This window comes from Coregonus clupeaformis, chromosome 20 (assembly GCF_020615455.1).
Source record: "Coregonus clupeaformis isolate EN_2021a chromosome 20, ASM2061545v1, whole genome shotgun sequence".
In the NCBI taxonomy this organism is placed as follows: Eukaryota; Metazoa; Chordata; class Actinopteri; order Salmoniformes; family Salmonidae; genus Coregonus; species Coregonus clupeaformis.
The window spans coordinates 16,306,234-16,378,322 of NC_059211.1; the positions used below are offsets into that span (position 1 = coordinate 16,306,234).

A 72,089-nucleotide genomic window follows, 5' to 3' on the forward strand; every position below is an offset into this window, starting at 1 on the left:
CAAGAAACACGAGCAATGGACATCAGACCGGTGGAAATGTTTCCTTTGGTCTGGAGTCCAAATTGGAGATTTTTGGTTCCAACCGTCGTGTCTTTGTGAGTCGTGGTGTGGTGAACGGATGATCTCCGCATGTGTATTTCCCACCGTAAAGCATGGAGGAGGAGGTGTTATGGTGTGGGGGTGCTTTGCTACCACAGCATTCTACAGCGATACACCATCCCATCTGGTTTGGGCTTAGTGGGACTATCATTTGTTTTTCAACAGGACAATGACCCAACACACCTCCAGGCTGTGTAAGGGCTATTTTACCAAGAAGGAGAGTGATGGAGTGCTGCATCAGATGACCTGGCCTCCACAATCACCCGACCTCAACCCAATTGAGATGGTTTGGGATGAGTTGGACCGCAGAGTGAAAGAAAAGCAGCCAACAAGTGCTCAGCATATGTGGGAACTCCTTCAAGACTGTTGGAAAAGCATTCCAGGTGAAGCTAGTTGAGAGAATGCCAAGAGTGTGCAAAGCTGTCATCAAGGCAAAGGGTGGTTATTTGAATAATCTCAAATATAAAATATATTTTGATTTTTTTAAACACTTCTTTGGTTACTACATGATTCCAAATGTGTTATTTCATAGTTTTGATGTCTTCACTATTATTCTACAATGTAGAAAATAGTAAAAATAAAGAAAAACCCTGGAATGAGAAGGTGTGTCCAACTTTTGACTGGTACTGTATGAAGAACCATCTAAAGATCTATTACATGTGACTAACATATTTTTGACAAAAATGTCAGATAGAACCTTATAGTCCCAAGGTCTCGATTTGTAGTTGAACAAGTCATTGCATGTATAGATTTTTTTTATTGACTTGAGACTTGACTTGACTTGCTCTTAGAATGCACGACTTGGACTTGACTCAAGACTTGACCCATTCTACTTGGGACTCGACTTGAGACTTGGATCTTGTGACTTGAGACTTGCTTGTGACTCGAATAATAGTTACTTTGTCCCACCTCTGGTAGGAGCACACAGGTAGGGGGTGTTCAAAAGATTGGAGGGGGTTGGTGTACTTGGTGGTGCGCAGGTGCATGGTGCAGGTTCCCTGCTCCCCTCTCTTGTTCCCCAAAAGATGGAGATAGGGGCCAGCTGAGCACACGCTCCCATAGAGAGGAGAGGAAGGAGGGGTTTCACCCAGCCCCTCTAGACAGCTGGTGTCAGTAGCTTTGCAAGGCAGGCTGGGTGCTCTGACATTCTGAATATTGACATACAGTCGAGTTGTTTCCTTTGCTGAATTCTAAATGGACATATCCAATGAGTCACAATAAATCAGCATTCTATTTACACTATTTATACAAAAGTATGTGGACACCCCTTCAAATTAGTGGATTCGGCTATTTAAGCCACACCCATTGCTGACAGGTGTATAAAATCGAGCACACAGCCATGCAATCTCCATAGACAAATACTGGCAGTAGAATGGCCTTACTGAAGAGTTCAACATGGCACCGTCATAGGATACCACCTTTCCAACAAGTTAGTTAATCAAATTTCTGCCCTGCTAGAGCTTCCCCGGTCAACTGTAAGTGCTGTTATTGTGAAGCGGAAACATATAGGAGCAACAACGGCTCAGCCGCGAAGTGGTAGGCCACACTAGCTTACAGAATGGGACCGCCGAGTGCTGAAGCGTGTAGCGCGTACAAATCGTCTGTCTTCGGTTGCAACACTCACTACCAAGTTCCAAACTGCCTCTGGAAGCAAGGTCAGCACAATAACTGTTAGTCGGGAGCTTCATGAATGGGGTTTCCATGGCCAAAAAGTCACACACAAGCCTAAGATCACTACGCGCAATGCCAAGCGTCGGCTGGAGTGGGGTAAAACTCGCCGCCATTGGATTCTCGAGCAGTGGAAGCGCGATCTCTGGAGAGATTAATCACACTTTACCATCTGGCAGTCCAACGGATGCCAGGAGAACGCTACCTGCCCAAATGCATAGTGCCAACTGTACAGTTTGGTGGAGGAGGAATAATGATCTGGGGCTGTTTTTCATGGTTCGGGCTAGGTCCCTTAGTTCCAGTGAAGGGAAATCTTAACGCAACAGCATACAACATTCTAGACAATTCTGTGCTTCCAACTTTGTGGCAACAGTTTGGGGAAGGCCCTTTCCTGTTTCAGCATGACAATGCCCCCGTGCACAAAGCGAGGTCCATACAGAAATGTTTTGTCGAGATCAGTGTGGAAGAACTTGACTGGCCTGCACAGAGCCCTGACCTCAACCCCATCGAACACCTTTGGGATGAATTGGACGATGACTGCGAGCCAGGCCTAATCACCCAACTTCAGTGCTCGACCTCACTAATGCTTGTGGCTGAATGGAATCAAGTCCCTGCAGCAATGTTCCAACATCTAGTGAATAGCCTTCCCAGAAGAGTGGAGGCTGTTATAGCAGCAAATTATTTTGGAATGAGATGTTTGACGAGCAGGTGTCCACGTACTTTTGGTCATGTAGTGTATATACAGTTGAAGTCGGAAGTTTACATACACCTTAGCCAAATACATTTAAACTCTGTTTTTCACAATTCCTGACATTTAATCCTAGTAAAAATTCCCTGTCTTAGGTCAGTTAGGATCACCACTTTATTTTAAGAATGTGAAATATATGAATAATAGTAGAAAATGATTTATTTCAGCTTTTATTTCTTTCATCACATTCCCAGTGGGTCAGAAGTTTACATACACTCAATTAGTATTTGGTAGCATTGCCTTTAAATTGTTTAACTTGGGTCAAACGTTTCAAGGTAGCCTTCCACAAGCTTCCCACAATAAGTTGGGTGAATTTTGGCCCATTCCTCCTGACAGAGCTGGTGTAACTGAGTCAGGTTTGTAGGCCTCCTTGCTCGCACACGCTTTTTCAGTTCTGCCCACAGATTTTCTATAGGATTGAGGTCAGGGCTTTGTGATGGCCACTCCAATACCTTTGCTTTGTTGCCCTTAAGCCATTTTGCCACAACTTTGTAAGTATGCTTGGGGTCATTGTCCATGTGGAAGATCCATTTGCGACCAAGCTTTAACTTCCTGACTGATGTCTTGAGATGTTGCTTCAATATATCCACATGATCTTCCTTCCTCATGATGCCATCTGTCTTGTGAAGTGCACCAGTCCCTCCTGCAGCAAAGCACCCCCACAGCATGATGCTGCCACCCCTGTGCTTCACGGTTGGGATGGTGTTCTTCAGCTTGCAAGCAACCCCCTTTTTCCTCCAAACATAACGATGGTCATTATGGCCAAACAGTTCTATTTTTGTTTCATTAGACCAGAGAACATTTCTCCGGGAGAGTGGCGCAGTGGTCTAAGGCACTGCATCGCAGTGCTAGCTGTGCCACTAGAGATCCAGGCTCTGTCGCAGCCGGCCGCGACCGGGAGACCCATGGGCGGCGCACAATTGGTCCAGCGTCATCCAAGGTAGGGGAGGGTTTGGCCGGCAGGGATGTGGGTTCGTTTCCCAGTATTTTAATAATAATAAATACATGTATGCATTCACTAACTGTAAGTCGCTCTGGATAAGAGCGTCTGCTAAATGACTAAAATGTAAATACTAACTCCATGTTATCAGAGGGATGTTGGGGGCATGGTATTGACCTCTCCCCACTTTCTCCAGACCACGTGAGGCCCTGGCTACTCTACACACCTGTCTCCTCTTCCCTCTTCATCCCTCTTTCATCTCTCTTTCTAAAAGGCAAAGAGGCCATTGACTCAAGCGGTGAAAGACGACTCCATTGAGAAATCTATGCAGTCATGAGGTTTGTAGATGCTGTGAAGATGCTGCTTGTTCTTGAACTGAAACTGATATAATTTGCGTCGATCTGATATATCAGATTGTATGAAATTTGAATAATGGATAGGGCAATATTAAATGAGAAGCAATTGTATGTTCTGATTCAAGGCGTGAAAGAACATGGGTAGTACACATTCTTTTATTTGGACCATAGATATAAATAAATAAGAAAATACATATATTGAATGACAGTGAAAAGTCTCTGTTCTTTGCACACTTTAATACTGATGAATGATGTGGAATGACTCTTCAAATGTCGATACTTTCCTATCGTCACAGTCACACGCATGTAATGATCTGTAGAACCATTGGCTGTTGAAATGAATGGGTCTGTCTGACTTCTTATCATCAACCCAATGGTTTGACCTTATGCTTTTACAATGTCTTCCTTTAGACAATCAACCTAACACTTTGGCAGTTATTGCTTTGTGTTCAATGCATTCTTGTAAATGACATTAACAAAAAACAATCAGCAGCATTGGAAAGGACTTTGTCCGTTGACAGACAAATCCTAAATTCAGAACCCAGACTGACAACATCAGGGTGTCTGTAAACCAACCAGGAATGACCTAATTAAGGACTGATGATAAGATAGCCTGGTCCCAGATCAGGTGTGACAGTATAAACAGATCTGGGACCAGGCTACTGATAAAAGGGGATGTTTTTCAGTCACAACCGTGAGTACCTTTCTGATTGATAGGGGAACTTAATCCTATTTGGGTACTGCACATTTATATGGTAAAATGTAAACAAATATTGATTCTACTTTGTTTGGCAAACGGACACAAGCAGAGAGGAAAGTGGAGGATCCTTCGGTACAATCAAGATGGCATGGATATAGTGTTGTTGAGCCACTAGGACTGAGGAAGACAGACAAACAAAATGGAAGGGTTTGAGGCTATGCGTGTTGGGTTTTGAAACGCTGTCATTTTCAAGTTCGTTATTACTGTGACAATTGACAAAATGTAGTTAGTTGTGACACCTTATTCTCATCCCATTCTTTGGAGTAAGTCTTACCTTTTTAGCCTGGGTGCCTGACTTTTTCTGCATTCAACAACACAAACATTGTCAAAGACAAGCTGGTTAAAGCACAACTAGACTGGCACCTGGGCTAGTTCCTTGTAGCTATTGCAGTAAACAGGACACACCATTGGAAAAGACTATAGAGAAATTATACTTATTCTTAATCAGACTTCAGAACTCAAGACATCGACTCCTTCATTTCCTGTAACACTTAATCTACTCTATGCTATCCAGAGTACTTCATCCCCATAGTGCTTCAGTTCATATCCAAGACTATGTTTATTACTAGTCCAAGACAGAAAAACTCTGTCTTCTTTTTCGGTTAGAATTAGCATCTTTGACTCGAAGAGACTGCCAACTGTTAGGTTTGTTTCAATGGTATCACTTTTGAGATGCTTCATGTCTCCTCTTGCTAACCCACACAAATCCAGGTCTGGTTTCTGACTAAACCAATAACCACAATACAAATATATGATTTAATTGCATAAAGATGCATGGAATACTACTGGAGGAGATTTTTATGAGGTATTTAACAGATAATCTCCTACCAGACTGTATTATTGATGTGTGAGCTGCTTGAAAGCTTTGTGCATTACCTGTAATGATAAAAAAAATGTTTGTACTGCTGTGTTTTAAAAAGAGGTCAAGTAAGGAGCACCTGACGCCAAAGAGCATAACAGGACATGAGAAAATATGAGACCGCTACTGCTCGTATAGCAACTCCATGTGAACCATATAGAAAGGTGAGCCAATCGTGTCAAACATCATGACGTGTCTTCAGAAGAATACCGCTCTATTTTGAGAGTGGACATTATTACTACTGTCAAAGCAAGCGGGCATAGAAATAGCCACAGTCATAAAGCCGATCACACACACTGTCCCTCTGTCATACCCCCAACACCCCAGGTTTCCATGGGGTTTGTGGTTGCTGTGGCATCGATGGTTGCCATGGCGTCTGTGGTTGCCATGACGCAACCCTGGCGTCTCCACTGTAACCGGCGGTCCTCAGGTTGCCTAGCGAGGAGGGGGGAGTCTCCTGTGTCGGAGCACGCGGATGGAGGCTATGTTGTCCTGGGTCATTAGACATGTCACCAGGTCCAAACTGAGGCCAGACACCTTCTCACCGTTCACCTCTAGCAGCTCGTCTCCCACTCCCAGCAGCCCCGCGTACAGCTTTTCTGTGCTGCTGTCGCCCATCTCCTCCACGTACACACCTACAGGACAGACAGGACAAAGTACAGGAGCATGTTACTGGTAAGGGCACACACATGCACACCTTCTTTAAAACACACCGACAGGCAATATTACAGGGGCATTCTACTGATACCATTACATTTACATTTACGTCATTTAGCAGACGCTCTTATCCAGAGCGACTTACAGGAGCAATTAGGGTTAAGTGCCTTGCTCAAGGGCACATCGACAGATTTTTCACCTAGTTGGCTCGGGGATTAGAACCAGCGACCTTTCGGTTACTGGCACAACGCTCTTAACCACTAAGCTGCCTGCCGCCACAGGAGAGGAGTATCACTACCAACACATACACCTTACTGGTTACACACATTTACACTTGTAGGACATAGGGGAGGAGCACACACACATTACTAATATAAAACACAGCCTTAGGACACAGGAGAGGAAAACATTACCTAACACACACACACCTACATGGCACATACATTACTAAACACACACACAGGAAAGGAATACAATACTAAACACACATCCAACTGCATTACAGGAGAGAAGTAAGAACATGACGAAACACACACACCTCAAGCACACAGAAGGGGGACATTCTAATAAACAGTACATCATTACAGAACACCACATTAGAAAAGACAACCAAAACAACAGGGCAAATCCTAGCCTGGTACCAAATCTGTTTCTGTTCATAGCCTAGCCTGGTCCAGACCAATGGCGAGACAATGACTATAGGAGTTGGTAACAGCACAAACAGGTCTGAGGGCAGGCTAGGCAGATCCAGGCTCTCCTGTTCTTATGTACCCGAGTCTGGTCGTCCTTTGCCCCGGGAGATGAGGAAGCCGAATGGTCCGTTGGGGGGTCTGCTAAGTTCCAGCAGGAGGGTACCGTCAGGGAAGGCTTGGGCCACCCTCCCCACCGAGCGCACCCCGCTAGGGCAGCCCACATCCTCCACACTCAGAGCCCTCTGAAATCCCCTACTGGAGAGACAGGACAGCAGCATTGAGGTGACACATATGGGGCACCATTTGTAGCATGGAAGAAATATGAATTCCATACCACAAAATGCAAACATTTAAATCTTTGACACAGGCTCAGATGCAGCCATGCAGTGTTTGGAGAATGCACATTACAATCTATGCTCCCATAGATAATGTAAATAATGAAGTCATTGCATGGGGAGGGGGGAATGGAGATGGTCTGCTCCCTACATTAAGGTCTCTATGGCAGAACCCCCTCCCCAAGCCCCCTTCCCAGAAAGCCACGTAGCGCGGTCCATATATAGCACGGCTTTGTCATGTTCCTAGCCTATCAGGTTTCTGACTGCCTCTCGAGGAAGGCTATTTAAGCACAAGGCTGAGGCTGGAATGTCCTCGTCTCTGGTCTCTAGTGTATCAGCTGCTGGCACACTCATGTAGACGTACACACACAGACACACACGCTTGACAGACATGCGCACACACACACACACACACACACACACACACACAGGCAGTGTCATCAACATCACCCAAACAGTCCGTGTTCAATTTCACCACTGCTCCCAGCCACCTTTCCAAGTCCATCATGATGTGATGTTGCGATCGTCTTCTGGATTCCATGTCTTTTTTTGGCAGCACCACCACATTCACTCTATTTTTATCTCTCCAGTCCGGACATCCCCTCAGACCCAGTAAATGGAAACTATTCGGTTGCTCAACACACACGGCAGCCGTCCATGCATACTAGAGATATGATATCAATGGAGCCTTGAGAGCACATGCCAGCATTGTAATCTCCTATCAGGAAGGATCGACGTTGACTTCATTCATAATATTATGACATGAGGTGCAACTTTACCAAAGATCAATGTGCAAGCTTTAAACCGTGACAGATAGTTGGATGTTAGATGACCTGACATTACTGCAACAGTTGCCTATTTTTATATTGCTGATGCCATAGTTCTAATGTTGTGTGTGTGCATGTCTGTTTATGTTGTACCTGAGAGCAGGGCTGCCGGGTTGGTCTCCAGGTGTGTATGCACTGGAGCGATCTCTCTTCTTTGACGACTGTAAATTCTGGACTGATGACGATTTCCTCAGCTGCATAAAGGATGACCCCTGGTGGTGAGAAATGAACATGACAGTAACCCTGTCAGCTTCCACAATATTGGTGCATTTTGATTCTTTTTAAAAGCGTAAGGTTACCAAATATACACTTTATAGCATAGTTATGTGTGAAATCATGTACAGTTATATTTCTATTACACACTTTTCTATTCATCATGTTCCAATCAACTGAACTCTCAATATCCTTATAGACTAAACATAGAGTTTGACAGACATAAAGTGGCACTCTCTCAGACTACAAGCAAGGTTAAAATCCATAGAATTCCCTATAATTCAAAAGATAAGTTTGACATGACAAAGGAAGGTCTTCTCTCACCATGCGTAGGGATTGGAGCGAGGGGGCTTTCCTCAGCTGGCTGGGGTCTGGGCACTTGGGAGTGCCGGGGGTGGAGGTGGGGCCAGGAGAGGCTGGGGGGACGCCACGGGGCTGGAGGCTAAGCTGCTCCATGCTACTGGAGCGCCCTTTAAGCAGCTTCCCAACTCCATTTAGGCCGATGGCGGAGAAGAAACGATGCAGAGAGAGCTTGGACCTGCCTTCCCGCTGCTCTGTCTCTGCCCTTACCCTCCTGAGAAGAGAGAGAGAGAGACATGAGCAACACCACAATAAACAAAAGGCAGATGCTATGGATCCGAAGGTAACCACCCCGTTCCGCCACGCCCCCCTGGAACCCTCTTCCCTAGAGCTAAAGATCCATATCCCATTCCCATTTATTTACCTCTACTTTACGCATACATTTTTGTGGTCACCCTCACTTCACATTTCTCACTGGCAATCGTGAAAGCCAATTCTCAATTCGCACAGTGAATTCTTCAACTTTTACCGGTGAAATGTCAATGCAGCATCTGCATGCCAACCATTTGATCTCAATCAGTTTCATGGGAATATGCATTTAGATCTTCTTAGTTATGTACAGTGTTGTTTTGAATTATGTACAGTGAGTGCATTTTAGGCAGAGGGTGTTAACATACTGTAGCATACCAGTGTTTTGTTTAAATAAATACAATTCATATTTTGCCAAGTGGCACACGCTGATAAATTGTGGCCGCACGAGAGAAAAACGTGACCATTCGCACAATCATCCTAAAATCTCATAAGAAATTAGGTGGTGTTTTTTGTTTTACAGTAATGTTATACTATGCTATTATATTCGGTTCCGTTATGTAGAATACTGTCATTATGTGATCTCGCAGACAATGATTCAGCTTTGATCTAGCTTTATTAAACGAGCACCATTCTCCATTCATCACCTAAATTCGCCAAAATACTGTAGCCTGTTCTCTGGGCAGCCGAACGAGTAAAGCAGAGACTGTGGGTAAAGTAGAGAATCTCACACATGCGCAGAACCTTCGGCCCTTTAGCTATTGGCAAGAGGGTTCCAGAAAATTCACACCCGCAGCCACTCCGTAAACAAAAAAAGGTGCAGCCTGGACATCATGAAACCACTCTGGTCAGGTCAAAGCTTGGTTCATTTCCATTATACATTTCCAATATAAATACTTAATTTAATTTGATTGGAAAAACCTTTTAGAAATTCTGTCCAATTCAAATCATTCATGAAAATGGAAATAACTCATTCTAACACCTCTGACACAGGAGCCCTTATTGAGCAATGTGTATCCATTCACTTACTACTATTTGGTCAGAAGAGGTCAGTGTTGAGTTAAAAATGCTTCAACTGAGGCACTGCTCTATTTATGTCTGCACCACCACTCTAAAAACCACCTTGTTTGACCTAGTTTCTATAAAAACGCTAACACAGTCTGTGGAAGACCAATAATGGCTATGGGCTAAGGCTGGCAGGCAGGCGGGCAGGCAGGCAGAGCTCCAAATGAGATGATAGAACATAACATGGGAATCTAAATCTAGCTTCCTTCAACATCTCTCACGGAAAGGTATTAGGGAGGGGGACAGATGTTCATTTTGGGTCAAACCTCCACCTAGGGCAGGTGTTGGCAACTCTGAAGAGTGTGCTTTGTTCCAGCCTAACACTCCAACAGTAATTCAACTAATCAAGGTACAGTGATGAGCAGGCCTGAAGTGCTTTCATGCCAAATTCTGCCATATACAAACAGTGATATTAGTGACTCAGCTGCGAGACTTGTTCTAGCCCAGCTCCTAACTTTCGATTTAACCTTGATCTGAAATAACTAAAGATGTAAGAAATAATGCTCAAAGGATTCCACCAAAGCCTATCAGAGGGCAAGGTAATCCTTTACGATCTACATGAAGAACCTAATCATACAGGCTTCGGGTCAGTTTAGAATTAAGCATAAGAGTGTGGTGGAGAGAGGTACCACTACTCACTGAGTTGGACTAGGGCTATCCTCCCTTTGATGCTCTGCTCTCATTGGTCCCCTGACCCGTACGTCACCCTCAGAGCGGTACGGGGGCGGGGTAATGATGCTGGTTCCTTCCAGACAGAGCTCTCCCATCCCTGGATGATGCTGCTCCACTTCTAGAGGAGAGAGGAAAGAGAGAGGGATGTTTACAACAGTGGAGGCTGCTGAGGGGAGAACGGCTCATAATAATGGCTGGAACGGCGCAAATGGAATGACATCAGACACATGGAAACCATGTGTTTGATGTACTTGATACCATTCCATTAATTCCGCTCCAGCCATTACCACAAGCCCATTCTCCCCAATTAAGTTGCCACCAACCTGCTGTGGTATACAAGGTGAAGAATCTGTAACTTTCATCTTGTTTTTGATGAAAAGCAAGAATGAGTTAGAGCAGGGATGTCAAACATACGTCTAGCAGGTGGTTTGAGTAAAAACAATTCATGTATACTTTTTTTCAGGGGAAAACAATCTTAATCAACATTGAAATGACAAAGTCAAATTGAAACTGTGTAGAAATGGTAATGGACCTACAATGAGTATACAAAACATTAAGAACACCTGCTCTTTCCATGACAGACTGAATCCAGGTGAAAGCTATGATCCCTTATTGATGTCACTTGTTAAATCCACTTCAATCAGTATAGATGAAGGGGAGGAGACAGGTTAAAGAAGGATTTATTTTATAGCCATGAGACAATTGAGACATGGATTGTGTATGTGTGCCATTCAGAGGGTGAATGGACAATGCAAAATATTTAAGTGCCTTTGAACGGGGTATGGTAGTAGGTGCCAGGTGCACCGGTTTGTGTCAAGAACTGCAACGCTGCTGGGTTTTTCACGCTTAAAAGTTTCCCTTGTGTATCAAGAATGGTCCAGCACCCAAAGGACATCCAGCCAACTTGACAAAAATGTGGGAAGCATTGAAGTGGCGCAGCGCTCTAAGTCACTGCATCTCAGTGCTAGAGGCATCACTACAGACCCTGGTTTGATTCCAGGCTGCATATCAATCCAGCCGTGATTGGGAGTCCCATAGGCCTAGTGTCGTCCAGGTTTGGCCAGGGTAGGCCATCATTGTAAATAAGAATGTGTTCTTAACTGACTTGCCTAGTTAAATAAAGGTAAAAAAAAAAAAAAACATGGGCCAGCATCCTTGTGGAATGCTTTCGACACCTTGTAGTCCATGCCCTGACGAGTTGAGGCTGTTCTGAGGGCAAAAGGGAGGGTGTTCCTAATGTTTGGTATACTCAGGGTACATTTATAGTCTTTTCACTCTGTCATTTGCTTACAGTCATCGAAACGAAAGCTGACAGTCAGGGAGCATCGGAAATTCCAAAAGCGATGGATAGAGGACTATTTTTAGCAGATTTTGACGGCGAGGAAATATAACGAATTTTAAGTGCAGCCCTCCGGACCTCGAGGAAGACCGAATGCGGCCCATGGGTCAAAATGAGTTTGACACCCCTGAGTTAGAGCCTTGTTAGACTGAGACATTTGCATGTGGTATGATACATTTTTGTAGAATATTGTTTGTGAAACGTGAATTTCTAGCTACATATATTTTAGGGGGAATGTTGAGTATTTCTCATGCATAGAGACAGAGAGAATGAGAGACAAGAGGGGAGAAAGCGTCAGAGAGATACAGAGACAAAGAGAGAGACATAAACAGAGAAATAGACAGAGACAGGGAGAGAGAGAGAGAGACAGAGACCACAGTGGGAACAATCAGATGCTTCACATATCCAATCATCCAGCTGGTGGAAACGGGGCGAACAGGCCTCGGTGGGATTACAGGGCTGGGGGATGTGTGTATGTGCTGACTGCAAAATCCCTGCTGGGACCTGGGTTAAGCACACAAACACACACGCACATAGATACACACGCATGCATGCACTCACACAAGCAAATGCACACACACACACACAGAGGCATATGTACACACGCACAGATGCACGTATGGAAACCCACACACACGTATGGACGCACACACACACACCCCTTCACAGCCCAAGAGCTGACACCTCACTGACACAAGCAGCATGGACTTAATTACCCATGAAGCCGTGCATTTGCCAATGGTCACTAGGGAACTAGAGTAAGACTGAAAACATATTAAATTGTATATTTTTTTAAGTATATTTTTCCTCTGTGAGATGCCCGCACTAAATACTGTATAGACTATTTTAGTCAATGAGTCCAGTGTTAGTATTCAGTTACAATTCAGGTAGTCCACCTAACTCTGTTTGTAACTCACTCGTCTCCTGAGTGGCGCAGTGGTCTAAGGCACTGCATCGCAGTGCTAACTGTGCCACTAGAGATCCTGGTTCAAATCCAGGCTCTGTCGCAGCCGGCCGCGACCGGAAGACTGATGGGCAGCGCACAATTGGCCCAGCGTCGTCCAGGGTAGGGGAGGGAATGGCCGGCAGGGATGTAGCTCAGTTGATAGAGCATGGCGTTTGCAACGCCAGGGTTGTGGGTTCGATTCCCACGGGGGGCCAGTATAAAAAAAAGATGTATTCACTAACTGTAAGTCGCTCTGGATAAGAGCGTCTGCTAAATGACTAAAATGTAACATAACATCTCATCTTTATTTTTAAGGCATCACCTTTAAAGGGATACTTTGGGATTTTGGCAATGAGGCCCTTTATCTACTTCCCCAGGGTAAGATGAACTCGTGGATCCCATTTTTATCCTGTTCTTAAAGGTTGTCTGATAGTAGTGAATAAATCCACTGCATTGGAATTCACCTCCTTTGCTCTCGACAAGGCATTTACCATCGCCACCCATTGATATGTAGATTATGCTGTCACCTTTGACTTCTGCCATTCACATGAGCTGTGAAAAGTAGAACACTTGATGTCTTTCTCACCAATCCGCACACTGAGGTATATATGAACTATGCCTGTATGACTCAGTTGGTAGAGCGTGGTGCTTGCACCGCCAGAGTTGTTGGTTCGATTCCCGGGACCACCCATACGTAAAATGTATGCACGCATGACTGTAAATTGCTTGATATAAAGGCGTCTGCTAAATGCAATAAATATTATTATTTGTAATTTAACTAGAGACAGCGTCCAAGATGGACGCCCATTGTTTTCAACGTAATCTACTCAAGTTCGCATACGCTGTTTCGTGGTTGCTGCCATCTTTCTATATCTGGTTTTACTGGGATTACTACGCCTGTGCACTAGCACTCAGTAGTATCGCGCGAACATGCTCCGGGAACTCTGCCAGAGCGTGCCATGCACGTGGACAGCTAAATAAACCAACCAGCACTTCCCCTGGCCAGCTGGACTCATGGCATCAGAGCATGAACATAAAATGTTAATATCTTCGAATGTGAGTGGTGGAAAATAAATCAAATAAAAAATGTAATAATTCAATGGGTGTTTTGTGCACAAAGGTGATGACTAAAATGTAATATGAGGAATTTTTTTATTGAACTTCTCTATGGGGCCGCACTTTGGTTAAATTGCAATACCTCTGATCACAGTGGAAAGTGTGTTTCTAGACTGGAAACCTGGGGCCCAGGTCCCACAGCACACAAGTTAGGGTGTGTGTGTGTGTGTGTGTGTGTGGGACCTGGGCCCCAGGTTTCCGGTCTAGAAACACACTAGGGCCTCCTGTAGCTCAGTTGGTAGAGCATGGCGCTTGCAACGCCAGGGTTGTGGTTTCGATTCCCACGGGGGGCCAGTATAAAAAATGTATGCACTCACTAACTGTAAGTTGCTCTGGATAAGAGCGTCTGCTAAATGACTCAAATGTAAATGTAAATGTGTGGGAGTGTAGGGCTCTCTACTTTATAGTGTCTTACAGTGTGTGTGTGTGTGTGTGTGTGTGTGTGTGTGTGTGTTTGTACATTGCAGTGGACGTGTTTAACTATACTTGTGGGGACCAGAAGTCCCCACAAGAATAGTAAAGAAAAAAACATTTTGTTAGTCCCCACAAGGTTAAATGCTATTTCAAGGGGATTTAGGGTTAAGGGTAGAATTAGTGTTAGGTGTGTGTGTGTGTGTGTTGTGTGTGTGTGTGTGTGTGCATCTGTGTGTGTGTGTGTGTGTGTGTGTGTATTTGAAGCTGACCTGGTGCTGCAGGGTCCCCCATCTTCTCTACTGCTGTCCTAGCTAGCAATGGGGAGGTCTTCAGCAGGGAAGCAGGCCTGATACAGGGCATCATCGTGTCGGTGCTGGAAGTCAGCCCCAAAGAGGAACCATACTCCACGAAGTTCCCCCCGACAGAGTGCTCGTTCTGGGGGCTGGGCGCAGCCCCTCTCCCTTGGTCCTCCAGGGAGTTCTGGGGCAAAAGGCGGTACTGTGGTGAAGGCATGAGTTTGACCATTCGCTGGCCATTGGGCCGGCTCTTGGGTCCTGATTTCAGAGCTGATTTGATGGGCGTTGGGGAAGGGGGAAAGGGGGAGCTCTTGATGCACGGGGGACTGTTTGTGGGATCATCTGGGGGTGCAGGGGAGTGAGTGGGCAAACCCACCATCTTTGATACTGGTTGCTCAATGGGGTACGGGTTGGGCGGCACCACAATACCATTGGGCCTGGGTGCTGGTGGAGTTGGTGGCACCTTGATGGGTGCTCCTTGGCCATTGGTGCCCAAAAGCTCACCTCTCCTACTCCTCCTCTTCACCTTCATTGTTGACACTCGAACACTCCCACCACCTCCACCGCCACTGCTGCTGTCCGTCTCTCCCGCCGAGCCGTGGCCCGTCCCTTCGCTATCTGCCACATCGCCAGGGGTTACCTTACCAATGTATGTCTCCTTGATCAGCTCGGTACGAACTGTCCGGCTGGGCTTGCTGGGAGCCACCCAGCAAGGCATCAGCACCTTCTCCTCCCCCTCTCTGTTCACCGGATGGCTCTGCCCTACTGGGGGTGAAGGGTTCGGATGGAGGTTCAGGTTCAGGGGTGAAAAGTTTGGATGGAGGTTCGGGTTCTGGACCCCTCCTTCCAGGAACGTCCCGCACGAGTTGCACTGCCTGTTAAGCGCCTCCTCGTGTGCCACCACGGATTTGAAATGGCTGCCACCGTTTAAGTGGCCCTCCTGTGCCCTGTGGGCCTTCTTGTGCCCTCGCTCGATCACTATTCCAGTTCCTGGATCAGTGTCCCTCCGCCCGTTGACATAGGAAGAGAGGTTGGGCTTGGATATAAGCAGACCCTGGGCCCTCTCACCCGCCCTCCTCCTCTGACGGAGCCTCTCCAAGTAGCGCACCTCCGCGTCTTTCTCCGATTCGTCCTCGAAGCGGACCCGCGTCGGTGATTGGCCAGGACGTCGGCGGGGGCCACAGGCCGAGTCGCTGCTGGAGGAGTCACTGAGGTTCCCCGACAACGAGGTAACCGCAGGAACCGTTGCTGACGACACCGACTGGCCGCCCTTCCCCGCCAGCGGAGCCCGGTGCAAGGAAGCTCCAGCCGTGGACAGCTGCTCCCTATGGATGGATGCACACACGTCAGAACACACACATCCAGAGGGACACACAAACACACACGGGCACCCATGACCATGTATATAAGGTAACACACACACAAACACACACACAAACCCTAACCAGAAAAAAGACGGAAACCCCATAAAGAAACGTTCAGCATTTTTCCTCCTAACACAGGGGATTGGTTGGATGCCTGTGGGATTCTTATCTATGTTCTGGCCCCTGTCTGTCCCAGCCGCTACATTCCCAACATGCTCAACTCTCGATAAGGGGAAGGTCATCCCCAGTATGGACGTCCTCTCTGTCTGTATCCAATCATCTAGCCTCTACTACCACAATAATGGACAGCTATCTTGAGTCATATCCAAGAGAGAGTTTATTTATGCACGCTACAACTTCATCTATAAATGTAAATGAGAAAGGCATTTGTAAAAATGTCCATGGAAATAAAGTGATTGACTGATTGACTGAACTGAAACTGTAAGAAATGGGTGAGAGACAGTTGTGAGCCCACACTGTTGGATGGTGGGGAACACAATACTGCATGGCTGGCTAAGCTAGCTCCCTAGAGAAGAGGGGAGTATTGTACTGTGCTTTCCTTGTATGTACTTTTTTACCCCTGGGATTGTGTGGTTGGTGTGTGTGTGTGTGTGTGTTTGTGGGTGTGTGCGTGCATGTGGGAGTGTGAGGGGGCTGAGGGTAACAGCTGGAAGATGTGTAGCGAAGCATTAGGGGGAATCAGTCTTATCAAGCGTCAAATCACAACTAGGAAGCTCCCTCCAAACCAGAGATATTTCCAAATTAAATCAGACCCAACACAGAAAATACAAAAGTAATTGTTCTTATCCAATGAATAAACAAGACAACTCATGTCACCTCAATCACGTCAATCCATATCGCTTTCATTTGGAAGGATTTTGATAATAGTTGGTTGTCATTGAGGGGCCATTATTACATCATTTCTGTCATATCACCTAGTGATTGGTCAGTATCCAAAATGTCCCATCCAATCATTCTAATCTGGAGCGAATGTTGACGATGTCTGGTGATTGACAGCTGTATGAAGGAACATCCTGCCTTGGTCAGAGTGAATGTGCTGAGGTAATCAGTAATCACTGCTCTCGGACCATGATATTAGGATTGAGATTGGGGAGGTGTATAATTCCAGCTGGATTGCGTAACGCATATTGTGGAAATAGAGAGAGAGCGCGAGAGAGAGAGCCCCTGTCATAGCAACCAAAATAACCCAATGCCCTAAACCAGGGTTCCCCAATAGGTGGCCCATGGGCCAAATTTTGTTGGACATAAAATACTGTAAAATCACCAGCAAATCAACTGAAAATGATTTGAATTTAGGAAATCTGTTACCAATCTGTTCCCATGCATAAATAGAGGGGCATACTGTAAGTGATCGTATCCCAATGTAATCAAGGCTTGAAATGATTATGTTTTTGTCAAATACTATATATGTTTGGGCTTCATGCGGTCAATTTGCAGTATACAAATTATTTATAACTATGTTCCGGATCCCCGACCATCTTCTCAGCAACCAAAAAAATCAGCCCACGGCTGAATCTGCCCACGCCTGCCCTAAACCATTATTATTATTATTATTGTACACTTAATTAAAAAGCCTTGTAATTAGAGCAATAGAAAAGTGTGTATTTACATATTGATGTTTACCACAACCACTACAACTACTATTGCTACCACTATTAGAACTGTAACACCACCATAATTACTACTATAGTTTTCCTGAATAATACTATTTGAGATATAGGCCAACGCTTTACATTAAGTTGGCTAAGGACATACACATGCCCTATAACTACTTTTGCTATAACTATTTACTCAGCTGTACATGGAAACTGCAGCTACATACTGTATAGTTATTGTGTAGTTACTAGTTAGTTAAATGTAAATATTACATACATTGTACTACATACTGTAGAATCTTTTTAACTTACTGTAAAGTGTGACCCATAATAGATATGTGAAATATCGCCATTTAAAAATGAATAGAGGGCACTGTAAATAGAAAATGCATGAGCAATGCTACATTTAAAGCAGTAAATCCAATATGTGTCATATCATTACAGTGAAACGAGCACAACAAGAGACCACTGTTGTAGCTAGCTATTCTGAACACTGTCAGTAAACAGACCGCGAGAGAGCCGCAGCACACTTTAACCAGCCAAACACAAAACAGCCGTACGGTCACTCCGGCACAAAAGCCTACAGAGATTTACAGGCCCTGCTGGGCCCCACGAAACAGAAGGGAAGAAAATAGAGAGAAAATAGTGAAAAGATGAGGAAAAAACATTTCTTGTTTGGTCTCGTTTGGTTGGTTATGATGCTACAGGTGGCTGCTACAGCTAAGCTCGGCTGGTAAACAGACACACACACACCGACGACCCTCAAACCCACACACACATAAACACACCCACTTGCGGAGCAGCAGACTTACGGGTTGTCCCTCTGGACGGGTAGGATGGTGTGGTCGGCCTTGAGTGGATAGGACCGGGCCTTCATGCGGGCTCTCTCCAGGAGCCGCTTGGCCTGCTCATGGCGTGGACTCAGCGGCAGGTCCTCGCTGGACACAAAGGCCCTGTCGGCCGCACACACACGTCACACACACAGGCAGGGGGGTTAGGGGGAGGGGGAGAGATGGTAGGGAGGCACACGTCAGCGCCTGTGCGGGAGAGACGCTCATAGAGTGGGGGATTAGGCCGAGCAGGCAGTCACTACTAATTAGGCTGACAAGGGGTGTGTGTGTGTCAATGAGCTTTTGTGTGTGTGTGAGTGTATCTTTCCATAAGCTTTTATCTTGTTTGCCTGTGCTTGTGTTTATGTGTGTGTATTGGTGAATGTAGGAATGAGTGACTGAAGCAGTCCCGTTGCCTGTATATCTATGTGTGAATGGGGTTACAGACTTGTGAACATTTCCCCAACACCAAAAACACAATTACACACAGTGCTCAGAGCTTTAACCACACAGCTGCCCATTCAGTTTCACCACAACACCTGCTTAACAGGCACTCAATGGGAGAACAAATGAATGAGTGTGTTTCAAATACTAGGTGCTTCACCGAAACGCCTTTCTCTTACGTTGAGACTGTGATTGGGGACAGAGAAGTGAAAGATATAATCATAATCGTCTTTGGTGATGAGGGTGGGGCTTTTAGTAACAGCTGTTATAAACACTGTGTCCATGTCACTCATTGCAGCTTGGGGCTCTAACATGGAGAGATACAAGAGCAAAGCAGTAGAGTCATAGGTGTTGGTAGTGTCGTGAAAACATCTGCTGTATATTCTAGATGTATCAGAGTGAAAGTATTTAGGTTGGGGGTTTGGGTACCCAAATTACATTTGTTTATGATACATTCATATTTAAGCTATAGTGTAAAGGCATAAGTGGTAAACCCTCCCTTGGCCACTGGAGAGCCGCTGGGTGTGCATGTTTTGCTCCAGCCTTACTCTAACACAATAATCAGGTGTTTTAGAGCAGGGCTGGAGCAAAAGGCTGCATACCCAGTGGCTCTACAGGAGGTTCTACTGTACCTTTGGCTGTGCTCGCTGTCTTGGAGGGAGATGCCTGAATCCCAGTCACTGTCATTCAGGGCAATGAAACCTATAGGGACACAAATAGACACTGTAACCAGGCAGACTTAAGTAGAATTTCCCTCCAGTATTGAAATGCGTTGATTTCCTTATTTCTCTGGAAATTACAACAACAACAAAATAATTATCAAGAAATATGGAAGAACCGTATTAAGTTAAACTATTTGTTTACATTTCCCTTTGTCAATACAAAGCATGATTCATTTAGCATTGGGGATATTTGAGGCCATAAGAGTGCGGGACAGAGCAACCCACAGGCGGAAGACAACTTCTGTTTGTGAGACAGTTGCAATTAGACAGGTATTACATTAATTAAACATCTGGTCAACAGTCAGAAATAGCCTATTACCTCCCTCCCTCTCTCCCACCTTTTCCTCTCAATATGTTTTATCTCTACTTTCTGTTGTCATTTTTTTACTTTATCACATTATGTTGACGTTCAGCTCGTCACACACTTTGACCATGAGCTACCTACTTCACATTCATTCCTATGTGTTGAATGTGAACTGAGTGTTGGGGAAATGTACTCTCTACTCTAATAGATCAGGTCCGTCTCAGGTAAATCCCTTTACATCACTGAGGATTAAGGGGTCTACTCACTGTGATTTTACTACTGTTATCACCTCAACCCCGAGCTGTGCCACCGCACACACATTCGCTAAAATAATCCATGGTTTTAGGTCTAGTGGGTGGCGAATGGTGGTGAATGCAGGTACAGTATCTTTAGCTCTTTACTGTACCTCTCCCATTGCACTGGGTCACCTCCTCGGCCCTCTGCTCTCTCTCCAGAGAGCAGAGGGCCGAGGCTCCAGAGAGCACAGGGCTGAGGCTCCCTGGCTCTGGTCCCTGGCTCTTGTTCAGCATCTGCTTGAGGATGCCCCGATTCATCTCCACTCTCTCTGCTAGAGAAATGGCACTCCCACTGCTGCACAGACTCTCCAGGCTGTCAGCCCTCCACAAGCCCCCCATTGGCCCCTCGGGCCCCAGCTCGCCCATACACCGCCTCAGACCCTCCAGGCTGTCACGGCGTAGCAGCTCCCTGCCCACCCCGCCGTGGCCCCTGGCTTTCCTTTGCTGGCCCCCAGGGGCCCCGGCCAAAGGTCTGTCTGGGGCCGGAGGCGTGTCTCCGTTCAGCAGTAGCGTTTCAGGCCTGGTGGCCTTCCAGAACCCCTTGGGAGGGACCCAGGGTTTAGACGCATTAGCGGCGCTAACATTATCCTCCAGGGGACTAGCGTTGGTGCTAACGTCAGACAGGTTCTCCAGGCTGGAGCCCTCGCCCAGCCCACGTGGGAGCGCTAGCAGGCTGAAGTCCAACCCACCCGTCCCCGCCCCCTCCATCAGGCTGTCTGGCACCACTGGGTGGAGAGTGGAACCCTGGGAATCTGCATCGTCGTCGCTACTACTGGAGCCCCAGCTCACCAGGACAGGACCGAATAGGGAAGAGGACACAGGAAAGGCCTTCTTATCCATGCCTCCCTTGAACGCCTCCCTCCCTGCAGCCTTGTTGCGCTCAGACAGGGCCTTGACCTTGGACTGCAGGGCCGACACAGCCGAGCTCGGGGGCCCGGGCTGCTGCTGGAGCAGGAGCTGGCTGAGGGGGCATGGGGAGGGCGAGGTGGGGGTAGAGGTTGAGGTTGAGGTGGCAGGCTCCGGGCTGGGGCTGGAGGAGGGTTGGTCTTCCATGCCAGGTTGCAGGGTCTGGGGCTTGGCCCTCTGTGGCACACAGGGCATGGGGAGAAAGGAGTCTGCCATGGTTACTTTCTCCGTGGCCACATCACACAGTCAGGGGAGCATCAGAGCTGTGAAGGAGACAAGAGAAGAGAGACACAAGGGATTTGTGTTATTTTCCTTTTTTGCTCACTTAAAGAGGGACTAAGAATATAGCAGTTGCTTTAGCGAGCAAAAGGGTAAAACAATGGCGGCACAAAGGCTAGCTAGCATCTTTAAAGAGGTCCTCCAGCAACCAATTAAGGATGTCACAAACAGACCAGAGCAAAGGATAACTACCATGTAGACTACATTAACAGTGTGAATTGTGACCATTCCAGAAACTGTGGAAAGGTTTTGGGAAAAGAGAAATCAAATAGAGTAATATATCGTATTTTATCGCATTGAGATCAATTATGTAGCACTCAAAGCTATAGAAAACTATGGAAAAACGTTTGTACATTACCCCTTTCCAAAAGAGATTGACAAATGTTTTTCTCTTAACTCGAGGAGTGTTCTCTATTGGCATTCACAGCTTGTTTTTCTCACTTACTATGCAGCCTCAAATCCACAGGAGACCTCTAACTCTAACTCAAAGCCAAACAGAATTAGATACACATCAACAAACCTCAAAAATCTAAATCCTATTATTACTGGGTAGAGGTCAACTGTGTTGCAACCACTACATTTTTTATAATTTTCTGCAGTAATATTTGATAAAACACTAGGCAGGATTTTTCAACCGTATGAGGGCTTCAATGGCTGGAGGCACTTGTACAGAACGTTTCATCCTCATTGGTTCTGATAAATACAGTGTTTGTTGCTGTGTTAGCTTTTAATAACAACTCAGATTAGTTTATCTAATAGATCTATAGAAAAGGGACTAAGAGGCATGTCAAATATTTTTGTCCCATAAGTGACTTGCTACTCACCATACCCATATTCAGCTACCTTTCTCTATAAGCGTACACTGAATGTACAAAACATTAAGAACACCATCCTAATATTGAGTTGCTCTCAGAACAGCCTCAATTCATCGGGGCATGAGCTCTACAAGGTTTCGAAAGCGTTCCACAGGGATGCTGGCCCACGTTGACTCCAATGCTTCCCACAGTTGGGTCAAGTTGGCTGGATGTCCTTTGGGTGGTGGACCCTTCTTGATACACACGGGAAACTGTTGAGCGTGAAAAACCCAGCAGCGTTGCAGTTCTTTACACAAACCGGTGTGCCTGGCACCTACTACCATACCCCGTTCAAAGGCACTTAAATATTTTGTCTTGCCCATTCACCCTCTGAATAGCACACATACTCAATCCATGTCTCAATTGTCTCAAGGCTTAAAAATCATTCTTTAACCTGTCTCCTCCCCTTCATCTACACTGTTTGAAGTGGATTTAACAAGTGACATCAATAAGGGATCACAGCTTTCACCTGGATTCACCTGGTCAGTCTATGTCAGGGGTGTCAAACTCATTCCATGGAGGGTCCAGTGTCTGCTGGTTTTTGGTTTTTCCTTTCAATTCAGCACTAGACAGGTCAGGGGAGTTCCTTACTAATTAGTGCCCTTAATTAATCAATCAAGTATAAGGGAGGAACGAAAACCCGCAGACACTCGGCCCTTCGTGGAATGAGTTGGACACGTGGTCTATGTCATGAAAAGTACAGGTGTTCATAATGTTTTGTACACTCAGTGTATATAGGCATTCAGTCCACATGAGTGTTTATTAATGTTAGCAAGGTGACTTCATGAAATACAACCCAGCTTCACCAAACAAACCCTAACAGTACTGTGCTTCTCAAGACGCAGGTAGCCTGCAAACACTGACAGCGAGAGAGAGTGTGCTCACATGAGAGAAAAACACAGTCCTGTTACCTGACAAGATATACAGTGAGCTCCAAAAGTATTGGGACAGTGACACATTTGTTGTTGTTTTGGCTCTGTACTCCAGCACTTTGGATGTGAAATGATACTGTGAGACAATTACTATGAGGTTAAAGTGCAGACTGTCAGCTTTGATTTGAGGGTATTTTCATCCATATCGGGTGAACAGTTTGGAAATTACAGCACTTTTTGTACATAGTCCCCCAATTTTAGGGGACCAAAAGTATTGGGACAAATTCACTTATACAGTATGTGTATTAAAGTAGTCAAAAGTTTATATTCCTAGCACACAATGATTACATCAAGCTTATGACTATACAAACTTGTTGGATGCATTTGCTCTTTGTTTGTGCATCTGTAACTTTCTCACTCATCATTATTCATGATTCATTCAGGACTATCCGTAATCATGGTAGCATCCACATTAATGTAGAAGCGTTTAGAAACATATTCTATTCTTATTTACAATAAAAGTGACTCCAAAATGACACAATACATTATTTACCGTTCATTTCTATTGGGCACAAAATAATCTGAAACACAACCAAAACAAACAAATGCATCCAACAAGTCTGTAGTCACAAGCTTTAATACTACTTTAATACACATATAAGTGAATTTGTCCCAATACTTTTGTATCATTTCCAAAGTGCTGGAGAACAGAGCCAAAACAGAAATTGTCACTGTCCAAATACTTTTGGAGCTCACTGCATTACCCCTATGACTGAGAAACCAGGCGAAGGAGGTTTACGCAGATGTAAAATGCTTCCTCATGAGTGGCTTTGCAGAGAGCCTATTTTATTTAATTAGTGTGTGCTTAATAAGAAAGTTAACACCACCCACAGGCCTCAACTGTCAGCTGTCAAGTACCCACAAACCTCCCCATACTTAACCAGACTCACTATTATTTACCCATTTAATATAAGAGAGAGAGACACACACACACACACACACACACACACACACACACACACACACACACACACACACACACACACACACACACACACACACACACACACACACACACACACACACACACACAGACAGACAGACAGACAGACAGACAGACAGACAGACAGACAGACAGACAGACAGACAGACAGACAGACAGACAGACAGACAGACAGACAGACAGACAGACAGACAGACAGACAGACAGACAGACAGACAGACAGACAGACAGACAGACAGACAGACAGACAGACAGACAGACAGACAGACAGACAGACAGACAGACAGACAGACAGACAGACAGACAGACAGACAGACAGACAGACAGACAGACAGACAGACAGACAGACAGACAGACAGACAGACAGACAGACAGACAGACAGACAGACAGACAGACAGACAGACAGACAGACAGACAGACAGACAGACAGACAGACAGACAGACAGACAGACAGACAGACAGACAGACAGACAGACAGACAGACAGACAGACAGACAGACAGACAGACAGACAGACAGACAGACAGACAGACAGACACCAGTTTTGGACAGTCATCAAGGGAAAGGTAGAAGGAAGAATTGGGGAAGCTTGACATAAGGACCCTATACTCTAGGGTACCACATAGTACAGTACAACACTACCAGGAAAATATTTGTTATAGGCAATTCCACTGTAATAGAATGATGCTGAGACTGATTTTTCACTTCAAAAGTATGCCGAACAAAAACCATTGATTGCAAAGTTATACAAACCATACAGAAGAGTATAGTTTAGTACAGTAAAGTACAGTACAATACAGTAAATTATACTGTACTCTACTCTAGTGTGCTCTACTGTACTGTACTGTACTGTACTTAACTCTAATGTACTGTGCTCTACTGTACTGTACTATACGGTGCTGTCCAAACTTGTGAAACAGACGTCTATGATTGGTTCAGATTTGGACTGACCAAATTTCAACTACTTTTCAACATCCATGGACATCCGGTGTCGGTCGGTGCTCAGTGGGTGAGAGGGCTGGTTACAGTAAATGGAAAGAGAGGGGGCTCATGGGTAGGTGCCAGTAAGAGCCAGGAGAAGCGACATTATCTGGAGAGCGAGAGAAGAGACACAGGGAGAGAGAGGGAGGGGTTGTCCAGACTGTTTAAACACACTTGCTTTGACCACCACGCGACAGAAAGAGAAAGAAAACAGTTATGAGCCAGTGGAAGGGAGGACAGTAGCAGGTGACCCAACTGTGGTTTGTGACTACTATGAATTCCCATTGTAGCAAATTCAGTTGCAGTCATTCTGTTACAGATTTTTTTGGTCATTCTGTTACCGATTTAACGGAATGACGCCTTTTAATCACTTAATAAATCATGAACCAAATTGTTATTAATAAAAACACTATAACTAAATCGGTTGGTCTACCTTTCCTTGTTACTTCTGTGAACTTTGATTATCCTCCCCCCTCATGAGGGAGAGAAAACTAAAAATATCTTAAAGGTGCTACGCATATATATTTTTTGAATTTTTGCATTGTAATTTCTGAAAATGCCCATAATATATTAGTAGTATTATTTCTTAAAGTGGCATTCAGCAGTAGAAACAATAACAAAGTGTTGTCCCAGCCTCTGTTTCGGTAAAAAGCTGAGGGATGGGACTGGAGAAATGTAACCACTCTCAAATTCCTAGACAGAGCTATGGATACAAAGACTGACCATCCATTATATCAAAATGATAGTTTCAACTATGTTTCGAGGCTATATAGTGTTTGTTTACATGTACTTTGTTTACAATTATTGGAGTAAAACAAGCTTATTTTTGGGGTTCTGATGGGGTACGAAAGTTGAACTAAGCTCATGAGGCATTTATAAGTTATATTCTTTAAGAATCAATGGCTACATATCATTAATTTATAAGTCCAAAAATAGATGTAGCAACTGCTGATTGCCCCTTTAAACTATACAGAAGGCAAATAATTTCTGCAAAACTAAATATAAATATTGATATTAGTTGGCAGAGGTCTTTACTTCAACATTATTGTGTTTTTATGGATTTATAATACCTTTTAATGCCCTCATGCACTTTTATAACTGGAACCTGACCTGCCATCAAAAGTCAGACACAGCTTTGATGGGAATGTGTTGAGAGTAGTTAAAGAATAGCTTATTAAAGGTCTCTTGTCAGACCGGTCTTAAACCCCTTCAACTCTCTCTACTGCCTCTCAAGAAAGACCAGAGCCCATATTCACAAATGACCTCAGAGTATGAGTGCTGATCTAGAATCAGTTTTTCCCTTTCGATCATAATGAATAATAGGGGGGGACCTGATCCTAGATCATCACTCAGAGACGCTTCATGAAATGGATACTACGCCGTAGGGTTTTAATCATCACAGATTCAGTCAGGAATGCAGCTGCTGTCTCCAAATTCCAGGGAGTGACTAGGAGACGCAGAGAGCATGTTAGAGGTTATAGGCTACACTTCCACACAGCATTGCACTTCACAACCACTGAGCTTGTGTTGAAATGCCTGCAGTCACTGAACCGTAATGCAACAAGGTCAACATGTGAGACTAAGGGGAGAAGGAAACCAATTGCTTCTGCGAGACTAGGTTTCTTCTATAAGGAGCTGTTTTAGTCTACGGTAATTTATCTGAATTTCCTCTGCCGACCTCACCTCTACTGAAATGCTACTAGGTTTCTAATTCACATGCAAATATGGTGGCCACAAAGGATGTAATAGATGTTGGCCTCTCCTGCCTGTATTTGAACTCAGACAATAGATGACACCACAGATGCCATGATCAATAAAATACATTGAATGCTGAAGTTCCAATTGTCATTGAAATAATTACAGTTGGTTTCTTCCTTTGTTTAGGTAATAGAGAGAATTGTCCCTGAGAGTATGAAGAGGAAAAAGTTGTGGGGTCTTACCTCTCTCCCTCCATTGGTGTTCAGAGACTGAGGTAGCTCTGCCTGCTCTGGCCTCCTCTCTCAAATGCCATCCTAAATTCTGCAAAAGCTCAGCCCAAAACCTTCTCACTGTTATTTCAGCGACGCCTTCTATTTTGAAACTACCTTCCCCTTCCTTCCCTCTCTCTCTGTCTCTCTCCAGCTGTGTTGGGGCAGTTCAAGTGTGGGTCTCGTCTCCACTGAGCACTCACTCTCCCTTTAAGTACACAAATCTGGGAGTTTCACCAACCTTCTCCTCCCCTCAACAGCCCCTGCTGCCAAGTATCCAGTTCCTCTGTCCTCCTTCCTCTGGGAAAACATCTACAGCAGGCAGTGGGCAGCAACTGACTGTAAAAGGTGATTCACATGTGTGGAAACCTCAGGGTTGCTTGGGGAGACAGTCTTGAGCAGCTGGTAGAGGATTGGTCACAGAAGTTCTTAAATGCAACCCAAGGCTAGCTCTATTGGTGGAGGGGCTGAAATTGTGGGTGGAGTCTAGTAACTTTACCCTTGAATTTGAGAGAGAGAGAGAGAGAGAGAGAGAGAGAGAGAGAGAGAGAGAGAGAGAGAGAGAGAGAGAGAGAGAGAGAGAGAGAGAGAGAGAGAGAGAGAGAGAGAGAGAGAGAGAGAGAGAAGAAAAAAAAAGGTAGCAAAGGAATCTTAAATGCAGAGAGCAGAGGAAATGCACTAGTCTCCAGGCTCATATTCCAGCTGGCTCAGAATTTGCTTTGTTGATTCTCGATTTGGACTCGGCTGATTCGTCACTCTCTGCCCTCCACCTCATATGTTATTGATTGTCAGATAAAAAATATTAAAGGAATACTTTGACATTTAAATAAATATTTTAATGTGCAAAAAGGTTCAATAGTTACGAATTGCGTTCTCATGTTTATTTTTCTTTCAGGGAGAATTTATGAATCCCCAAGGACTCCCAGGCCTGTTTTGAAACAGGGCCATAATAATAGGAAACATTGGGGAAGATATTGAACTTTATACACTGCCAGATCCAAGTTAGTCTGGCTAACACCTAACTGGAAGTCCTCCTGACTTCAGAGTCTGGAAAGGCTGTTTTGATGTTGTCGGCACAATGCATTGATAATGAAGGGGGCTGTGCTTTTACTGGTTTGTTCTCCATGTCTTTCTCACTCAAACACAGTGGAGGCTGCTGAGGGGAGGACGGCTCATAATAATGGCCGGATTGGAGTAGATGGAATGGCATCAAACATGTTTTTTTCATGTGTTTGATACCATTCCATTCACTCCATTCCAGCCATCATACTCCATTTCAGCCATTATTGTGAGCTGTCCTCCCCTCAGCAGCCTCCACTGCTCAAACACCCACAGGCACATCCACACACAGCCCCAGAGTGCTGCCACCTTCCATTACAACTGTTGGATTTTCAAATCAAAACAACAAGAGTTCTCAACCTCCCAGGGGGAAAAAAACATTTGAGAGAACCAATCAATGAGTCCACTCAATTTCTGATCGAATATTTCATTAGCTCTTCCTTGCTGTGCGGTCACGTGGGTCGCGTCAGCCAAGCTAGATCCAAATACCCAGACCTGAGAAAGTCAAGCTCGGAAACTGAGGAATGTATCACAAACTCACAGCCTTATGAAAAATGTCTCTCCTCTCCTTCCCCCCAAATAAGTGATCCTGTTTTCCAAGATGAAATGTGATTTGCTAAATCCATCCCTTCCTCCTTTTGAACAAAACCTCTATTGTGCTCTAACTCCCATTTGTAACATACACATCTAGGACCACCATGAATTGGACCAGGACAATGTCTATGCCTCATAAGTAAGTATGGCCCAAAGACGAATCTCCACCTTGGGATAAAGCCAACATCTGTGTCTGGCGTTTGTTTACACACTGTCAGTCTGAGTACCAGACTGGTAGTGTAATGGCGACTATCTAGGTACCTTTTTAAAAGCAACCGTTTATGCCTGTATTTCCTCAGTAGACAGGGTTCTCTGAGTAACGCAAGACTATGAGCTAATTTCTGCCAGTGGGCTGGAGCAATAGACCAGTTGGATGTTTAGCCAGAGATAAAGTAGTCGACAGTATGTGAAGCTTTAACGTTGAAATACTGCTTTTCAGATTGTGGGGGTTTCAAGGAAAGCATAATTGCAGTGCCTTGCAGAGATGATATTAAAAGCCTTGCTAGCCAGACATAACTGTATGCATCTGACAGCCTTAAAAGGACTATGGGAGTATGACAGTCGAGGATGCTCTGATATCTGAGCTTTTCACCTAGATTGAAGACGTGATTGACCCTGAGCACAGATTTACATTGTTCCAAACCTAACCTGACCTCTCAAATCATAGGCTTTTTCGTTATACATTGATGACAACTGGTGTTCTGGATCCCAACAATCATCAACTATACTGTTTATACTCACTGAGCAATTTAGGCCAAATGCTAGGCAAATATATTAAAGTGAAACATACACTAGTTATAAAAAAGGATGAGGCAAAACATACTGTACATCTAGTTAACAATGTGAAAAAGTGAGAAGTTACCTCTTTATGCATTTCTTCAGTGCACTGATTTCCCAGATGAGATCCAGGTTCAAATCCTCAGGCTCCATGACTGTCTAAATTCACCAATGTCTCACTAAACAGAATGGGGTACCTCAATCATCTTCATATGTGACATTTCTCACAGTACTCCTTTCTGTCCCCCGCTCTCATCACACAGTCTCTCTCTGCATATCAACAATTGGTTTGGTTTGTTAATCTCCTCTGAACTGAAATGGATTAGGGCAAAATGAATCCATGACCACCAGCCATTGGCTACACGCTGTTGCAATCACTTCAACCTGGGACCCATTGGTCTCAGCCAGTTTGAGTGAAAGGGGCATGGATGGACTAGAGATTATTTCTAACAGGGTCAAAATGAGCTCTACTGAGTCAAATGTGTGGTGATGTCACGTCAAACCCCTTGCTCCCAGAGATGTTTGGGTGTACAGGGGAGGAGGATTATTTACTACCAGTTCTGTAGTAGCCTAAATTCTGTCAGACCAAGCTCTAGTGGAAAGCCTTCAAGCGGGATGGAGCATCATTGTGAATAATCTGTGAATGGTGGTCATGTTGGAAAAGCCCTTCTGTGACTTGTAATATCTACAAATTAAAAGTATCATGTGAAAGATTAGGTTTGAAAATTATACTGATGTTTGTGGTAGACTTGATGTGGCATTTTGTTTGCTTGCTGTGCTTCTGTCAATAAATATGGGATGTCTGTGGCTATAGGAAAATGCCTGTATTTATTACTGTATAATCTGGTAAAGTTGCGCCCCCTTGTGTTTTTTTTTTGTTTCATTCAAATGTCTATCAGTATCAAAACGTAACTCAGCGTTGCAAAACATGATAAACAGTTTCGAAGCATAGCATTATTGCTATTTCATATTCTTCGCAACCTCAACAAGACTCATATGTACTGCATCGCCATCACGATGAAAGCACTGGATGGGCTGAGCGGCTCATATTTCCAGCTCCTCTGAGAGGTCGGCAACCATGAAACGGAGCCTTCTATTGGCTGTATTTTATGCCCCGCCATTGGAACCTGGAAACAGCGCCATAATCAATTACATTTGATTTATCACAAGGAACGTTTGTGTGATGCGTTTAGCTAGCAATGTGGAAAGTGATTAATTCAATACGACGCTGGGTTGCTGCTAGGTGAAGTAAAATATTAACGTGTGGATTTACCGCGGATATGACTGCTCTGTTGTTGTTGTTGCCGAGGAAGTCTTGAGGACAGCGGCTTGAAGACAGTTCTCCGAACATTTAAGCCAGCCATCAGGACTCGGTGGCACGCGAACCCAAATGCTAGCTAACTGCTTAACTAGCTAGATAGTTGTCTGATACGATAGCGAGCTAGTTAACTAGCTACGTTTGGTGAAGAAGATTACTGTATGTACTATGGTCACAACTTGGACTGACAAATAGGTAACATAGCATAGGGTGTGTGAGCTAACGCTAGCTCGGTAGTTACTGTAACAGTTACAGGAGCTAGCTATGCCATTTGCTAAGTTTGCCAGATGGTCAAAGTCCTTTAACTAGCTAACTACAGTAGCGAGCTAGTGTTACCTTGCCAGCTAACGTTAGTAACGCTAGTCTTTTGGTGTCAGTGAATTGCTTACATGTGTATGGTGTCATGCACGCACATTTATATTTTACCCAGTGTTTGGCCTTGACATAGGATGTCAGTGTTTGCCTCAAAAAAAGTCAAAGCCAGTTCTTGTTGACAGAATATCGCCTTTCCTGTCCACAGAAATGAGTGTTCAGGTGAATTTGAAAGGACTACCATCTCACGTCCTGGGCAATGTTTACAAACCAGATAATCTGAAGATGACAAGGTATGTACATGTTTCCTTTGCATATATCAACCCTGGTACATTTGTCATTTGTTTCCTAATAATTCCAATACAATAACAATTCCCACTGGGAAGTTTCAGTCTGACAGTATTTGACAATGTTAACCATACCACAGATCACCAGAGAACGCTCTTGCTGCCCTCACCTTCCCCAAATCCAAAGTGGCCCTATGGGACCCCACACCTAATGGGGATGTGGTTAGCCTCCACCTCTCCTATTACAGGTAGGCTACTGGTTTCTTTTTGACAGTGACTACTTAGGATGCATCTCAGTAGTCCAAAGTGGCTTTCTCAACTCCATCCCATTGCCTGTACTGATTTGAAATACTTGGCCGGTGTAAGCAATATGTCGGCTCACTTTCATCTGCTTAATTTTCTCAAGTCAGTTCAGTTGAAAGAAAGATTATTGAAACGCACCCTTGATTGTAATTAGATCATGCTCTGCCTTCACTGCTAAAAACCTGTTTTCTATTGAACAGAAATCCCAGGCTACTTCTTGTGGAGAAAACTCTTCGCTTGGCCCACCGCCATGCTCGACAGAGTAACAAACCCCAGTTCAGCTGTTACTTGCTGGGGACTATTGCTGTGGATTCTGGTGAGATGTATTTTTTTTTTCATGACAAGTATTGCATTTTTTTTTTGTTCAAGAGCAAACACACATTTTAGATGGAAAATAATTATTTTATACTCATGATAATGATGGATTGGATATGCTTGCTAAGTAAGTACTCTTAGGTTTAGCTCTTTTATATTGAAACTGTCCCTTGTACCTCCCTTCACTTGCTTGATGTGAACTCTTCTCTCTCCACTCTTTCTCCAAGATGAAGAGGGTGTGACTTTGACTCTGGACCGGTTTGACCCGGGCCGGGAGCAGCCTGGCTCCTCAGGAAAGGTGCCCACTGCCCTGATGCCTGGGGACGTCCTGGTGCCCTGTGTGCTGGAAACCCAGGGGGTCTCTGCCACAGACACCATGGTTCACTCGGCAGAAGACTTCCACATCTCTTTTAAGGTAACATGAATATGTTAATGTCTGCACTGAAAGTAAATGCCCTCTTATCACTCATACAACACTGTGCAACTATGCATTGTGTGAATAAAATGAGTGCAGTTGAAGTTTTTATGAAGATACCAGCAATAACCATACACTTACCATATTTTCTTACCCAATGCTGTGTTTTCTAACTGGAATTGACATTCATCCCAACTGTACGTTAAGTTCAACCCACCCTCTTAACTGCCTAATGAGAGAGCACACATTTTCTGTTGCCTGGATAACAGAAGGAGCATACTCCCTCTACTCCTAAGTTGGCAGTTATTGCAACCTGTCGGCAACAGGTGTTGCTAATTACTGAACCCAGGGCTCCAGACTGTGACCGCATTTGACTGCGAGTTAAGCTTTTAATTGGTCACATTGGTGCAAGCTGCACTTTCTACCTGGTCACTGCAATCAAAACTACCATTTTTTTTGGGCGGATAAAACCATGATTTGGTCAAACCGTAAAGTGCATTATGCCACAGATTATCCATTATATGGACCAGATACTCTAGTGCAGGGGTATTCAACTCTTACACTACAAGGTCTGGAGCCTGCTGGTTTTCTGTTCTACCTGATAATTAATTGCACACACCTTGTGTCCCAGGTCTAAATCTGTCCCTGATTAGAGGGGAATGGTGAGTTTGAAGGCTCTAGTGGCTGCTCTAACAATGAAAACAAACGTCTTCAAAAATGGACGGCAGTCAGGAGGAGGCATGATCAGGTGGGACCATTCTAGCCAATGAGAGAGCAGATGCATGCACAACGGTTTCCACTAGTTGCCACAGTCAAAATTGGCTGTATTGTAAATTCATGAAAAGAAAAATATGCATTTTGGTTTTAATGTAGGGTTAGGCATACAGTTAGTAGTGTGGTTAGGTTTAAAAACAGATTTTTAGAAGATAAATTGTAGAAATAGGCTGTGTTTATGACTTTGTGGCAGTGGTAACTAGTGACGACCAGGCAAAACTCTGATAGTGTTTTTTTTCTCAAAGTTGGCAGGTTGTCACGGCCTACTTGTATACTCGTAACAACCTAATCATTATGAAACTTCTATTTGATCAAATAAATAAGCCACACGTAGCAAATCAGCCATTACATTTTTTGTTAACCAAATTTGAAACTCATTGACCTCCATACAAAAACTCCTCCCTTGGTGAGTGAAAAAAACAAAAACACCACCTGCTGTAGAAGACAGATTTTGGGCCCAGTTATCCCTCTCGCTTTGCCTCTTCCTCTCTGATTATCCTCATGATTCCTGTAATGAAAGTGTGTGCCCTGCCGCTGTGCCTGTTTCGCTGGGCCCGGTTGCTCTAATAAGCGAGCCAGGGCGTCATTTATCAATATTGCGTAGAAGCTATTCTAAAATACTACTTAGGAACGGAATTTAGAATGTTCGTACACATATAAAAAGTGTGACTTATCAAACATTCCTACGACCTTCATACGCACACTGGTAGGAGATAACCATTGATAAATACTAATTGTTCTCAGCCTCAGTGCTCGTACGTGACCCTGGCTATTTGCATTTCGAAACACCCCTAATTAACCATATATGGTCAAAATAATCCCTTTAATGCCCGTGGGAAATATACCCCGTACCATGAAATACAACGGCGCAACCAAAGAAAAGCTATGAAACAATCTTTTCCGAGACTAAAATAGAGGTGCTAGTGTCAGAGATTGAGACAACCAAAAGGTTTATTTGGCTTGCTCAGTTGTGGCTTGGCTAGTAAAAACAAAGAGAGGACCATTAGGACAATTCAAGTTGCTTTAGCAATAGCAAATATACTTCAGATGAGTAGGCAACACTCTCCAATAAGACATCCATTCTCAACAGCTCCCGCCTGTAGGCATATAGGCCAACATTGCTGTTCTGCAGAATGAATGAGTAGTGCGTCCCACCTGGCGAATTTGCCACCACATTCAGCAGCGTCTTTTGCGCTTCATATAACATATCACCTGCACATTAAGAGTGTAAGTATTTTCTGTTCACATAGTTGAACTCATTTTGGGATGGTGCTTTTATGGAGACGTGGGTGCCGTCTATTGTGGCGTTAGTATTTGGGATCCCATTGATGATATCATGGGAAAGAAACCCCTCTTGACTTCATCCTGTGTGATGGTGTATGGAAATTGTATGTGTTACTGTTCGTTTTGCTGGCGACTTGCCTCTAATTTAATAAATGACTGTACTGTGGTCAAATTACATGATATAGCCTGTCAAGATATGTTGCATTAATTCAAAATGGAAGTACAATGAAATTGAAAAAATATTAAATTATTACTCACAATTTCACACATTTTCAACATTACATTTTACATTTTAGTCATTTAGCAGACGCTCTTATCCAGAGCGACTTACAGTTAGTGAATACATATATATATATATTTTTATACTGGCCCCCCGTGGGAATCGAACCCACAACCCTGGCGTTGCAAACGCCATGCTCTATCAACTGAGCTACATCCCTGCCGGCCATTCCCTCCCCTACCCTGGACGACGCTGGGCCAATTGTGCGCCGCCCATGAGTCTCCCGGTCGCGGCCGGCTGCGACAGAGCCTGGATTCGAACCAGGATCTCTAGTGGCACAGTTAGCACTGCTATGCAGTGCCTTAGACCACTGCGCCACTCAGGAGTATACAGTACCAGTCAAGTTTGGACACACCTACTCATTCAAGGCTTTTTCTTTATTTGTACTATTTTCTACATTGTATACTAATAGTGAAGACATCAACACTATGAAATAACACATATGGAATCATGTAGTAACCAAAAAAGTGTTAAACAAATGAAGATATATTTGAGATTCTTCAAATAGCCACCCTTTGCCTTGATGACCGCTTTGCACACTCTTGGCATTCTCTCAACCAGCTTCACCTGGAATGCTTTTCCAACAGTCTTGAAGGAGATCCCACATATGCTGAGCACTTGTTGGCTGCTTTTATTTCTCTGCCGTCCGACTCATCCCAAACCATCTCAATTGGGTTGAGTTCGGGGTATTGTGGAGGCCAGGTCATCTGATGCAGCACTCCATCACTCTCCTTCTTGGTAAAATAGCCCTTACACAGCCTGGAGGTGTGTTGGGTCATTGTCCTGTTGAAAAACAAATGATAGTCCCACTAAGCCCAAACCAGATGGGATGGCGTATCGCTGCAGAATGCTGTGGTAGCCATGCTGGTTAACTGTGCCTTGAATTCTAAATAAATCACAGACAGTGTCACCAGCAAAGCCCCCCCCCACACCTCCTCCATGCTTCACGGTGGGAACCACACATGTGGAGAACATCCGTTCACCTACTCATCCGTTCACCTACTCTGCATCTCACAAAGACACAGCGGTTGGAACCAAAAATCTAACATTTGGACACATCAGACCAAAGGACACATTTCCACCGATCTAATGTCCATTGCTCGTGTTTCTAGGCCCAAGCAAGTCTCTTCTTCTTATTGGTGTCCTTTAGTAGTGGTTTATTTGCAGCAATTCGACCATGAGGGCCTGATTCATGCAGTCTCCTCTGAACAGTTGATGTTGAGATGTGTCTGTTACTTGAACTCTGTGAAACATTTATTTGGGCTTCAATCTGAGGTACAGTTAACTCTAATGAACTTCTCCTCTGCAGCAGAGGTAACTCTGGGTCTTCCATTCCTGTGGCGGTCCTCATGAAAGCCAGTTTCATCATAGCGTTTCATGGTTTTTACGACTGCACTTGAAGAAACTTTCAAAGATCTTGAAATGTTCCGGATTGACAGACTTTCATGTCTAAAAGTAATGATGGACTGTCGTTTCTCTTTGCTTATTTGAGCTGTTCTTGCCATAATATGGACTTGGTCTTTTACCAAATAGGGCTATCTTCTGTATACCACCCCTACCTTGTCACAACACAACTGATTGGCTCAAGCGCATTAAGAAGGAAAGAAATTCCACAAATTAACTTTTAAGAAGGAACACCTGTTAATTGAAATGCATTCCAGGTGACTACCTCATGAAGCTGGTTGAGAGAATGCCAAGAGTGTGCAAAGCTCTCTTCAAGGCAAAGGGTTGCTACTTTGACGAATCTTAACTATAAAATATATTTAGATTTAACACTTTTTGGGTTACTACATGATTCCATATGTGTTATTTCATAGTTTTGATATCTTCACTATTATTCTACAGTGTAGAAAATGAGGCCGGTTGGACGTACTGCCCAATTCTCTAAAATGACGTTGGAGGCGGCTTATGGTAGAGAAATTATCTGGCAACCGCTTTGGTGGATATTCCTGCAGTCAGCATGCCAATTGCATGCTCCCTCAAAACTTGAGACATCTGTGACATTGTGTTGTGTGACAAAAATGCACATTTATTGGCGTTTTATTGTTCCCAGCACAATGTGCACCTGTGTATTGATCATTGTGTTTAATCAGGTTCTTGATATGCCACACCTGTCAGGTGGATGGATTATCTTGGCAAAGAATAAATGTTCACTAACAGGGATGTAAACAAATGTATGCACAAAATTTGAGATAAATATATGGAACATTTCTTGGATCTTCTATTTCAGCTCATGAAACATGGGACCAACACTTTACATGTTGCGTTTATATTTTTGTTCAGTATATTTCAGTTGGTTTCCTCACTGTTCTTCGACAATTAAGGCAAGGGCTGTTTTCGCATCTCCTAACTCCACTGCTGACTCCGCTGTATTGCTTTCAACACCAATATGCTGAGTAACTTTGCTATTATGCACATAGCAACATGGTCTAGAAAGAAGCGGCAATTCAACAGACCGCGGACAGCGACCACTATCCATGCGGGAAAAAGTACATTTGTTATAAAATAATATTATTTTCTTATGTGTTCTTATGTAATACAACCATATACAATTTCAGTAGAACATGTCTTAGTGATGGACTGTGCCATCCCCAGGCGCGAATCAGACCGGTGTCTTGTACACCATTAATTTGTTCATCTTTTTTGCTATATGCTCGACTAAAGAAATCTCGGTCGACCAACAGCCTATCGACCAAACAATCGACCTGTCGACTAAATGGGGTTAGCCCTAGTAATTAGAACAAGTCGTTTTTGCGTCATACCCATGGTATGTTGTCTCATATACCCCGGATGTCAGCCAATCAGTATTCAGGGCCCGAACGACCCAGTTTATAATTGGCGATCTAGCTAATGTGTTTTGAGGTCCCACTTCCTCAGCTGGTGAATTAGCGTCAATTGAATTAGGCCTGTATATAAAATTAGTGAACATAAAGATGAAGGCAAATTCACCTCCATTGAACCCAAAAAATATGAATGTTCTGGAGCCCTATTTTGACAGTAAAATATAACAATAGCCTAATTGTCAACCCAAAATTCATGACAATCACTGGATTAGGTTGCATATCAAAATATCTTGAATCGTGCATTCCTGTTTGGACATGTTAGATGTACTAACTTATTTATTGAATACCATCTTAGTAACCTATTACACTTTTTAATAAAGCATTGTGAATGACTGACTTTATAAGATCGCTATTCATTTTCCTATTCTGTGGCGCCACCAATGTAATTTATTTTGGTGATACCAAATCATGGGCTGGTGCCACCAATAGAACTGAAAAAGTTAGTGGCACCAGGGGAAAACGTTAGTCCGGAGCCCTGGAACTGCCTCTTGTGAGAAGCAATGCGACCATAGAATGTGCCCAACTTAAACAGCCCAAACCCATGTCTCCATCCTCCCTCCCACCGTACTTGTTCAGATGCTCCAGCACTGCTGCAGCAGCCGGGAGTCCCTGGACCTGTCCAAGCTGCTGGCCCTGCGAGCCCACCTCAGCTGCTCCCAGCAAGCAGACAGCCTGGGCTTCTGCCTGCGCTGGGCCGCTGCCGCCCCCGGCAACACGCTGGACGCTGTGCCCGTCCGGCCCGTGCCCATCATCCCCACCGCCTTGGCCAGGAACCTGAGCAGCCGGTCCAGCCTCACCCAGCCGCTACACAGCTGCGCCAGCCGCAAACAAGGGTAAGGATTAAGGACATAACATGGAATAACATTAGAGTTATGTCAATCATTCTTTTATCGCTGTGTTATTTAAGCAATAAGGCACGAGGGGTTGTGGAATATGGCCAATATACCACGGCTAAGGGCTGATCTTTGGCACGTCGCAACGCAGAATGCCTGGATACGGCCCTTAGCCATGGTATATTGGCCATATACCACAAACCCCCGAGGTGCCTTATTGCTATTATAAGCTGGTTACCAATGTAATTAGAGCAGTAAAAATACATGTTTTTTCATACCCATGGTATATGGTCTGATATACCACGGCTGTGAGCCAATCATCATTCAGGGCTAGAACCACCCAGTTTTATAATGGATAATGATTGCTTCTGCTCTACATTTTGTTCAGCTTTCTGACCATGGATCAAACCCGGAAACTGCTGCTACTACTGGAGTCTGACCCGAAGGCCTATACTCTTCCACTGGTTGGAGTGTGAGAATGCCCTCCATTGACATTATGTTTTTCGGCCAACGTGTTATTATTTTGTATGTCCGGGGGGGAAAAAACTCCATTCATTGGAGATAATCTGAACCACAAAAGGATTTATCCTTCCTTTTAGTAGTCAAGCTGTTAGTGTGTGTGAGCCACCTCATTAGCAGTAGTGTACAGTTTGGTTGACGTGCTTGTGTTGTTGTCTGTGGCAGATGGTTGAGTGGGGTCACCCACATCTACAACCCCCAGGTGTGGACGTGGTGTCTGAGGTACCTGTTCAGCTCCTCCCTCCAGGACAAGTGAGTGGGATGCCTATCTGTTCACGTATTACAAATAGCACACTGACTGTCATTTCTCACTTGGCTAAAGGTAGCCTGGCTCCATACTCTGTGCTGTAGCAAATTCTTGTGTGCTTGTTATGCCATACACCAACGAACACAGAGGAGTTTGCTAAAGCACAGCTGATGTGGACCAACAGGCTAGGCACTTTGTAATAACGTTCATGAATAAGCCACAATCAATTATTTTAAATGATTATAAATGTTTATGAATTGTTACGTTTCAATGCTTAAGATGTTTTTTTGTTTTGTTTTTACGAAATATGAAATATTTATTAATAGTTAATCAGTGCTTATTCATGAAAGTTAGCTTTAAATGTACATGTATTGTGTAGAATAGGGATTTGTGTCAGACAGCTCTATTTATGAGATTTCTATCTGCAACATTACACAAAATTTTCACACCGTAGCAAAATTTTTTGCAATGGAATACATAAATCAGTGTTCTTATTGGTTCAGGTGGGCTACCTTCTCGCTTCAAAATATTTTATCCTTAATGAACACACCCCTGATTTATTATTGGGTTCCAGGGTGATGTCTGAGGGCGGTGCGTTCCTGGTGGTGCTGTACTCACTGACCCACAGGGAGCCAGAGTTCTACCAGGTCCAGCCTTGCAGTGGGCAGCAGGACATGACCTTTCAACTGCTCACCAGCACCGAGTCACTCACTCTCTACAAGGTAGGCACACTTATGCCTGACTCAATCTATCGTGCCGACCAGAACCATGCTCTGATGGCTCGGACATTTCCCTTTCACATTGAGCTTACCAGCACGGTTCCAGCAACTATGGTCCGATGCATAAGGAGGCCAGTTTAGTTCAGCTTGGTTTGGCTCAGCTCAGTAGAATGAAAAGCCCTCTAGTGGCCTTTACCCACTATTACAACAGAATACAGAATTTAAACATGTTGGATAATCCATGTCAATATGAGACTTGATTTATTTTGTTCCTTGTCTGTGCAGAATGTAGAGGTGTCCGAGGGCCGTACTCTGCAGTTTGAGCTCAGTGCCGAGACCCAGAACCGTGAGGCAGAGTTCTTCAGGGAACTGGTGTCCTGTTCCTCCTTCAGAAGGTATACAAGCTCTACTCTCAAACATCTGCAGTAACAATATTACCTAGACTGAAGCAGTGGATAGGGACTCAATGCTGTGTCTGTCTGTCTGGTGGCTTTTTGTATATGTGTTGGGTCACAAGAAAATCGTTAGTCTTTTGTTAAATACTAACTGAACTCATGAGAACGATACTCTTAACAGGATTTTATGACTTCACAGGAATTGCTGTGCGGTAGTTTAGATTTCATTAGTCAATGGGCTCTCCAGTGTTTGACGGTATCTGTCCTCCTTCTCTCCCGCAGCCCTGCGTCAATGGCAGTCTCTCCACAGGACAGGCTGTCAATCAGCGACCATGACTCTGGAGTGGAGGATGAGGACCTCTCCCCCAGGCCCTCCCCAAACCCACACCCTCTCACCCAGCAGGTCAGCTCTCTCTCTCGGTCCCTCTCTCTCGGTCCCTCTCTGTCTATCTCTGTCTCCCCCTCTGTCTCTCTCTGTGTCTCCCTCTGTCTCTCTCTGTGTCTCCCTCTGTCTCTCCCTCCCTCTGTCTCGCTCTCCCTCTGTCTCGTTGATATATATGTTGAAGAGGGTGGGGCTTAAACTGCATCCCTGTCTCACCCCATAGCCCTGAGGAAAGAAATGTGTTTTTTGCCTATTTTAACTGCACACTTGTTGTTTGTGTACATGGATTTTCTAATGTCGTATGTTTTTCCCCCAACACTACTTTCCATCAATTTGTTTAGCAGACCCTCATGCCAAATTGAGTCAAAAGCTTTTTTGAAATCAACAAACCATGAGAAGACTTTGCCTTTGTTTTGATTTGTTTGTTTGTCAATTAGGGTGTGCAGGGTGAATACGTGGTCTGTCGTAAGGTAATTTAGTAAAAAGCCAATTTGAAATTTTCTCAGTACATTGTTTTCACTGAGGAAATGAACTAGTCTGCTGTTAATGATAATGCAGAGGATTTCCCCAAGGTTGCTGTTGACTCATATCCCACTGTAGTTATTGGGGTCAAATTTGTTGATGTGGACCAACAGGCTAGGCACTTTGTAATAACGTTCATGAATAAGCCACAATCAATTATTTTAAATGATTATAAATGTTTATGAATTGTTACGTTTCAATGCTTAAGATGTGTCAGACAAACCCACACCCTCTCACCCAGCAGGTCAGCTCTCTCTCTCGGTCCCTCTCTCTCGGTCCCTCTCTGTCTATCTCTGTCTCTCTCTGTGTCTCCCTCTGTCTCTCTCTGTGTCTCCCTCTGTCTCTCCCTCCCTCTGTCTCGCTCTCCCTCTGTCTCGTTGATATATATGTTGAAGAGGGTGGGGCTTAAACTGCATCCCTGTCTCACCCCATAGCCCTGAGGAAAGAAATGTGTTTTTTGCCTATTTTAACTGCACACTTGTTGTTTGTGTACATGGATTTTCTAATGTCGTATGTTTTTCCCCCAACACTACTTTCCATCAATTTGTTTAGCAGACCCTCATGCCAAATTGAGTCAAAAGCTTTTTTGAAATCAACAAACCATGAGAAGACTTTGCCTTTGTTTTGAGTTGTTTGTTTGTCAATTAGGGTGTGCAGGGTGAATACGTGGTCTGTCGTAAGGTAATTTAGTAAAAAGCCAATTTGAAATTTTCTCAGTACATTGTTTTCACTGAGGAAATGAACTAGTCTGCTGTTAATGATATTGCAGAGGATTTCCCCAAGGTTGCTGTTGACTCATATCCCACTGTAGTTATTGGGGTCAAATTTGTCTCCACTTTTGTGGATTGGGCTGATCAGTCCTTGGTTCCAAATATTGGGGAAGATGCCAGAGCTAAGGATGACGTTAAAGAGTTTAAGTATAGCCAATTGGAATTTGTGGTCTGTATATATTATCATTTCATTGAGGATACCATCAACACCACAGGCCTTTTTGGGTTAGAGTGTTTGTATTTTGGCCTGTAGTTCATTCAATGTCATTGGAGAATCCAGTGGGTTCTAGTAGTCTTTAATAGTTGATTCTAAGATTTGCATTTGATCATATATATTTTTTGTCTGTTTGTTCTTTGTTATAGGGCCAAAAAGATTGGAGAAGTGGTTTACCCATACAGTGGGGGGAAAAAAAGTATTTAGTCAGCCACCAATTGTGCAAGTTCTCCCACTTAAAAATATGAGAGATGCCTGTAATTTTCATCATAGGGACACGTCAACTATGACAGACAAAAATGAGATTTTTATCTCTCCAGAAAATCACATTGTAGGATTTTTAATGAATTTATTTGCAAATTATGGTGGAAAATAAGTATTTGGTCAATAACAAAAGTTTCTCAATACTTTGTTATATACCCTATGTTGGCAATGACACAGGTCAAACGTTTTCTGTAAGTGTTCACAAGGTTTTCACACACTGTTGCTGGTATTTTGGCCCATTCCTCCATGCATATCTCCTCTAGAGCAGTGATGTTTTGGGGCTGTCGCTGGGCAACACAGACTTTCAACTCCCTCCAAAGATTTTCTATGGGGTTGAGATCTGGAGACTGCCTAGGCCACTTCAGGACCTTGAAATGCTTCTTACGAAGCCACTCCTTCGTTGCCCGGGCGGTGTGTTTGGGATCATTGTCATGCTGAAAGACCCAGCCACGTTTCATCTTCAATGCCCTTGCTGATGGAAGGAGGTTTTTACTCAAAATATCACGATACATGGCCCCATTCATTCTTTCCTTTACACGGATCAGTCGTCCTGGTCCCTTTGCAGAAAAACAGCCCCAAAGCATGATGTTTCCACCCCCATGCTTCACAGTAGGTATGGTGTTCTTTGGATGCAACTCAGCATTCTTTGTCCTCCAAACACGACGAGTTGAGTTTTTACCAAAAAGTTATATTTTGGTTTCATCTGACCATATGACATTCTCCCAATCCTCTTCTGGATCATCCAAATGCACTCTAGCAAACTTCAGACGGGCCTGGACATGTACTGGCTTAAGCAGGGGGACACGTCTGGCACTGCAGGATTTGAGTCCCTGGCGGCGTAGTGTGTTACTGATGGTAGGCTTTGTTACTTTGGTCCCAGCTCTCTGCAGGTCATTCACTCGGTCCCCCCGTGTGGTTCTGGGATTTTTGCTCACCGTTCTTGTGATCATTTTGACCCCACGGGGTGAGATCTTGCGTGGAGCCCCAGATCGAGGGAGATTCAGTGGTCTTGTATGTCTTCCATTTCCTAATAATTGCTCCCACAGTTGATTTCTTCAAACCAAGCTGCTTACCTGTTGCAGATTCAGTCTTCCCAGCCTGGTGCAGGTTTACAATTTTGTTTCTGGTGTCCTTTGACAGTTCTTTGGTCTTGGCCATAGTGGAGTTTGGAGTGTGACTGTTTGAGGTTGTGGACAGGTGTCTTTTATACTGATAACAAGTTCAAACAGGTTCCAGGTAACGAGTGGAGGACAGAGGAGCCTCTTAAAGAAGAAGTTACAGGTCTGTGAGAGCCAGAAATCTTGCTTGTTTGTAGGTGACCAAATACTTATTTTCCACCATAATTTGCAAATAAATTCATTAATAATCCTACAATGTGATTTTCTGGAATTTATTTTTCTCAATTTGTCTGTCATAGTTGACGTGTACCTATGATGAAAATTACAGGCCTCTCATCTTTTTAAGTGGGAGAACTTGCACAATTGGTGGCTGACTAAATACTTTTTTCCCCCACTGTACATCTCCGTTTTGGATAGATAGCTCTTCGTGTTGTTGTTTGTTTAGTGTTTTCCAATTTTCCCAGAAGTGGTTAGAGTCTGGATTCTTCAATTACATTGAGCTGATTTCTGACATGCTGTTCCTTCTTTTTCCGTAGTGTATTTCTGTATTGTTTTAGTGATTCACCATAGTGAAGGCGTAGGCTCAGGTTTTCTGTGTCTCTATGTTTTTGGTTGGATAGGTTTCTCAGTTTCTTTCTTAGGTTTTTGCATTCTTCATCAAACCATTTGTCATTGTTGTTACTTTTCTTCGGTTTTCTGTTACATATTTTTAGATTTGATAGGGAAGCTGAGAGGTCAAATATACTGTTTAGGTTTTCTACTGCCAAGTCTACACTTTCACTATTACAGTGGAACATTTTGTCCAGGAAGTTGTCTAAAAGGGATTTAATTTGTTGTTGCCTAATTGTTTTTTGGTAGGTTTCGACACTACTTTCCTTCCATCTATAGTATTTCTTAATATTATTCAGTTATTTTGGCTTTGATGCCTCATGATTTAGTATTGCTCTGTTCAAGTAGACTGTGATTTTGCTGTGGTCTGATAGGGGTGTCAGTGGGCTGACTGTGAACGCTCTGAGAGACTCTAGGTTGAGGTCATTGATAAAGTAGTCTACAGTACTACTGCCAAGAGATGAGCTATAGGTGTACCTACCATAGGAGTCCCCTCGAAGCCTTCCATTGACTATGTATATACCCAGCATGCTGCAGGAGTTGACCCGTTTTTGTTGGTTATGTTGTCGTAGTTGTGCCTAGGGGGGCATATGGGGGAGGGAATGCTGTCACCTCCAGGTAGGTGTTTGTCCCCCTGTGTGCTGAGGGTGTCAGGTTCTTGTCCAGTTCTGGCATTTAGGTCGCCACAGACTAGTACATGTCCCTGGGTCTGGAAATGATTGATTTTCCCCCTCCAGGATGGAGAAGCTGTCTTCATTAAAGTATGGGGATTCTAGTGGGGGGATATAGGTAGCACACAGGAGGACATTTTTCTCTGTTGAGATAATTTCCTTTTGAATTTCTAGCCAAATGTTCCTGTTTTGATTAATTTAATAGAGTGAGTTAGATCTGCTCCGCGGGTCTGGGAGAGTGTCTCGCTGGTCTAGGCGGGGTGTCTGTTGATCTGTTGCTCCTGTGTGAGGTGTTGGGTCTGCGGTTGAGGTCAATATCCTTTAGGGTCCAGGCGAAGGTGGGCACTGCTGCCTTGTATAGGTGGACCTGGTCGTGAAGGCTGTTCAAGTCCAGGGTGGAGTGGTGAGCCAGGTAGACATTCGGTTTTGAGGCACAGTCACGGGAAATACTTGCGTTTACCTGCTGTATGGTAGCAGGGTGGAAGTATTTTCGTGGTAGCAGGGTTGAGATAACCACTTGTGTGTTGGGGGAAAGTAGAAGCAGCTTTTTCTATCACTCTCTTGAGTGCTGTGGCCACCCTTTCCTGCTGTGTTCTCAGGTCGTTTGTGCCTGTGTGTATTATAATGTGACTGGGTGATCCTAGTTGGTCTTCAGACAGAAGGTCTAGGGCGCGCTGGGTGTTTGGACACCAGAGTCTCTGTCTGTCTTTGTTTGTCTCTCTCTCTCTTTCTGTCTCCTTCCTTCTTTTGTTCTTTCTTTCCCTCTCTTTAGAATGCTGTATCTGTGCTATAACCAGAGGAGATGGCTCGATTTGTCATTTGACGCATATAGCCTATTTGTTGTTAATGGCTGTGTTCTAAATGACATGCCTCCATGTTGTTTCAGACCAAGCGGGTCCACCCCTCTGTGCCAGAGCTCTCTCTTGTGATGGACGGCAGCTTCCTGGATGGAAAGACCATGGGTCGCCCTCATCCTCCCCTCCCAGCTCTGCAGCACAGAGGCAGTGCCCCTTCCTCGCACCAGCTCCACCTCTGGGCTGCCAGACCCCAAGGCCAGGGTCCCACCGTCCTCGGTGGCCCCCCTCCCATCAGAAGGCCCCTGACCCCTGCCTTGGCCCCCCAGGGCAAGGGCAGCAGAGGAGCCTCCCTCACCCCCGGGCAGCAGCCACCACCGCTCCGGCCCCCCTCCAGCAGGAAATCAGCCCCTCCGCAGGTCGGGAAGACGTTGTCTGCCTCTTCATCATCCTCCTCCTCCTCCTCTCCAAAGACTGGCTCCTCTCCTAATGGATCAGTCCATCAGGCCAGGCAGTTCCACCAAGCCCCAGGTCACCCCTCTCACAGAGGGGCCTCCCCCGTCGGAAACTCTCCACAACCCAGCCCCAGGCACAGCCCCGGCCCCCCCAATCCCAGCCCTCATGCCCACTCACCAACAGCCCCCAGTCCATCCCAAGCACTTCCACAGCACCCCCAACCCCAACTTGAACCAGCCTTGTGGGTGCTGCTCCTTCCAACCACACGACCATACCCCCCTGTACCACCCCAGCCACTGGCAGGGGGCTTCAGGGCACTTCTGCTCCAACTCTGATAGTAACCCCGCCACCTCTCACCTCAACCCCTCTCACCAAACAAACCTTCACTACAGCCAAGCGTGCCTCACCGGTGCCCCCCCCACCACACACCACTTCCCCTCCCTTGGGCCCTGCTCTCCCAGGGGCCGCTTGGAGCCTCCAGCCCCCGCCTGTCAGAACCCGTGTTGCCAGGCCCAGTCAACCCCCTCCCTCTCTCCCCTGGATGGGCCTATGAACCTCCTAACCTCTGACGCCTACAGAATCCTGGTGGACCAAGACCGGCAGCTCAAGTTACTGCAGGCCCAGGTCAGGCTCTCCACGGTGTCATTGTGGATATCAGACACTGTACCAAATTACACAATCTTAAAGCTTTAGAACAGGAGTTCTCAACCTTTCTTACCCTGTTGATTTCAGATCCAGAAGCTACTTGAGGCCCAAGGGAAAGGAGAGAGCTCCTCTCCATCCACTGAGCAGGCAGCCATCCAGACACAGACCTCCCCAGGACAACAGACCAAGAGAAGTGTTAACATCGCTGTTGGCACAGGTACTGGACTCATTCATCACCGCTTCTGGCAATCTTGGTCATTGTTTGTCTATCCACTGCATTTTGATCCAATTCTAGGCCTATCACTTTCTCGTTTCGAACTGTGCTTGTTTTTGCAAGACCGTGTGACGCTCTAGTCTCTTCAAGCACTCAGAAAATCGTATTTCTCACTTTATGGTTCATTTGCGATCTACTGAGAACATGGCCTTTTTTTTCTCCAGGTCTCCTGAATAGAAAAAGTGAATTCGGACTACCCAGTATCAATACACAGTATCAATACACCTATGGTTACTCTTTTGTTGTGTAACTGTCTTGATAAGACATTTTGCTTACTACACATATAGGGTATGTTCGTAAATTCACTCTGGAGTGCCAGACTGCGTTCTGGGCGTAAATTCAGAGCGTTGTCATATTGTCCGTTTGTAAATTCAGTGTTTCGCTCTCGGAGCGTTCAGAGTGCACACTGGACGCTCTGGCCGAGGAGTAGGGTTGATCCGAGCGTTCCTCACAACGGCAGTCAAGCACCCAAGCTAACTGGCTAAAGTTGGCTAGCTTGCTAGCTACTTCCAGATACAAATGAGAGAAACTCCCTCTGACCATTTTACTTGCCCTAGCAGAGCTGGTTATCTAGAGCGTTCGATACTACTGCACTGTTGTTAGATACTACTGCACTGTTGGAGCTAGGAACACAAGCATTTCACTACACCCGCAATAACATCTGCTAAATACAGGTGCAGCTCAATAAATTAGAATATTGTGGAAAAGTTAAGTAATTTCAATAATTCAACTGACAAAGTGAAACTCATATATATTGTGGATTAATTACACAAAAAGTGAAGTAGTTCAAGGCTGTATTTGTTTTAATCTTGATGATTGCGGCTTACAGCTCATGAAAACCCCAAAATGTGAATATTGTGAAAAAGTTCAATATTGTAGACTCAAGGTGTCGCACTCTAAACAGCTAACTAACTCAAAACACCTGCAAAGGTTTCCTGAGCCTTTAAATGGTCTCTGTCCAGTTCAGTAGGCTTCACAATCATGGGGAAGACTGCTGACTTGACAGTTGTGCGGAAGACAGTCATCAACAACCTCCACAAGGAGGGAAAACATCAAAAATTCATTGCTAAAGAAGCTGGCTGTTCACAGAGTGCTGTTTCCAAGCATATTAATGGAAATTCGAGTGGAAGGAAGACGTGTGGTAGGAAAAGGTGCACAAGCAACAGGGATAACCGGAGCCTTGAGAGGATTGTCAAGGAGTGGACTGAGGAAGGAGTCAGTGCATCAAGAGCCACCACGCACAGACGTATCCAGGAAATGGGCTACAACTGTCGCATTCCTCGTGTCAAGCCACTCCTGAACCAGAGCCAACGTCAGAAGCGTCTTACCTGGGCTAAGGAGAAAAATAACTGGTCTGTCGCTCAGTGGTCCAAAGTCCTCTTTTCAGATTAAAGTACATTTTGCATTTAATTTGGCAATCAAGGTCCCAGAGTCTGGAGGAAGAGTGGAGAGGCACAGAATCCAAGTTGCTTGAAGTCCAGTGTGAAGTTTCCACAGTCAGTGATGATTTGGGGAGCCATGTCATCTTCTGGTGTTGGTCCACTGTGTTTCATCAAGTCCAAAGTCAACTCAGCCGTCTACCAGGAAATGTTAGAGCACTTCATGCTTCCTTTCTGCTGACAAGCTTTATGGAGATGCTGATTTCATTTTCCAGCAGGACTTGGCACCTGCCCACACTGTCAAAGGTCCCAATACCTGGTTCAATGACCATGGGATTACTGTGCTTGATTGGCCAGCAAACTCGCCTGATCTGAACCCCATAGAGAATTTATGGGGTATTGTCAAGAGGAAGATGAGCGACACGAGACCCAACAATGCAGATGAGCTGAAGGCCGCTATCGAAGCAACCTGGGTTTCCATAACCCCTCAGCAGTGCCACAGGCTGATAGACTCCATGCCACGCCGCATAGATGCAGTGATTCATGCATAAGGAGCCCCAACCAAGTACTGACTGCATGTACAAGAACATACTTTTCAGAAGGCCGACATGTCTGTATTATGTCATATTCTAATTTTCTGAGATACTGAATTTGGGGTTTTCATGAGCTGTAAGCCGTAATCATCAAGATTTAAAAAAATATAGCCTTGAACTATTTCACTTTTTGTGTAATTAATCCACGATATATATGAGTTTCACTTTGTCAGTTGAATTATTGAAATTACTTAACTTTTCCACAATATTCTAATTTATTGAGCTGCACCTGTATGCAGAGGTGTGGACTCGAGTCATGTGACTTGGACTCGAGTCAGACTCGAGTCATGAATTTGATGACTTCAGACTCGACTCGACAAAATGTACAAAGACTTGCAACTCGACTTGGACTTTAACATCAATGACTCGTGACTTGACTTGGACTTGCGCCTTATGACTCGAGAAGACTTGCTACGAGGACTTGTAATGACTTGCAAAGGCTTGCTAAGAGGACTTGAAATGACTCGAAACTAAAATGTAGGACTTTGGACTCGACTTGAGACTTGATGGCTTTGACTTTTGACTCGACTTGGGACTTGCCTCATCTTTGACTCGACTTGACTCGGGACTCGAGGGCAAAGACTTGAGACTTACTTGTGACTTGCATAACAATGACTTTGTCCCACCTCTGCCTGTATGTGTATGTGACCAATAACATTTTACTTTATTTGACTAACTGTGCTGTTGGCAACAACTGAATTATGTTTTTTTTCTGACGTTTACTGACACTGGTCGTATTCAGCGAGTTCGTAAATTCATCAGTTATTCTGCGCTCTGGCACACTCAGACGCGAGTGCTCTGAAATCGGAGTAGATGGCCAGAGTGAATTTATAAACGTACCCTTAGTTGACTAACTGCATCTCTCCCTGCTGTGTAGGTGCTAGTCTGTTCTGGGGCGTCCCTGTCGATGCCCCTGCTCGCGATGAGGAGCGCCCACAGCCAGAGTGGCACACCGACACAGGGCCTGGCGCTCCCGATGGCAGCAGGGCCTCCTCTAGTCGGAGCTCTGGCAGTGCCAGCCTTACCCACAGCAGGCACATAGATGGCTCGGAAGAAGAGAGCGGGGTCAGAGAGAGACGGGTGTCAGGCACACCATCCAACCAGTCAACGCACCAGAGGTAAGAGAACGGTTGGCTGCATTTCAAACTGAACGCTTGTTTTCTTCCATTGGCCCAGCCCTCAGTTTGAATTGACTGGAAGAATGAAAGAAAGTAATGGTTGTAGTTCACCACCTAGAACTCTGAACGGCAGTTTACACCATTTTACTCCCTCCATTTCACAAGAACGAGGCTTCAGTGATTTTACATTTTTTACATTTTAGTCATTTTAGCAGACGCTCTTATCCAGAGCGACTTACAGTTAGTGAATACATATTTTTTTATACTGACCCCCCGTGGGAATCGAACCCACAACCCTGGCGTTGCAAACGCCATGCTCTACCAACTGAGCTACATCTCTGCTGGCCATTCCCTCCCCTACCCTGGACGACGCTGGGCCAATTGTGCGCCGCCCCATGGGTCTCCCGGTCACGGCCAGCTACGACAGAGCCTGGATTCGAACCAGGATCTCTAGTGGCACAGCTAGCACTGCGATGCAGTGCCTTAGACCACTGCGCCACTCGGGAGAATGGAATAGACCAAGCTTTCAATCTGAAACCCAGCCACAGGAGAACATGGGTGATGTGAAAATATGCACGTGAGGGTGAGCCCTCACAACTGGCGTCAGAAGTGTGATACCACTTCTGTCACCAACTGTGACTGCTCACCCGCTGAACACCATCTGAACACTGGTGCCACCTTGTGGCCATTTCAGTGAAGTATTTTAACCGTAGTATGAACAGCATGTGTTTTTGTGCATTTCCTGCAGGACTCAGTCAGCATTTGGAGACTGTTCTTTCCAGAGTCCAGTGTTGGGGGAGAGTGCCAGCATGTACTACCAGTCCCAGTCTCCACAGAGGGACGGCACCAAGAGTCAGGAGCCCAGGGCGGTGGAGGATGATCAGCGGTTTTATCAGGATCTACTGGTAAGAGTAATCTTTTATATGGACTTTTATTTGCTCCATGTATGTCAACAGGAGACCATGATTTGCGGAAGAAAAAAATATACTTATGAGCACAGCTCCAAGTAATTAGGCTATGTATTTGAATTTGCACCGTCTTTCATCCTGGTATACTTCTTTTGGAGAATGTTTCAACAGAATATAGTATTGCAGTGAAATGCTTAATACAACATGTTATGTGGCCAGCCTCCCTCCTGTGAAATCCCTTTGACTATCTGTCGCTTGGACCTAAACATATGAAAAGCGCTTATAAATAAAGATCTGACGTTCTTCATCCTTCCACAGGGCCAAGTGAACAGCCGTCTCCAGGGATCAGTGAACGAGGAGGTCAAAGAGGAAGAAGATCGAAGCACCTCGTACACACTGCGAGAGAGACACAGCTTGTCCCCTAGACAAGTGTCCCACTGTCAGTCCCAGCAGTCATCCCCTAGCCCTGTTCCCGTCAGCTCCCGGAGGCCGGAGCCCAAAGTAGAGCAGCAGTCAGGAGGAAGGGACCAGGTGCTCCACGCCACGCTGCGCCAGCTGCAGCAGCTAGGGGTCAACGTGGACCTGGACTCTGCCGACCCCGGGGGCAAGACCACGCGCAGCTCTGTAGAGAGTGCCAGGTATGTTTGCCTTGAAGTTTCAGGTTTACTTGACCATCTTTGCACTTAGGTCATAGAGGTAGTAGTATTATGGTATAATAAGAGGATGTTTCAGTTGTGGAAAATGGACCCGTTATGATGGTTACAGCCATTCTAACATGACAATAGGGGCCATTACAGTGGCTGTTTCTCTTACTTTCTTGCTCATTCTCATGTAAGCTCGACATAATTTAGCTACGTAGGTTACATTATGCAGAAGGTGTTCCTGTAACTTTGATTTAAAATGCAGCTTCCGTTTCCTTCTCCCCAGTACCCTGGCCGGCATCAACCCAGAGGCGGTCATCAGCAGACTGACCCTCCCAGAGTCGATGGGGACCAGCATGTGGGGCGGCAGCGTGGACCTCAGCCTGGAGGCCAACGCCATCGCCCTCCGATACCTAAGCGACCAGCAGCTCTCCAGGCTCTCTGTAGGGGAGGGCAACAGCCCCCGGGGCCCCGTCCCCAGGTTCAGCCCCTGCACACTGCTCTCAGAGAAGCCCCCAACGGAGAAGAGCGCCATGGGACAGAGCAGTATTCTGTCTCCGAACAACATGTCTTTAGCCACCCGCAAGTACATGAAGAGATACGGGCTGATAGAGGAGGGGAGCGGGAGTGAGGAGGAGGAGAGGGCCGAGGGGAGCAATCGGAGATGGGATACACTGTACAGTTCCATGTTCAACCGGAACAAGAAGGACTAGGAGAGTGGGAGCACAAAGGTTTGGTTCTGAAAAACATCACAAACGAGTTGCCCCCACTCCGACCCTGTCCACCCCCAGGCACTGCATGCAGACTCTCAAAGCCAGCTACTCAGAGACTTGCGTCCTAAAATGCAGCTTTTGGCCGCGCGCCAAACACAGTTTGGAGAAGGAGAATGGCGCCAAACAGCGGCCATCTTTGGAAAAATGCAGAGGGAGTGTCCTCAACCAGAAGGGTCGATGGGAAATTTCTTGGACCTAAGTAGACTTCGACAGCTGCCGAAACTCTTCTAAAGGACCCATGGGAACTAATGCAAAGGGAACTCAAAATGACAAATGAAATGTATTGTCGAATCCATTGGGATTTGTCAGTTTGCTTGTTTCCTTAGTAAGAGGTTTTTAAATGCTTCCATACATTTTTGTTTACAATAAAAACAATTATGCCTCTTTATTTTAATCTTCATGGTGCTCATTGTAATGTATACATGTGTGTGTGACCGCTGATTGACAGAGATTGTTACCAAATCACCACAGTGCTCTTTTGTCTGTGAGCAAAATGATTCTCCTCTTTCTACTACTACCACTTGGAGGGTGTAGTGTCATGATGTAGCTCTTTTCAATGGTGGCAGCTAGGTCCTTTTTATCTATTTTTATTTTAAATGCTTTTGATTTTCAACATGCCATGGATGCCAATTGTCTGAACCGTTGTAAAAGCTATTTAATTTACAGTTTGGCCGTTTATTGATAACCACTATACCAATCTCGTGGTAATTTATGTGCACCTATTTATAGTCAATGTTGGGATTTTTTAAAGTCTGATTACATGGTGAAACAGACTACATTCATGCCAAATTGTTGTACTTTTTAATGTTGTAAATATTTACATTTCTTTCATGCTGCATTGTTTTTCTTGTGTGTGTTTACATGAAATGCCTCGAGCATTATTTCTCATTTCCAACTTGAACTTTCTATTTAAGATTGCCTCAATAAATATGTACCTGATTCATTTACGTTTTCCACAGAAGGTTGTTTCTTTCTTTTGTGAATGTACATTTGTGTTCTATTTAGTTAGCCCTCTACAGTCCCCCAATGCCCACCCCAACCCAGCCTTCAGCCTTCAATCCCTGCAGTATTTTCACACCCCTCCGACAGACACTGTTAACCTCTCCTCACCGCTCTTCAAAAAATTGCCATGTCACAACAGGCATATATAGAAGAAATTGAGAGAAATACTAGAGATTTCAATTGTGAAATGTTGCTTATCTGTGCTAGAACTAGGCTCCTGGTTAAAGCTAATGTTGTGGGGGGAATGGCCTATTCTGGGCTCAATGGAAAATATGGTTAATCTCATATGCTAACAGCATGTCGGCACAGAGTAAGAGTGTAGCTCAGATATATTCATCCTATCCCTGCACCTGTCACTGATTTCTCTTTCTCCATCACATCTGTTTACCAGAACTACAGTTTTCACTCATCCATGTAGTAATGCAGCTGCAGGAGTATTCTAGTACTGGATACAAAGTTGGAGGGATTAAAGAATAAAAGGAATGCCGGAATAAAGTATTTTAATGTTTTCACACTTATGAATCGTGAGGTGAAGATAATTGTTCACCAACATCTTTCATGTGTGGTTTCACCAGTTGTCATCATTCTGCAGCCAGGTGCCCTGGTCTAGCACAATGCCGTGCTCCTCGGTAATTGCCCACTTGGCCTTATAGCGATGGTCCCCTGCGCCCTCCCCGAGGTCCCACACCTCTATAAACAGCATCTCCTCAGGCACCTTCATGAAATCAGAGGTCAGGCCCAGTTTCTGGAGGTCAGAGGTCATCGGTATGGTGGTGGAGTCCAGATACTGGCCCAGGGCGTGGCTGAGGTGATTGCCTGGTGAAGTCTGCTGAGGCTGGCGTTGCACACTGCTGCCCCACAGGCCTGTCTGGTTCTTCATAACCTCAAGACGACAAGGTTCTTCCGCTCTATGGGATACACACAGCCTGACGTAACACCTTGTTCCTGGTCTGGTTCCATACTGTACTGGATGTGCTGTAGACAACTATCATCGTACAGTATGGGACCAGACTACCTTTTTCATAGTCTTCAAGGGAAATCAGAACTATTGAATTCTATTGGGTCATTAAATTAAAAGATCATACAAGTACCATAATGCAGTATTCGCTGTAATGATGTTTACCTAATGTCTGAAGTGTTCCAGGCATCTCCCATGGACTGACCAGGCTTGAGCAGGGTGAGATCACCAAAGATCTCCTCTGTCATGGTTGTGTTTTGCTCCAGGGGTGGTGAGGGCAGGAGGTTTGGAGGGAAGTATGGCCAATGGTCAGCTGTGTAATCTAGCAATGGACCAAACTGGAGAATAAGTGGACTCTCCTTTTGCGGAGAAGGGTTGGTCGGGTAAAAAGGCTGGGCCTTACAGTCCTCAACAGAAAGGTGACCAGGTGACTCTTTGTTCAAGGTATTATTTGAGGTCTTGCTGCTTGTTGGAGTGTCCTTTTTGAATGTCTCAGGTGATTCATTCTTTGTTGTGCTAGATAGTTTGCATGATCCATTGAATGAAGTGTTTTTCCCAAGGTCAGTCAATTCGATAAATTCAGTCTCTTTGATCTTTCGCTGTTTTCTTCCATTTCTAGTTCTGGTTCTGGTTTTGGTCTCGGTGGTGCTAAAGCAGCATACAAAGAAAAAAGAACACCAAGCTCGAAACCATGTTTTACCTGCTTTCTTCATTTTGATAATGAGAATTTTACATTAAAAAATGTAGAATTGGAACTAACAAACAGGTTTGCATGGTAACGGTAAACATTCCAAATCATGTAACCTTTGTGACATCTATATGATGAGAATTTGAATTGTATGTTGACATCTAAGTTCTAATCAAAGAATTCTCATCTCGCAGTTTTGATTGAATATTGTTCCACTGAATTCAGACCCCAAAGGTGATACCCCACATCTGATGTGGTGGCATAATTGACATCATCAACATCACTAGGGGCACCCCTCTCTTACTGGTGTTAAATAATTGTACATTAATCATTTGATTCAATGCAATTCCCCCTACTGCAAATCAAAAAGGTTATCTGTTCAGCTCCATATGTCCAGTGGTAACATCCCGCTGGGCACACACTGGTTGAATCAACGTTGTTTCAATGTAATTTGTCAACATATTGTGGAAATATATTTGAAAAAAAATCATCAACTGGGACTGTTCTCATCTAATTTCAACCAGCTTTGTAAACATTGAAATTAGGGTAAAAACCTAAACACATTAACTTAACCTGACTAACAGGTTGTTACATCAATCTAATTTCAACATAATCATCAGAACTATGTATATGTTGAAATTGAGTTGAAAAATTGCACATAGAATTGTGGAAAACATCCCCACAGCATGATGTTACCACCACCATGCTTCACCGTAGGGATGGTGCCAGGTTTCCTCCAGACGTGACGCTTGGCATTCAGGCAAAAGAGTTCAATCTTGGTTTTATCAGACCAGAGAATCTTGTTTCTCATGGTCTGAGAGTCTTTAGGTGCCTTTCGGCAAACTCCAAGCATGCTGTCATGTGCCTTTTACTGAGGAGTGGCTTCAGTCTGGCCACTCTACCACAAAGGCCTGATTGGTGGAGTGCTGCAGAGATGGTTGTTCTTCTGGAAGGTTCTCCCATCTCCACAGAGGAACTCTAGAGCTCTGTCAGAGGGACCATCGGGTTCTTGGTCACCTCCCTGACCAAGGCCCTTCTCCCCCGATTGCTCAGTTTGGCCGGGCGGCCAGCTCTTAGGAAGAGTCTTGGTGGTTCCAAACTTCTGCCATTCAAGAATGATGGAGGCCACTGTGTTCTTGGGGACCTTCAATGCTGCAGAAATATTTTGGTACCCTTCCCAGATCTGTGCCTCGACACAATCCTGTCTCTGCGCTCTACGGACAATTTGTTCAACCTCATGGCTTGGTTTTTGCTCTGACATGCACTGTCAACTGTGGGACCTTATATAGACAGGCCTTTCCAAAACATGTCCAATCAATTGAATTTGCCACAGGTGGACTCCAATCAAGTTGTAGAAACATCTCAAGTCAATTTTAGAATAAGACTGTAACATAACAAAATGTGGAAAGAGTCAAGGGGTCTGAATACACATTCCGAAGGCACTGTATATATATATATATATATATATATATATATATATATATATATATATTTGGGTGGTTGATATTATGTTGAATTTCATATTTGATAAGACATTATATTTGACCTTGTTTCAATGTCGAATTGGAAGCCAACATTGACGCCTACTGGTATATGAGGGGTAATGCACTTCAGTCATAACAAGTCGACCATCCAGATGCCTCCCTCTATATATATATCCTGCTTAGCTTTGGAAACAAGCTGTGCTTGATTCAGCTTAGCCATCGTGTCAACACATTTAGATGTTGATCAGCTTCCATACTCATTTGCATACACTGCCTAAACATTGACTAGTTGAAAGTAACTCCTCTAACTTTTCTTACACAAGCAGTATGTGAAAGAAAATTAGGAGTAAGGTTGGGTTTATGTAGGCTACAGTGGCATCTGCTTTGCACAAAGGATACCATCATTTCAACATGAAGCATGGTTGATTGGATCTTTGGAAGTTTAGAAGTAGTTACCACTAGCCATATAATTCATTATGTTAATAATAAACTTTTACGTTTGGATATTGTCTTTTATATATGTTATTCATAATATTGAGTATATATACTATCCAAGCAGTTTGTCTACAAATACATTATTGATATGTTGGATTCATGGCTCCATCTCAACCAAAAATCTAAGTTTAAAGAATAGCACTAAATCAAATCAAACTTTAAATGCACTTCAAATAAAGTTTGATTTGATTTAGTCCTATTCTTCAACTTAGATTTTGGTTGAGATAGAGATGTGAATCCAACATATTAATAACTTGTAGATTACATTTGAAATCAACCAACCAGCCTTCATATACAAGACAATATCCAAACATAAAAGTGGATTATTAATATCATGAATTTAGCATCATATTTATAGCGCTAATGGTAACTACTTCTAAACTTCCAAAGATCCAGTCACCCATGGATGAATGATAGTATACCTAGCTACAAGTTTAAATGATGGTGTCCTTTGTTGGGTAAATCAGATGTCAATATAGCCTTCATCAACCCAACCTCACTCCGAATTTACATTCACATACAGCTTGTGTAAGAAAATGTAGAGGAGTTACTTTCAACTATTCAACGTTATTTAGGTAGTCTCGCAAATGAGTATGGAAGCTGATCAATGTCTAAATGTGTTGTCATGATAGCTCAGCTGAAAAGAACACATCTTCTTTCCTAAAGCGTAGCAGGGTATGCAAAGGTAGACATTTGGATGGTGGACTTGTTCTAACTGAAGTGCATTACCCCTCGTAGACGTCACTGTTCAGGCAGAACGCATTGACTGTAGCTAAACGTTTTATTTCAATATACCTCTTTATTTAGGTTGATAGCATGACGTTCAAACAATGGCGTTGAGTCAAACACACCATTTTACTATCAACATTGAAAGGTCAAATAAAATATGTTTAAACAAATCTAAAATTCAACATAATTTCAACCACCCAATTCAATACAGGATGAAAAATATTTTTTACGTTTCTATGTGGGATTGTCTACGCAATTTCAACGTATACATCCTGTAGTTCTGATGATTATGTTGAAATTAGATTGATGTAACAATGTATTTAAGTTGAAGTTTTACCCTAATTTCAATGTTTACAAAGCTGGTTAAAATTAGATGAAAAAGGTACTGGTTGATTACTTTTTTCAAATCCAATGTATTTTCCACGTTGATATCACGTCACAATACGTTGACAAACTAGTTGAAACAACATTGATTCAGCCAGTGCGTGCCCAGTGGGTTGAGACATTGTAATGAGACATATTGAGATACTGTATGATGCTGGCGATGTGCGTCACTGTTGTCCTGGGTCTTCTCTCAGTGGGCGGCTCCCAGATGGCCCCTTTAACCTGTGAGGGACTCCTGAGACCACTGGAGCAGCGCTGCCTTAATCAAATGCTGTGGAAGTGTCTATGGTTGTGGTATGTGGTTGTCTATTGTGGGCCATCTTTGTGGGTGTCTATTGCTGAGTTCAGACCATCTTTTCTGGCAGTTATTACACAGGTCCTGGATAGAGGTCTCTGTCCTTACCTGAACAACACTGTTGACGTCACCCAGTTCCATGACTTAGGAGGAAAATACTTCAGAATCATCTCTAACTTGACGGAGTCTGATGTTTACATACACTTAGGTTGGAGCCATTAAAACTCGTTTTTCAAACACTCCACAAATTTCTTGTTAACAAACTATAGTTTTGGCAAGTCGGTTAGGACATCTACTTTGTGCATGACACAAGTAAACCGTCATCTTGAACTTCTTCCATTTTCTAATAATTGCGCCAACAGTTGTTGCCTTCTCACCAAGCTGCTTGCCTATTGTCCTGTAGCCCAGCCCAGCCTTGTGCAGGTCTACAATTTTATCCCTGATGTCCTTACACAGCTCTCTGGTCTTGGCCAGCCATTGTGGAGAGGTTGGAGTCTGTTTGATTGAGTGTGTGGACAGGTGTCTTTTATACAGGTAACGTGTTCAAACAGGTGCAGTTAATAAAGGTAATGAGTGGAGAACAGGAGGGCTTTTTTAAAGAAAAAACTAACAGGTCTGTGAGAGCCGGAATTCTTACTGGTTGGTAGGTGATCAAATACTTATGTCATGCAATGAAATGCAAATTAATTACTTAAAAATCATACAATGTGATTTTCTGGATTTTTGTTTTAGATTCCGTCTCTCACAGTTGAAGTGTACCTATGATAAAAATTACAGACCTCTACATGCTTTGTAAGTTGGAAAACCTGAAAAATCGGCAGTGTATCAAATACTTGTTCTCCCCACTGTATGTGTCACGCCCTGATCTGTTTCAACTGTCTTGTGTTTGTCTCCACTCCCCACCAGGTGTCTCCCATTTGTCCCCATTTATACCAGTGTTTTCTGTTTGTCTGTTGCCAGTTCGTCTTGTCCCGTCAAGTCTTACCAGCGTGTTTTCCCATTTTCTAGTTTTTCTAGTTGCTGTTTTCTAGTCTGAGTCTGCCTGCCGTTCTGTACCTGTTTAAAGCTGCCTTGGATTTCTGACCATTCCGCCTGCCCTGACCCTGCCTGCCGTTCTGTACCTTTGTGACTCTGCCCTGGATTACTGACCTCTGCCTGCCCTTGACCTGTCCTTTGCCTGCCCCCTGTTTTGTATAAACATCTGTGATTCGAACTGTCTGCATCTGGGTCTTGTCCTGATACTATGGTTACCCCATTATTTTTGTCTGCTTGTTTTAGTCAATTACAAAACTACATTTAAGCCAAGTAAAACATGTCTAAAGATGACTTTTTAACATTGCCTGTTCCCGAGTGTTCTCACTACTTAGAAAAACGTAATATTGTAGGGGGCTTCCCTCATGCTCCTTTTTGTGATGGTGTGAGTGAGTGAGTGCTCACTGCTAGCAACGATTATGAATATCCTGAATAGATAAGTCTCTCCGCCCTAACAATGGGAGTCGTTGTCCACAAGCGGCATGGCGGGCTGTCTAGCTCCCGCCTATCCTTTATTTGGATTGGTGGATACATCTCATTATTGTAATTATTTTTTAAATATTCAATAAGGGTTTTTGACGTCAACCGCCTGTATTCAATTGAGAGAGATGCTATGCTACTAGCCTCATACCATGAATATGCATAGCCATCTCGAGACAACTCTGATTTAAAGTGTTTTTTCTCAAAATTGCCTGGATGTCACATGTTCTACTTATATCAGTAAACTCGTCACAACTTAAGCATTACGAAACTTCTATTAGATCAAATAAACCTCACGCAGCAAATAAGACAGTTTTTTTTTTTTTTACAAATTCGATATGCTCTCAATGACATCCATACAAAAACAGACTAAATAACTTTCACTTGTCTTATTCTGGCTGTTGTACCTAAGTCTTAAAGGGTTCATATTTTGAGTCTTCTTGTGGGAGAGCTACAGTGCATTCGGAAAGTATTCAGATCCCTTGACCTTTTCCACATTTTGTTACATTACAGCCTTATTCTAAAATTGATAAAATGTTTTTTTCCCCTCATCAATCTACACACAATACCCCATAATGACAAAGCAAAAACAGGAGCGTCGCTCCACAGCTATTTTCAGGTCTCTCCAGAGATGTTCAATCGGGTTCAAGTCCGGGGTCTGGCTGGATCACTCAAGGACATTCAGAGACTTGTCCCGAAGCCACTCCTGCGTTGTCTTGGCTGTGTGCTTAGGGTTGTTGTCCTGTTGGAAGGTGAACCTTCGCCCCAGTCTGAGGTCCTGAGCGCTCTGGAGCAGGTTTTCATCAAGGATCTCTCTGTACTTTGCTCCGTTCCTCTTTCCCTCGATCCTGACTGGTCTCCCAGTCCCTGCCGCTGAAAAACATCCCACAGCATGATGCTGCCACCACCATGCTTCACCGTGTCATTGTGGATATCAGACACTGTACCAAATTACACAATCTTAAAGCTTTAGAACAGGAGTTCTCAACCTTTCTTACCCTGTTGATTTCAGATCCAGAAGCTACTTGAGGCCCAAGGGAAAGGAGAGAGCTCCTCTCCATCCACTGAGCAGGCAGCCATCCAGACACAGACCTCCCCAGGACAACAGACCAAGAGAAGTGTTAGCATCGCTGTTGGCACAGGTACTGGACTCATTCATCACCGCTTCTGGCAATCTTGGTCATTGTTTGTCTATCCACTGCATTTTGATCCAATTCTAGGCCTATCACTTTCCCATTTCGAACTGTGCTTGTTTTTGCAAGACCGTGTGACGCTCTAGTCTCTTCAAGCACTGTGAAAATTGTATTTCTCACTTTATGGTTCATTTGCGATCTACTGAGAACATGGCCTTTTTTTCTCCAGGTCTCCTGAATAGAAAAAGTGAATTCGGACTAACCAGTATCAATACACAGTATCAATACACCTATGGTTACTCTTTTGTTGTGTAACTGTCTTGATAAGACATTTTGCTTACTACACATATAGGGTATGTTCGTAAATTCACTCTGGAGTGCCAGACTGCGTTCTGGGCGTAAATTCAGAGCGTTGTCATATTGTCCGTTTGTAAATTCAGTGTTTCGCTCTCGGAGCGTTCAGAGCGCACACTGGACGCTCTGGCCGAGGAGTAGGGTTGATCCGAGCGTTCCTCACGACGGCAGTCAAGCACCCAAGCTAACTGGCTAAAGTTGGCTAGCTTGCTATCTACTTCCAGATACAAATGAGAGAAACTCCCTCTGACCATTTTACTTGCCCTAGCAGAGCTGGTTATCTAGAGCGTTCGATACTACTGCACTGTTGTTAGATACTACTGCACTGTTGGAGCTAGGAACACAAGCATTTCACTACACCCGCAATAACATCTGCTAAATACAGGTGCAGCTCAATAAATTAGAATATTGTGGAAAAGTTAAGTAATTTCAATAATTCAACTGACAAAGTGAAACTCATATATATTGTGGATTAATTACACAAAAAGTGAAGTAGTTCAAGGCTGTATTTGTTTTAATCTTGATGATTGCGGCTTACAGCTCATGAAAACCCCAAAATGTGAATATTGTGAAAAAGTTCAATATTGTAGACTCAAGGTGTCACACTCTAAACAGCTAACTAACTCAAAACACCGGCAAAGGTTTCCTGAGCCTTTAAATGGTCTCTGTCCAGTTCAGTATGCTTCACAATCATGGGGAAGCCTGCTGACTTGACAGTTGTGCGGAAGACAGTCATCAACAACCTCCACAAGGAGGGAAAGCATCAAAAATTCATTGCTAAAGAAGCTGGCTGTTCAGAGTGCTGTTTCCAAGCATATTCATGGAAATTCGAGTGGAAGGAAGACGTGTGGTAGGAAAAGGTGCACAAGCAACAGGGATAACCGGAGCCTTGAGAGGATTGTCAAGGAGTGGACTGAGGCAGGAGTCAGTGCATCAAGAGCCACCACGCACAGACGTATCCAGGAAATGGGCTACAACTGTCGCATTCCTCGTGTCAAGCCACTCCTGAACCAGAGCCAACGTCAGAAGCGTCTTACCTGGGCTAAGGAGAAAAATAACTGGTCTGTCGCTCAGTGGTCCAAAGTCCTCTTTTCAGATTAAAGTACATTTTGCATTTAATTTGGCAATCAAGGTCCCAGAGTCTGGAGGAAGAGTGGAGAGGCACAGAATCCAAGTTGCTTGAAGTCCAGTGTGAAGTTTCCACAGTCAGTGATGATTTGGGGAGCCATGTCATCTTCTGGTGTTGGTCCACTGTGTTTCATCAAGTCCAAAGTCAACTCAGCCGTCTACCAGGAAATGTTAGAGCACTTCATGCTTCCTTTCTGCTGACAAGCTTTATGGAGATGCTGATTTCATTTTCCAGCAGGACTTGGCACCTGCCCACACTGCCAAAGGTCCCAATACCTGGTTCAATGACCATGGGATTACTGTGTTTGATTGGCCAGCAAACTCGCCTGATCTGAACCCCCATAGAGAATTTATGGGGTATTGTCAAGAGGAAGATGAGCGACACGAGACCCAACAATGCAGATGAGCTGAAGGCCGCTATCGAAGCAACCTGGGTTTCCATAACCCCTCAGCAGTGCCACAGGCTGATAGACTCCATGCCACGCCGCATAGATGCAGTGATTCATGCATAAGGAGCCCCAACCAAGTACTGACTGCATGTACAAGAACATACTTTTCAGAAGGCCGACATGTCTGTATTATGTCATATTCTAATTTTCTGAGATACTGAATTTGGGGTTTTCATGAGCTGTAAGCCGTAATCATCAAGATTTTAAAAATACAGCCTTGAACTATTTCACTTTTTGTGTAATTAATCCACGATATATATGAGTTTCACTTTGTCGAATTATTGAAATTACTTAACTTTTCCACAATATTCTAATTTATTGAGCTGCACCTGTATGTGTATGTGACCAATAACATTTTACTTTATTTGACCAACTGTGCTGTTGGCAACAACTGAATTATGTTTTTTTGCTGACGTTTACTGACACTGGTCATATTGAGCGAGTTCGTAAATTCATCAGTTATTCTGCGCTCTGGCACACTCAGACGAGAGTGCTCTGAAATCGAGTAGATGGCCAGAGTGAATTTATAAACGCACCCTTAGTTGACTAACTGCATCTCTCCCTGCTGTGTAGGTGCTAGTCTGTTCTGGGCGTCCCTGTCGATGCCCCTGCTCGCGATGAGGAGCGCCCACAGCCAGAGTGGCACACCGACACAGGGCCTGGCGCTCCCGATGGCAGCAGGGCCTCCTCTAGTCGGGAGCTCTGGCAGTGCCAGCCTTACCCACAGCAGGCACATAGATGGCTCGGAAGAAGAGAGCGGGGTCAGAGAGAGACGGGTGTCAGGCACACCATCCAACCAGTCAACGCACCAGAGGTAAGAGAACGGTTGGCTGCATTTCAAACTGAACGCTTGTTTTCTTCCATTGGCCCAGCCCTCAATTTGAATTGACTGGAAGAATGCAAGAAAGTAATGGTTGTAGTTCACCACCTAGAACTCTGAACGGGCAGTTTACACCATTTTACTCCCTCCATTTCACAAGAACGAGGCTTCAGTGATTGAATGGAATAGACCAAGCTTTCAATCTGAAACCCAGCCACAGGAGAACATGGGTGATGTGAAAATATGCACGTGAGGGTGAGCCCTCACAACTGGCGTCAGAAGTGTGATACCACTTCTGTCACCAACTGTGACGGCTCACCCGCTCAACACCATCTGAACACTGGTGCCACCTTGTGGCCATTTCAGTAAAGTATTTTAACCGTAGTATGAACAGCATGTGTTTTTGTGCATTTCCTGCAGGAATCAGTCAGCATTTGGAGACTGTTCTTTCCAGAGTCCAGTGTTGGGGGAGAGTGCCAGCATGTACTACCAGTCCCAGTCTCCACAGAGGGACGGCACCAAGAGTCAGGAGCCCAGGGCGGTGGAGGACGATCAGCGGTTTTATCAGGATCTACTGGTAAGAGTAATCTTTTATATGGACTTTTATTTGCTCCATGTATGTCAACAGGAGACCATGATTTGCGGAAGAAAAAAAATATACTTATGAGCACGGCTCCAAGTAATTAGGCTATGTATTTGTATTTGCACCGTCTTTCATCCTGGTATACTTCTTTTTGGAGAATGTTTCAACAGAACCTAGTATTGCAGTGAAATGCTTAATACAACATGTTATGTGGCCAGCCTCCCTCCTGTGAAATCCCTTTGACTATCTGTCACTTGGACCTAAACATATGAAAAGCGCTTATAAATAAAGATCTGACGTTCTTCATCCTTCCACAGGGCCAAGTGAACAGCCGTCTCCAGGGATCAGTGAACGAGGAGGTCAAAGAGGAAGAAGATCGAAGCACCTCGTACACACTGCGAGAGAGACACAGCTTGTCCCCTAGACAAGTGTCCCACTGTCAGTCCCAGCAGTCATCCCCTAGCCCTGTTCCCGTCAGCTCCCGGAGGCCGGAGCCCAAAGTAGAGCAGCAGTCAGGAGGAAGGGACCAGGTGCTCCACGCCACGCTGCGCCAGCTGCAGCAGCTAGGGGTCAACGTGGACCTGGACTCTGCCGACCCCGGGGGGGCAAGACCACGCGCAGCTCTGTAGAGAGTGCCAGGTATGTTTGCCTTGAAGTTTCAGGTTTACTTGACCATCTTTGCACGTAGGTCATAGAGGTAGTAGTATTATGGTATAACAAGAGGATGTTTCAGTTGTGGAAAATGGACCCGTTATGATGGTTACAGCCATTCTAACATGACAATAGGGGCCATTACAGTGGCTGTTTCTCTTACTTTCTTGCTCATTCTCATGTAAGCTCGACATAATTTAGCTACGTAGGTTACATTATGCAGAAGGTGTTCCTGTAACTTTGATTTAAAATGCAGCTTCCGTTTCCTTCTCCCCAGTACCCTGGCCGGCATCAACCCAGAGGCGGTCATCAGCAGACTGACCCTCCCAGAGTCGATGGGGACCAGCATGTGGGGCGGCAGCGTGGACCTCAGCCTGGAGGCCAACGCCATCGCCCTCCGATACCTAAGCGACCAGCAGCTCTCCAGGCTCTCTGTAGGGGAGGGCAACAGCCCCCCAGGGCCCGTCCCAGGTTCAGCCCCTGCACACTGCTCTCAGAGAAGCCTCCAACGGAGAAGAGCGCCATGGGACAGAGCAGTATTCTGTCTCCGAACAACATGTCTTTAGCCACCCGCAAGTACATGAAGAGATACGGGCTGATAGAGGAGGGGAGCGGGAGTGAGGAGGAGGAGAGGGCCGAGGGGGAGCAATCGGAGATGGGATACACTGTACAGTTCCATGTTCAACCGGAACAAGAAGGACTAGGAGAGTGGGAGCACAAAGCTTTGGTTCTGAAAAACATCACAAACGAGTTGCCCCACTCCGACCCTGTCCACCCCCAGGCACTGCATGCAGACTCTCAAAGCCAGCTACTCAGAGACTTGCGTCCTAAAATGCAGCTTTTGGCTCGCGGCGCCAAACACAGTTTGGAGAAGGAGAATGGCGCCAAACAGCGGCCATCTTTGGAAAAATGCAGAGGGAGTGTCCTCAACCAGAAGGGTCGATGGGAAATTTCTTGGACCTAAGTAGACTTCGACAGCTGCCGAAACTCTTCTAAAGGACCCATGGGAACTAATGCAAAGGGAACTCAAAATGACAAATGAAATGTATTGTCGAATCCATTGGGATTTGTCAGTTTGCTTGTTTCCTTAGTAAGAGGTTTTTAAATGCTTCCATACATTTTTGTTTACAATAAAAACAATTATGCCTCTTTATTTTAATCTTCATGGTGCTCATTGTAATGTATACATGTGTGTGTGACCGCTGATTGACAGAGATTGTTACCAAATCACCACAGTGCTCTTTTGTCTGTGAGCAAAATGATTCTCCTCTTTCTACTAATCAAATCAAATAAAATAAAATAAAATTGTATTGGTCACATGCGCCGAATACAACAGGTGCAGACATTACATTGAAATGCTTACTTACAGCCCTTAACCAACAGTGCATTTATTTTAAACAAAAAAGTAAGAATAAAACAACAACAAAAAAAGTGTTGAGAAAAAAAGAGCAGAAGTAAAATAAAGTGACAGTAGGGAGGCTATATAAACAGTAAAATAAAGTGACAGTAGGGAGGCTATATATACAGGGGGGTACCGTTGCAGAGTCAATGTGCGGGGGCACCGGCTAGTTGAGGTAGTTGAGGTAATATGTACATGTGGGTAGAGTTAAAGTGACTATGCATAAATACTTACTTAACAGAGTAGCAGCAGCGTAAAAAGGATGGGGTGGGGGGGCAGTGCAAATAGTCCGGGTAGCCATGATTAGCTGTTCAGGAGTCTTATGGCTTGGGGGTAGAAGCTGTTGAGAAGTCTTTTGGACCTAGACTTGGCACTCCGGTACCGCTACTACTACCACTTGGAGGAGGGTGTAGTGTCATGATGTAGCTCTTTTCAATGGTGGCAGCTAGGTCCTTTTTATCTATTTTTTATTTTAAATGCTTTTGATTTTCAACATGCCATGGATGCCAATTGTCTGAACCGTTGTAAAAGCTATTTAATTTACAGTTTGGCCGTTTATTGATAACCACTATACCAATCTCGTGGTAATTGATGTGCACCTATTTATAGTCAATGTTGGGATTTTTTAAAGTCTGATTACATGGTGAAACAGACTACATTCATGCCAAATTGTTGTACTTTTTAATGTTGTAAATATTTACGTTTCTTTCATGCTGCATTGTTTTTCTTGTGTGTGTTTACATGAAATGCCTCGAGCATTATTTCTCATTTCCAACTTGAACTTTCTATTTAAGATTGCCTCAATAAATATGTACCTGATTCATTTACGTTTTCCACAGAAGGTTGTTTCTTTCTTTTGTGAATGTACATTTGTGTTCTATTTAGTTAGCCCTCTACAGTCCCCCCAATGCCCACCCCAACCCAGCCTTCAGCCTTCAGCCTTCAATCCCTGCAGTATTTTCACACCCCTCCGACAGACACTGTTAACCTCTCCTCACCGCTCTTCAAAAAATTGCCATGTCACAACAGGCATATATAGAAGAAATTGAGAGAAGTACTAGAGATTTCAATTGTGAAATGTTGCTTATCTGTGCTAGAACTAGGCTCCTGGTTAAAGCTAATGTTGTGGGGGAATGGCCTATTCTGGGCTCAATGGAAAATATGGTTAATCTCATATGCTAACAGCATGTCGGCACAGAGTAAGAGTGTAGCTCAGATATATTCATCCTATCCCTGCACCTGTCACTGATTTCTCTTTCTCCATCACATCTGTTTACCAGAACTACAGTTTTCACTCATCCATGTAGTAATGCAGCTGCAGGAGTATTCTAGTACTGGATACAAAGTTGGAGGGATTAAAGAATAAAAGGAATGCCGGAATAAAGTATTTTAATGTTTTCACACTTATGAATCGTGAGGTGAAGATAATTGTTCACCAACATCTTTCATGTGTGGTTTCACCAGTTGTCATCATTCTGCAGCCAGGTGCCCTGGTCTAGCACAATGCCGTGCTCCTCGGTAATTGCCCACTTGGCCTTATAGCGATGGTCCCCTGCGCCCTCCCCGAGGTCCCACACCTCTATAAACAGCGTCTCCTCAGGCACCTTCATGAAATCAGAGGTCAGGCCCAGTTTCTGGAGGTCAGAGGTCATCGGGATGGTGGTGGAGTCCAGATACTGGCCCAGGGCGTGGCTGAGGTGATTGCCTGGTGAAGTCTGCTGAGGCTGGCGTTGCACACTGCTGCCCCACAGGCCTGTCTGGTTCTTCATAACCTCAAGACGACAAGGTTCTTCCGCTCTATGGGATACACACAGCCTGACGTAACACCTTGTTCCTGGTCTGGTTCCATACTGTACTGGATGTGCTGTAGACAACTATCATCGTACAGTATGGGACCAGACTACCTTTTTCATAGTCTTCACGGGAAATCAGAACTATTGAATTCTATTGGGTCATTAAATTAAAAGATCATACAAGTACCATAATGCAGTATTCGCTGTAATGATGTTTACCTAATGTCTGAAGTGTTCCAGGCATCTCCCATGGACTGACCAGGCTTGAGCAGGGTGAGATCACCAAAGATCTCCTCTGTCATGGTTGTGTTTTGCTCCAGGGGTGGTGAGGGCAGGAGGTTTGGAGGAAGTATGGCCAATGGTCAGCTGTGTAATCTAGCAATGGACCAAACTGGAGAATAAGTGGACTCTCCTTTTGCAGAGAAGGGTTGGTCGGGTAAAAAGGCTGGGCCTTACAGTCCTCAACAGAAAGGTGACCAGGTGACTCTTTGTTCAAGGTATTATTTGAGGTCTTGCTGCTTGTTGGAGTGTCCTTTTTGAATGTCTCAGGTGATTCATTCTTTGTTGTGCTAGATAGTTTGCACGATCCATTGAATGAAGTGTTTTTCCCAAGGTCAGTCAATTCGATAAATTCAGTCTCTTTGATCTTTCGCTGTTTTCTTCCATTTCTAGTTCTGGTTCTGGTTTTGGTCTCGGTGGTGCTAAAGCAGCATACAAAGAAAAAAGAACACCAAGCTCGAAACCATGTTTTACCTGCTTTCTTCATTTTGATAATGAGAATTTTACATTAAAAAATGTAGAATTGGAACTAACAAACAGGTTTGCATGGTAACGGTAAACATTCCAAATCATGTAACCTTTGTGACATCTATATGATGAGAATTTGAATTGTATGTTGACATCTAAGTTCTAATCAAAGAATTCTCATCTCGCAGTTTTGATTGAATATTGTTCCACTGAATTCAGACCCCAAAGGTGATACCCCACATCTGATGTGGTGGCATAATTGACATCATCAACATCACTAGGGGCACCCCTCTCTTACTGGTGTTAAATAATTGTACATTAATCATTTGATTCAATGCAATTCCCCCCTACTGCAAATCAAAAAGGTTATCTGTTCAGCTCCATATGTCCAGTGGTAACATCCCGCTGGGCACACACTGGTTGAATCAACGTTGTTTCAACGTAATTTGTCAACATATTGTGGAAATATATTTGAAAAAAAATCATCAACCAGCTTTGTAAACATTGAAATTAGGGTAAAACCTAAACACATTAACTTAACCTGACTAACAGGTTGTTACATCAATCTAATTTCAACATAATCATCAGAACTATGTATATGTTGAAATTGAGTTGAAAATTCCACATAGAATTGTGGAAAACATCCCCACAGCATGATGTTACCACCACCATGCTTCACCGTAGGGATGGTGCCAGGTTTCCTCCAAACGTGACGCTTGGCATTCAGGCAAAAGAGTTCAATCTTGGTTTTATCAGACCAGAGAATCTTGTTTCTCATGGTCTGAGAGTCTTTAGGTGCCTTTCGGCAAACTCCAAGCATGCTGTCATGTGCCTTTTACTGAGGAGTGGCTTCAGTCTGGCCACTCTACCACAAAGGCCTGATTGGTGGAGTGCTGCAGAGATGGTTGTTCTTCTGGAAGGTTCTCCCATCTCCACAGAGGAACTCTAGAGCTCTGTCAGAGGGACCATCGGGTTCTTGGTCACCTCCCTGATTGCTCAGTTTGGCCGGGCGGCCAGCTCTAGGAAGAGTCTTGGTGGTTCCAAACTTCTGCCATTCAAGAATGATGGAGGCCACTGTGTTCTTGGGGACCTTCAATGCTGCAGAAATATTTTGGTACCCTTCCCAGATCTGTGCCTCGACACAATCCTGTCTCGGCGCTCTACGGACAATTTGTTCAACCTCATGGCTTGGTTTTTGCTCTGACATGCACTGTCAACTGTGGGACCTTATATAGACAGGCCTTTCCAAAACATGTCCAATCAATTGAATTTGCCACAGGTGGACTCCAATCAAGTTGTAGAAACATCTCAAGTCAATTTTAGAATAAGACTGTAACATAACAAAATGTGGAAAGAGTCAAGGGGTCTGAATACATTCCGAAGGCACTGTATATATATATATATATATATATATATATATTGGGTGGTTGATATTATGTTGAATTTCATATTTGATAAGACATTATATTTGACCTTGTTTCAATGTCGATAGTAATGTGGTATGTTTGAATCAATGTCATTGTTTCAATGTTATGCCATCAACCTAAATAAAGAGGTACATTGAAATAAAATTGGAAGCCAACATTGACGCCTACTGGTATATGAGGGGTAATGCACTTCAGTCATAACAAGTCGACCATCCAGATGCCTCCCTCTATATATATTTCCTGCTTAGCTTTGGAAACAAGCTGTGCTTGATTCAGCTTAGCCATCGTGTCAACACATTTAGATGTTGATCAGCTTCCATACTCATTTGCATACACTGCCTAAACATTGACTAGTTGAAAGTAACTCCTCTAACTTTTCTTACACAAGCAGTATGTGAAAGAAAATTAGGAGTAAGGTTGGGTTTATGTAGGCTACAGTGGCATCTGCTTTGCACAAAGGATACCATCATTTCAACATGAAGCATGGTTGATTGGATCTTTGGAAGTTTAGAAGTAGTTACCACTAGCCATATAATTCATTATGTTAATAATACACTTTTACGTTTGGATATTGTCTTTTATATATGTTATTCATAATATTGAGTATATATACTATCCAAGCAGTTTGTCTACAAATACATTATTGATATGTTGGATTCATGGCTCCATCTCAACCAAAAATCTAAGTTAAAGAATAGCACAAAATCAAATCAAACTTTAAATGCACTTCAAATAAAGTTTGATTTGATTTAGTCCTATTCTTCAACTTAGATTTTTGGTTGAGATAGAGATGTGAATCCAACATATTAATAACTTGTAGATTACATTTGAAATCAACCAACCAGCCTTCATATACAAGACAATATCCAAACATAAAAGTGGATTATTAATATCATGAATTTAGCATCATATTTATAGCGCTAATGGTATCTACTTCTAAACTTCCAAAGATCCAGTCACCCATGGATGAATGATAGTATACCTAGCTACAAGTTTAAATGATGGTGTCCTTTGTTGGGTAAATCAGATGTCAATATAGCCTTCATCAACCCAACCTCACTCCGAATTTACATTCACATACAGCTTGTGTAAGAAAATGTAGAGGAGTTACTTTCAACTATTCAACGTTATTTAGGTAGTCTACGCAAATGAGTATGGAAGCTGATCAATGTCTAAATGTGTTGTCATGATAGCTCAGCTGAAAAGAACACATCTTCTTTCCTAAAGCGTAGCAGGGTATGCAAAGGTATACATTTGGATGGTGGACTTGTTCTAACTGAAGTGCATTACCCCTCGTAGACGTCACTGTTCAGGCAGAACGCATTGACTGTAGCTAAACGTTTTATTTCAATATACCTCTTTATTTAGGTTGATAGCATGACGTTCAAACAATGGCGTTGAGTCAAACACACCATTTTACTATCAACATTGAAAGGTCAAATAAAATATGTTTAAACAAATCTAAAATTCGACATAATTTCAACCACCCAATTCAATACAGGATGAAAAATATTTTTTACGTTTCTCAAATCAAATCAAATCAAATTTTATTGGTCACATGCGCCGAATACAACAGGTGCAGACATTACAGTGAAATGCTTACT

The 72,089-nt window shown here is 44.2% G+C and overlaps 3 protein-coding genes across 6 annotated transcripts; 1 reads left to right on the top strand and 2 right to left on the bottom strand.

Moving 5' to 3' along the window:
* Window positions 1-4,033: 4,033 nt before the first annotated feature.
* LOC121533703 (uncharacterized protein KIAA1614) lies at window positions 4,034-29,721 on the bottom strand. 4 transcript variants are annotated; one of them, XM_041839860.1, is made up of 10 exons: window positions 29,565-29,721; window positions 20,298-21,356; window positions 19,498-19,567; window positions 18,404-18,544; window positions 14,585-15,936; window positions 10,468-10,618; window positions 8,479-8,728; window positions 8,035-8,153; window positions 6,859-7,034; window positions 4,034-6,065 (listed from the first exon to the last, which is right to left on the bottom strand). In XM_041839860.1, the coding sequence occupies exons 2-10, from the start codon at window positions 21,307-21,309 to the stop codon at window positions 5,866-5,868; spliced, it is 3,471 nt and encodes a 1,156-aa protein (XP_041695794.1). In that variant the 5' UTR covers window positions 21,310-21,356; window positions 29,565-29,721; the 3' UTR covers window positions 4,034-5,865. The 4 variants fall into 4 exon arrangements, with proteins under 4 accessions (XP_041695794.1, XP_041695795.1, XP_041695793.1 ...); XM_041839861.2 differs by lacking the exon at window positions 29,565-29,721 and adding an exon at window positions 27,023-27,432 and having other exon boundaries at window positions 6,859-7,031; XM_041839859.2 differs by lacking the exon at window positions 29,565-29,721 and adding an exon at window positions 27,291-27,431.
* A 907-nt stretch (window positions 29,722-30,628) lies between these two features.
* Window positions 30,629-53,401, top strand: LOC121532932 (SCL-interrupting locus protein homolog). The gene is given in 19 exon segments (XM_045205753.1): window positions 30,629-30,992; window positions 31,318-31,402; window positions 31,537-31,644; window positions 31,900-32,015; window positions 32,242-32,429; window positions 38,187-38,443; window positions 38,832-38,915; window positions 39,128-39,214; window positions 39,784-39,931; window positions 40,214-40,323; window positions 40,606-40,726; window positions 45,760-46,209; window positions 46,211-46,747; window positions 46,856-46,985; window positions 49,892-50,132; window positions 50,881-51,037; window positions 51,359-51,678; window positions 51,968-52,325; window positions 52,473-53,401. Coding segments are annotated over 18 exon segments (3,708 nt in total). The 5' UTR covers window positions 30,629-30,992; window positions 31,318-31,319; the 3' UTR covers window positions 52,686-53,401.
* Window positions 53,402-53,946: 545 nt separating this feature from the next.
* LOC123481483 lies at window positions 53,947-55,145 on the bottom strand. Its single transcript, XM_045205780.1, has 2 exons — window positions 54,580-55,145; window positions 53,947-54,364 (listed from the first exon to the last, which is right to left on the bottom strand). Exons 1-2 carry the CDS (start codon window positions 55,125-55,127, stop codon window positions 54,025-54,027), a joined length of 888 nt encoding a protein of 295 aa, XP_045061715.1. The 5' UTR covers window positions 55,128-55,145; the 3' UTR covers window positions 53,947-54,024.
* Window positions 55,146-72,089: the final 16,944 nt, after the last annotated feature.

Coding starts and splice junctions, on each gene's coding strand:
- LOC121533703 (XM_041839860.1), bottom strand. CDS start 21,309: ATGGCAGACTCCTTTCTCCCCATGCCCTGTGTGCCACAGAGGGCCAAG. Junction 18,545..19,497: donor GACAGCGAGCACAGCCAAAG/GTACAGTAGAAC, acceptor TGCGGCCGACAG/GGCCTTTGTGTCCAGCGAGG. Junction 15,937..18,403: donor CCCGTCCAGAGGGACAACCC/GTAAGTCTGCTG, acceptor ATCCATCCATAG/GGAGCAGCTGTCCACGGCTG.
- LOC123481483 (XM_045205780.1), bottom strand. CDS start 55,127: ATGAAGAAAGCAGGTAAAACATGGTTTCGAGCTTGGTGTTCTTTTTTC. Junction 54,365..54,579: donor TGGAACACTTCAGACATTAG/GTAAACATCATT, acceptor TGTATCCCATAG/AGCGGAAGAACCTTGTCGTC.